This window comes from Oncorhynchus kisutch, linkage group LG5, assembly GCF_002021735.2.
Source record: "Oncorhynchus kisutch isolate 150728-3 linkage group LG5, Okis_V2, whole genome shotgun sequence".
Lineage (NCBI taxonomy): Eukaryota > Metazoa > Chordata > Actinopteri > Salmoniformes > Salmonidae > Oncorhynchus > Oncorhynchus kisutch.
In genome coordinates, this window is record NC_034178.2 from 16,049,572 (window position 1) to 16,121,660 (window position 72,089).

Sequence of the window (72,089 nt, forward strand, 5' to 3'; positions counted from 1 at the left end):
GGTGTGTGCCTTTCCAAATCATGTCCAATCAATTGAATTAACCACAGGTGGACCCCAATCAAGTTGTAGAAACAGCTTCAGGATGATCAATGGAAACAGGATGCAACTGAGCTCAATTTCGAGTCTCATAGCAAAGGGTCTGAATACTTATTTACATAAGTAATGTTTTTAATTTTGAATAAATTTGCAAACATTTCAAAAAAACTTTTTTCACTTTGTCATTATGGGGTATTTTGTGTAGATTGATGAGGATTTTTTTTATTTAATCCAATATATAACAGCTGTAATGTAACAAATGTGGAAAAAGGGATCTGAATACTTTCCGAATGCACTGTATTTAAGTTTCACTCAATTCATTTTACACCCCTCACTATTGTTATTGGTTACACTAATTCCACCGTTTGTCTTCATAACCTGGTTCAAGCATTCATGACATTACCCTGAAGAAGGCACAGTGATGCCGAAACTTTGGTGTTTTACCCAATAAATGACTGGGAGTTGTTATATATAGGTCTTGCGACTCTTTATGTATTTTGATAGCTTACAAATAAAAGGGAGTTAACAATGACAAACATCACAACCTGGAACGACAACAGATACATGTTGATTGATTTAAACATTGTTTCATATTTGGTTGGTTTCCTGGACACAGATCAAGCCTAGTCCTGGACTCAACTGCTACTGTTAATGGAGAATCTCCATTGAACATCATTCTTAGTCAAGGACCAGGCTTAATCTGTGTCTGGGAAACTGGCCAAATAAGTGGTAGCCAAAAATCTTGAGAACAGAAAACTGCAAATCATGAGCACTCACAATATACACCTAATCTGTATCTGTGTAGATGAGCACAGCATCACATTTACATCTCAGTGCCACAGATTTAGCTTATCTGGTATTGCACAGAGTGGCGCATTAGGGTTGATTGTCCTACTGCAGAAGACAGGGTTTCAAACTGTGCACCATTTCAATGTGCAGGGCACAGGAGGTTGGTGGCACCTTAATTGGGGAGGACGGGCTCTTGGTAATGGCTGGAGCGGAATTAGTGGAATGGTATCAAGTCCATCCAACACATGGTTTCTATGTGTTTGGTGCCATTCTATTTGCGCAGTTCTAGCCATTATTACGGGCCATTCTCCACTCAGCAGCCTCCACTGGTGCAGGGGCATACATCAAGTAGGCTATTCTTAACATCACACACATAAGATCAGGGTCGTATTCATTAGTGCATACTGTAGCAAAACGTTATGCAATGGAATAGGAAAATGAATGTTTGTTATTGGGTAAGTTTAGGGAGTCACTCCCTGTTTCGGTTCATTTTCTTCTGCTTGATGTCAGTGAATACAACCCAGAAAAGTGTTCAAACAAAGTATTACTGTCAGGGACGGATATCCTACTGTACAGCAGCAGGGCCTCGTTCAGGTCGGAGTAACGTTACTGAACGTTCAGATAAAAAATGTATTGTGTACAACATGACTGGCCAATATTATACAGTGGGGCAAAAAAGTATTTAGTATTTAGGCTGACTAAATACTTTTTTGCCCCACTGTAGATAGACATATCAGAATTATGAGTTTTGTCTGAATAGGAAATTGAGTCAGCTCTATCAATTCTATAGTTTTTGAGTGCTTCTTTTTTGTTTTTGAGTGCTTCAACTCACTGAATACACCTGGGGCACATTCAGCAGGGTGCAACGTTGTTGGATGTTCAGATAGAAATATAATATGTAGAACAGACAAGCCTCTCTTACCTGTAGAATAAGGAACCATGTTAGCTCTATTAATGACATTTCTATCACCAGTTTCTGAACATTTCCCCTCACCGAATACATGTAACAATAGCGGGAAGGTCAAAGATGCATTGTCCAATCAGAGCAAGATTTTTGGTAATGATGTGTCCACTGTCCAGCCATATCAAAGCAAAGGGAGTTCAGGGGTGTGGAGAAGCTCCTGTCCTTGGTCTGAGTCTCTGAGGGCGAAGACTGTCACACCTGAACTGTACGCTGCGGGGATCACGACATGGCTCATCCTAAACTGATCTTCATCATCATGGTCTTCCTCACGAATCATCTGCCTCAATTGACCTAAGGGAGTAAAGGACCACACGCACACAAACGCACAGGTGTGCACACACACACGCGTCATTGACATCCTGCTCTGGCAGAACTAAATTGTGTGTTATTCTGAGACAAAGAGAGAGAGAGAGAGAGACAGACATAGGGCGCCTTCCTGTGCCCAGGCGTTACTGACTCATGCCAGATCTTAAAGTGGCTGGATAGGTATTTTACATAACACAGTCGATGACATGGCACACAACCATTGGTTGATGCATGCAAGATCTGAGCAGGGGAACATGACCAGAGTAACAGAGAAATCTCTCTCTCACCCTCCACATCCAGGGCTTTCCAGCGTGGGTCAGACTGGTCGTCTGATAGGCTAGACAGAGGGGCGTCAGCTGTCAATCTCAGCAGCACATCCTCTCGACGTATCAGCAACACAGATTCACTGCAGAGTCGCTGATGCACCTCCCGCTCACTCACTGGGACATAGAATGCATGAAGTCACACACAGGCTATACTCTCTCACACACACACACACACACACACGACTTACCCACATCCAGGGGGTTGGTCATATAGACAGTGTCGGGTCCGACCCCAAAGATGAGTTGGTGGTGCCATGCGTCGGGAACCTCCTCTCCCTCTGGCACTGCCAGCTGCATGTTCATGGTGGCCACGGGCACTGCCCCTTTCTGGATCCACTGTGCCAGCCAGGGTACCAGCCTCACCCGCCGGCGAGGGTGGAGGGGGAAGTGGCGACCCAGCACGCGCCCACCACTGGCCTGCTCCGCCCCAGCTATCAGCTGTGCGTGTGTGGCGCCTGTGAGAGGGGAAGAGACAGAGGAGGGTGTATCACAGATATACAACAGTGGAAAATAAATACAGAAACACACAAACACGCAAGCACGCATGCACGCACACACACAAACACAGTTAACAGAGCATTTGGTGGTCATGGTTGAGGGCCTGTGGTCCAGTTAGAGAAATTGTGGTATAATGAGGAAGTTCTAAGGGTTGTGGTCAGAGTAGACTGCTGGATGAGTGTTGTGGTTGGCTGTTGTGTTAAGTCAAATCAGGGTTGGAGCCAAAGATTCTTGTCATAAATTGTGGTAATTAGGTTAGATTGCGGTCAGGTGATTATTGTGAAAACAGTGCACAGTTGTTAGCTAAAAAGATCAAGGAGAGTAAGCGGTCAATACCAGCCTCGCTCCGTGAGAACAGGTAATCGGGCAGCGGCGCCTCGTTCCTCCTCAGGCACGTCCGCACACACCGGTCAGCCGTCTCGGGTGCCACAATGATGCCGAGGGCCTGTAGGACGTCCACTACGGCCGTTGCCCCACAGGCGGACGCTCCTATCTGCATGGTCTGCCTCTCCACTGCCTCCTGGATGGACCATAACATAGCCCCTTGTCCCTGCCTTTCCTCTCCATCTTTGGGACATTGGGATGCACAGCAAGCAGTTTCAGTCTGCTTCTCCTCATGAGGATGCTCTCCCTCCATCTTCACAATCCACACCTGTTGAAAAACGACTTATATGATGATCATATTTATTTTTTAGACTGCATTGCATATTGATATGCTTGACCGATAGACTCTTATCAGAATCACTGTTATGAGTTGTATAGTTATGCTAGGTCGGTGAGAATCGCACACGGAGCCTTTTGATCTGAATCTACATTTGGGGAATACTGACAAGTAGCCCAATAATAGACTACCTTACAGTACATGTTCTATTTAAAAGGCTAATAGTCTCTGGCAGCCAAAACAGCCAAATACACCATCTAAACTTAAATAGATTCTCAAATGGCCTACGGTTTTAGAAAACATATCACATCAAAATAATTATGTCACAAATGCAAAATATGCACTTACTGTCCACTGTTTTACAGTTGCAGAAGACAGTATTTTTCAGTGACAACAAAAGGTGTAATCATTAGCCAAACAGTTGCAACTAAGACTAGAGTTTGTATTGGACAAATTCAGGTAGGTCCCTCCCCAATTCGTTCCGTTTGCTTCCGCTTAAGAAATGTTTTGCGTCCTTCTTCCGTTTACACCAAGGGTTGGATTCCAAATCATTTCCCAATTGTTTCATTTTGAACAGAACATATTTTTGGGTTCCGTTCCAGTACTGTTCCAACCAGCAAAATAAAGTTCTGAACCAGTTTGAACCAAAACAAGTAACGGCTTATATCGTTCCTTACTGTTACTTTTTAAACCTCCAAAATCGTTACATATATATATCTTTTTGTTCCCGAAAATACGATGATGTGGAAGGAACGTTCAATGTCTGAACTTCTGAAAGTTGGCTTAACATTGGACCAGAGCTACAAGCTTGTGTGTGCCAGTAGCGGTTAGGGTGACCACATGTCCCGGATTGTGCGGGACAGTCATGCATTTTGACCCTTTGTCCCGCAACAAAACAATCATGTCCGACATTTTATCAACAAATTCAAACAACACTAATTTAGAAAAAAGGTTAATTTGTCTCTTATTTTAGTCACACATTACAACTTGTCTCTTGCAGTCACAAAAAAATATATATATCATAAGGATGTGGTAGCCTAAGCCTACTGGTAATGTTAAACACTTCTCCAATCGTTGTTGAGATTTGATATTCTGCGCAAGATGAGAAGTAGGCCAATGTCACAGATAGGCCTATTGTCAACCAATCATATTTCTTAAATCCTTTCGGCTTAAATTCCAGCTAAACTTGAAGAGGACAGTAGGCCTAACTGCCAAATGTTTTTATTAATATAGGCTAAAATGTTCAGGGAATGTCCAGCAAAATCATCCGGTTGTCCTGCATTCTTTTAAATGATTCCACCCAAGTAGCGATGCGTGAGTAACATCACTGGGGAAGACAAGCCCCCCCCCCCAAAAGCCAAGCCCCCCCCCCCCCCCCCCCCCCCCCCACCCACACTATAACCTGTTAGTTCATACACGCATTGACACTGGGATATATAGGCCTAAGGCCAAGACAATAAGATGACAGTGGCAAAATAAATTCAACCACACACTTGTTTCATTACAAAACCAGAGAGCAACATCTGTCCGGTGAAGTCCACAAAACACATTGCATGTAACAAGCAGTTACATGACCTACAGCAAGGTCAAGCAAGGTAATGTTTCTGACATTTTCGGACTACGAAACAACTATAAATTTAGAACCACAGAGAGTTACCGCAAGTCATAAAGAAAACAGGGGTTGCCGCCACTCTTCCAGCACCATCTCAACATCATCTAAACACCTATGCTTAGTCTAATACAGTGACAACTAAAAGATACCAAAAACGATTAAGTCCAATCAACTTAAACTAAATATGGTGTGGCTGTCCATGGTTCTGATTTCTGTGTGTGTGAGTGTGTGTGTGCAAGTAGAAAAAACATGTTGACTCACCCTACTTGTAGAAATGCCAATGCCGTCCTTTTCTTTCATGTTGCCTAAACAGTCTATGACTCTCTCATACAGTACACAGTTTTAGTTTTTGTTGTCCTAGGCTACCTGGCTAAAATGCTTGCTCGCTAGCCTAACTTAACTTCAGGAGCAACAATGCGCCAGGCCAGCTAGTAAACATTAGCATACTACATCTAGCTATATGTTAAACTTACATCCTCTCAGGTCAGTGTATGGTCAGGGCACAATGTAGGAATGTATGGTTGGATCAGAATCCCATTAAAAAAAAGTCAAAATTCATATCTCCATGATGTTTGGTTTCTGATGTGATTGCTCTGAAGCCAAATCCAAACTGGCTTCCTTTGACACTTTTTTTTGGCACACTATGACCATTCACAGCTGAGATCACTCACTTTAGCTCAATGCTGGTTGGCTATTATTTAATAAAGGGAGGCCAAATGCTTGCAATAATGTAATACTCTATTTTGACCAGACAGCATCAAATAGATAACTGTTTTGTTCGCTCGGATGCTTTCTCCAGTGAGATGCATTCAACTTGTTGAATAACACTTATAAAACACAGAGAGACGAAAGATAAATGATTATTATTTAATTTTTTACAAATTATTTTTTATTGTAAATTCTTTGGGGAATCCTGGCTTCCCTTGGCATCCATGAAAACACGCCACTGGTGTGTGCACAGAGTACCACCAAAATGAAAACACTTCTTAGCTTTTTGTAGTTAATGAATCCAACGTAAAATGTGATAACTATAGTATCCTTAACTAGCATTGAAAAAGTTAATTATTATTCTCTAATTTAAAAAATCAGCGCAGATTCGAGTCCCTTGTGAGAATTAGTCTGCCAGTGGGTAACCTGCCATTCGTTCTATTGATCAACATGCAATCACTGGAGAATAAACTGGATGAGCTCCGTTCGAGACTCTCTTACCAACAGAATATCTTATGAACTGTAATATATTATGTTTTACCAAGTCGTGGATGAACGACGACACTGGGTTTTCCGTGCATCGGCAAGACAGAACAGCTACCTCTGGTAAGACAAGGGGTGGTGGTGTGTGTCTATTTGTCAATAACAGCTGGTGTGCAATGTCTAATATTAAGGAAGTCTCGAGATATTGCTTCCCTGAGGTACAGTACCTCATGATCAGGGGTGAAAAAAGTACCCAATTGTCATACTTGAGTAAAAGTAGAACTACGTGGGGCCTCCCGGGTGGCGCAGTGGTCTAGGGCACTGCATCGCATTGCTAGCTGTGCGAGCCCAGGTTCTGTCGCAGCCGGCCGCGACCGGGAGTTCCATGGGGCGACGCACAATTGGCCTAGCGTTGTCCCAGTTAGGGAGGGCTTGGCCGGTAAGGGATATCCTTGTCTCATCGCGCACTAGCGACTCCTGTGGCGGGCCGGGCGCAGTGCACACCAACCAGGTCGCCAGGTGCATGGTGTTTCCTCTGACACATTTGTGTGGCTGGCTTCCGGGTTGGATGCGCACTGTGTTAAGAAGCAGTGCGGCTTGGTTGGGTTGTGTTTCGGAGGACGCATGGCTTTCGACCTTCGTCTCTCCCGAGCCCGTACGGGAGTTGTAGAGATGAGACAAGATAGTAACTACTAACAATTGGATACCACGAAATTGGGGAGAAAAGGGGGTAACATTTTTTTTTTAAGTAGAACTACTTTAATAGTAAATGTACTTTAAATATACTTAAGTATCAAAAGTAAATGTCATTGCTAAAATGTTCTTAAGAATCAAAAGTATAAATTATTTCAAATTCCTTATATTAAGCAAACCAGACAGCATCATTTTATTTACGGATAGCCAGGGGCACACTCCAACACAGACATAATTTACAAATTACGCATGTGTTTAGTGAGTCGGCCAGATCAAAAGCAGTAGGGATGACCAGGGATGTTCTCTTGATAAGGTTGTGAATTAGACCATTTTCCTGTCCTGCTAAGCAGTCAAAATGTAGAGTACTTTTGTGAGCCAGGGAAAATGTATGGAGTAAAAAGTACATCATTTTCTTTAAGAATGTAGTGAACCACGGTGCCGGAGGAGATGGCCGCCGTTTTACGGTCTCCTAACCAATTGTGCAATTATGTGTTTTTTCCCTGCGATATTTGTAAATTATTTTGTACATAATGTGTCTGCAACCGTATCTTACGGAAGAAAAGAGCTTCTGGATATCAGGACAGCGATAACTCACCTCGGATTAGACAAAGATTTCTTCAACAACAACAAGCAGGACTCACACGATATTCTCCAAACACCCTACAGGGCAGACATCCCAATTTTTCGCAAAAGGAAGCGAGGCAGAGGACGAAGAGCCGGATGCCTCGTCCGGACCCGCAGTAGGCAGAACTAGGAAAGCTGCAGTTACCGTCAATATTACTCGCCAACGTGCAATCATTGGACAATAAACTGATATCCTACCAACGGGACATCAAAAATTGTAATATCCTATGCTTCACGGAATTGTGGCTGAATGACAACATGGATATTCAGGTAGCGGGAAACACGCTGCACCGGCAGGATAGAACAGCACACTCCGGTAAGACGAGGGGGGTGGGTCTGTGCATATTTGTAAACAACAGCTGGTGCACGAAATCTAAGAAAGTCTCTAGATTTTGCTCGCCTGAAGTAGAGTATATTGTGATAAACTGCAGGCCACACTACTTGCCTAGAGAGTTCTCAGCTATACTCTTCGTGGCTGTTTATTTACCACCACAGACAGATGCTGGCACTAAGACCGCACTCAGTCAGCTGTATAAGGAAATAAGCAAACAGGAAACCACTCACCCAGAGGCGGTGCTCCTAAAGGCCGGAGACTTTAATGCAGGGAAACTTAAATCAGTTCTACCAAATCTCTATCAACATGTTAAATGTGCAACCAGAGGGAAAAAAAAATTCTAGATCACCTGTACTCCACACAGAGATGCGTACAAAGCTCTCCCTCGCCCTCCATTTGGTAAATCCGACCACAACTCTATCCTCCTGACTCCTGCTTACAAGCAAAAATTAAAGCAGGAAGCACCAGTGACTCGGTCTATAAAAAAATTGTCAGATGAAGCAGATGCTAAACTACAGGACTGCTTTGCTATCACAGACTGGAACATGTTCCGGGATCCTTCCGATGACATTGAGGAACACACCACATCAGTCACTGGCTTTATCAATAAGTGCATTGAGGACGTCATCCCCACAGTGACTGTACGTACATACCCCAACCAGAAGCCATGGATTACAGGCAAGATTTGCACTGAGCTAAAGGGTAGAGCTGCCTCTTTCAAGGTGCAGGACTCTAACCCGGAAGCTTACAAGAAATCCCGCTATGCCCTGCGACGAACCATCAAACAGGCAAAGCGTCAATACAGGGCTAAGATTGATTCATACCACACCGGCTCCGACGCTCGTCGGATGTGGCAGGGCTCGCAAACTATTACAGACTACAAAGGGAAACACAGCCGCAAGCTGCCCAGTGACACGAGCCTATCAGACGAGCTAAATCACTTCTATGCTCGCTTTGAGGCAAGCAACACTGAGGCATACATGAGAGCATCAGCTGTTCAGGACGACTGTGAGATCACGCTCTCCGTAGCCGACGTGAGTAAGACCTTTAAACAGGTCAACATACACAAGGCTGCGGGGCCAGATGGATTACCAGGACGTGTGCTCCGGGCATGTGCTGACCAACTGGCAGGTGTCTTCACTGACATTTTCAACATGTTTCTGATTGAGTCTGTAATACCAACATGTTTCAAGCAGACCACCATAGTCCTTGTGCCCAAGAACACAAAGGCAACCTGCCTAAATGACTACAGACCCGTAGCACTCACATCTGTAGCCATGAAGTGCTTTGAAAGCCTGGTAATGGCTCACATCAACACTATTATCCCAGAAACCCTAGACCCACTCAATTTGCATACCGCCCAAACAGATCCACAGATGATGCACTCTCTATTGCACTCCACACTGCCCATTCCCACCTGGACAAAATTAACACCTATGTGAGAATGTTATTCATTGACTACAGCTCATGCGTACAACAAAGCTCATTAGGACCCTGGGACTAAACACCTCCCTCTGCAACTGGATCCTGGACTTCCTGACAGGCCGCCCCCAGGTGGTGAGGGTAGGTAGCAACACATCTGCCACGCTGATCATCAAAAGGAGGAATCTACTGAGATGAACTTGATTGAACCTTTCTCTCAATGCCCCACACTTGTCACTAATTATCAGGACTTCCCTGACAGGCTCATTCACACCTTTTTTTGTACTTAAATCCTGTCCAGTTTTTTTTTTTTTTACAGTTGTGTGTGTCCAAGTTAAGAGAACGTTTATTTCCTATTATCCATGTGTATTTCCTTATTTATTTTTGAAAGATTTTTTAAATTTTTTTAATTTTATTTTTTAAATATTTTATTTTTGCATTTTCCAATTAAGAACATTCAAAACAAAAGTGAAAAGATATTAGACAACGATAGGACAAAGTGACAGTAACAGATGAGCGTAACAAAAATAAATAATAATAATAATTATATAAACAAACATTGAGATATATTGGTTTAATAGTAATCCTTATCACCTTTACCTTTTATGTTATGCAACCTGCTTGGAATGCATCTTCTCTGTTGCAGAACCACACACAAATCCAACTTTACCATGTCCAACCACAAGTCCTCAATAAATATGTGAACTTTGGCACTGTCTCTGCCGTCAGCTTGCTCTCTGACCGGTGCAGAGAACCCCTGGTGACATCTATCCAAGCAGGTTACCCATCTTGGGTTTATTAGACTATTTTTCAGCAGCCATGTTGGAAATGACCGCCAGGGGGTAATGGACTAAATCTGCGATGGCACTTATAGCCAAAAATATATGTATTTCAACATGTCCAAGCTGTGTGGGAAATTTGCTGCTGGAATATGGTCAAAATGACCTCAATATGGCACATATTATGGTCTTACGAGTATCTTATGATCAGAATCGTTGTCTACCTGTGAGGGTTTATTTAATGGTAAATATCATTACAAAGTCATTTTCATTTTGTTTGAAATTATTTTAACCTATTTTCTAACAGGAAATCTGGATGGCTGGTTGACTGACCGGCTTCCCAGACTGGCTCCAATCATTAGCTAATGTCCATTAAGCTATCTGGTGTTAGTGTACCAAGTGTGAAACTTGTATCATAAAATGGAACAATTACGTCACCTATCCCTGGACTATACCGTAAAATAGGCGCTAAAGTTAGTTTGCGTCTATGAATGGGTTAACAGACACGTGACCGTGGTAGCTAGCTACTGTATAGCAAGCTAATCTTATCATCAATAAGTCCCAAAGAGAAGTCTTCACAAAACCGAATGTTTTTAAATGACACTAACCTTAACACGAACCTAGATTTGCTCTGCTTCCTGATGTCTGCACATTTACTATAATTGCAGAGTATGCAATGACAAGAAAAAGCAACTGTTCTACATGCTATATTTAACGTTGATTCCGGTTGGTTTGGTATATCCTCTGCCTGGATTGGACGAGAACATTTCCATGATGTATTACTATTGGTAGACAAATATGTCAATCACTCATGGCACGCAATGAATACATCTTGGAGAGTAGTTGTCTGTATCTACGGCAGCGAATGAGAGGGGTGAACACCATGACCACACGAGGGCAGTGATGTCCATTATTTTCCAGGTAAGACATTTCAAATCACAAATGACTGTCAACATAAAAGTTGAGGGATACTTTTAATACCTTCACTTTCATCCTCAGACTGACCGTTACAAGAACTGCATTTTGTTCGGGGGCAAAACACGTTAACAGGTATGTTTCTGCATTTATTTCTGTTTAATGTCATGTGGAGGTAAATTATTTATGAATGATTAAATCAAGAATAACAGCATTTATGAAGTCAATATTTAACAATTTCTTGATTCAATTAATGTTGTCATAGAAAGTTGCACCTCTACATTCGCAAATGTTTGTGTTTCATAAATGTGTTTATGTATGACATAGTGTTGTAAAACAGGTTCAATATAGCCAGTTAAAATTATACGGGCAGATTCCAGGCTAAAAGTACATTAACAATGTCATTATACAAAAACTTGTATGTATTATGTTTGTTTGAATTATTGTCTTCATTATCTCTATTTTGCTGTAGGTTTAACAAAAGCATGTGGACAGTAGTTGGCATCTGTGTGCCCCACTGGTAAGTCTGTTATATTCTGCCATACAGACATGTAAATAATTCAGAAAATAGGGATTGAAATGGATCATATTGTGAGAATTCCAGATATGTATTTTTCAACATAGCACCAGTACAATTGCAGGCTAAGCACCAAAACAGAACATGTTGCGCCTTGGTTTTCTATCTTTCTTTCAATAAACCCCAGAAGCCTTCCTAAATGTGGTCTCAAATTCAGAATATCATCATACTGTTGCGATCTTTGCTATATGGGCCACATTATAATTCCCAACAAGTGTTCGCGACCCGGGTTTGCTTCCCTTCCCCGTGCTCACTACATTGGTGTCAGAAGTAGGATGGCGGTTGTGAGGCTATCAGAACGCAAGGCCCAGACGTGTGAGGGGGCTGAGTAGTCGAATCATGGGTACGTGCCTTCCCATTCGGAGGGGCAGTGTAACGAGCCACGTTGCAATTCCCACAAAGTGAGTTAACCCTATTGGAAAGATGAGTTGGGTGTTTGCCTTTCATGCCAGTGACTCAGGTTTGTTTCCCTGTCCCACCATACCCTACTATACCATTGGTAATACAAAGTAGGCATACAGTCTATCAAACGTCGAAGGTTTGGCCTAGGTAGAATTTAATTAAACTAGACACAAATAGACTCTGGAAAAGAAGAAGGGACACCTGACACAGCCACAAGACCACAAATTCAATCCCAAATATGCCAGTAGTTAAACCACATATGTACCTAGTAAACATGTGGTTGCAGAAAGCACATTATATGTGGTGCCAAGATATGAAGATGTCTCCTTGAAATGTTATGTAAACACAGACACTAGCCACCATCTCCCAATGAGGTTTCGAGGCGGCACTTAAAAAGCTATAGTGTACCCCTACAGACGGGCAAAAAAGCCTTATCTGAGGAAGGGTAGGGGGAAATTGCGATACTATTGTTGCCGATTGTACCTGAACTAAAACTTATTCTTAAAATGGTGAGCGAATGTGTTTTCAGCACTTTTATCTCAAACTAATTTTCGAAAGGCTCTCTTGTCCATTTGCAGCAGAAATATAGTGATCAATATGTTTGGAACATCGAATCACAATATGTTTGGAACATCAAATTGCAATAAAATCACAGTATCGAATCCTAATACATATAGAATCGTGATACACTATGTATACAAAAGTATGTGGACACACCTTCAAAATAGTGGATTCAGCTATTTCAGCCAAACCTGTTGCTGACAGATGTATAAAATGCAATCTCCATAGACAAACATTGGCAGTAGAGTTGTCTTACTGAAGAACTCGGTGACATTCAATGTGGCACAGTCATAGGATGCCACCTTTCCAACAAGTCAGTTTGTCAAATTTCTGCCCTGCTAGAGCTGCCCCGGTCAACTGTAAGTGCTGTTATTGTAAAGTGAAAACGTCTAGGAGCAACAACAGCTCAGCCGTGAAGTGGTAGGTGACACTAGCTCACAGAACGGGACCGCCAAGTGCTGAAGCGTGTAAAAATCTTCTGTCCTCAGTTGCAACACTCATTACCGAGTTACAAACTGCCTCTGGAAGCAACTTCACCACAATAACTGTTTGTTGGTAGCTTCATGACGCCATTGGACTCTGGAACAGTGGAAACACGTTCTCTGGAGTGGTGAATCACGCTTCACCATATGGCAGGACAAATCTGGATTTGGCGGATGCCAGGAAAACGCTACCTGCCCGAATGCATAGTAACAACCTTAAAGTTTGGTGGAGGAGGAATAATAGTCTGGGGCTGTGTTTCATGGTTCAGGCTAGGCCCCTTAGTTCTACTGAAGGGAAATCTTAACGCTAGAGCATACAATGACATTCTAGACAATTCTGTGCTTACAGTTTGGAGAAGGCCCTTTCCTGTTTCAGTATGACAATGACCCTGTGCACAAAGCGAGGTCCATACAGAAATGGTTTGTCGAGATCGGTGTGGAAGAACTTGACTGGCCTGCACAGAGCCCTGACCTCAACACCATCGAACACCTTTGGGATGAATTAGAATGCCAACAGTGAGCCACGCCTAATCATCCAAAATCAGTGCCCGACCTCACTAATGCTTGTGGCTGAATGGAAGTAAATCCCTAAAGCAATGTTCCCAAATCTTATATAGCCCTTTTGCCAGAAGAGTGGAGGCTGTTATCGCATGGAGGACCAAATCCATTTTAATGCCCATGATTTTGGAATGAGATGTTCGACAAGCAGGTGTCCACATACTTTTGATAGAATCTTAATACATATGGTATTGACACCTCAGTATTGTGATAATATTGTATCATGAGGTTCCCGGCAATTGCCAGCCCTAATCTGAGGAGCTTGTGACGTAGCATTTCTCTTCTGTCTAAAACTGTCAAGGATATGAGACAGATGTTTTTTTCCAATTTATTTATTTATATATAGCTGATATATCAAAGTGCTGTACAGAAACCCAGCCTAAAACCCCAAACAGCAAGCAATGCATGTGTAGAAGCACGGTGGCTAGGAAAAACTCCCTAGAAAGGCCAAAACCGAGGAAGAAACCTAGAGCGGAACCAGGCTATGAGGGGTGGCCAGTCCTCTTCTGGCTGTGCCGGGTGGAGATTACAACAGAACATGGCCAAGATGTTCAAATGTTCATAAATGTCCAGCATGGTCAAGTAATAATAATGACAAGTAGTTGTCGAGGCTGCAACAAGTCAGCACCTCAGGAGTAAATGTCAGTTCGCTTTTCATATCTCTACCGCTCCTGCTGTCTCTAGAGAGTTGAAAACAGCAGGCCTGGGACAGGTAGCATGTCCGGTGAACAGGTCAGGGTTCCATAACCGCAGGCAGAAAGGTTGAAACTGGAGCAGCAGCACAGCCAGGTGGACTGGAGACAGCAAGGAGTCATCATGCCAGGTATTTCTGAGGCATGGTCCTAGGGCTCAGGTCCTCCGAGAGAGAGAAAAAAAAGAAAGAGAGAATTAGAGAGCATACTTAAATTCACACAGGACACCAGATAAGACAGGAGAAATACTCCAGATATAACAGACTGACCTTAGCCCCCAACACAAACTAATGCAGCATAAATACTGGAGGCTGAGACAGGAGGGGTCAGGAGACACTGTGGCCCCATCCGATGATACAGGGCCAAACAGGCAGGATATAACCCCACCCACTTTGCCAAAGCACAGCCCCCACACCACTAGAGGGATATCGTCAACCACCAACTTACTACCCTGAGACAAGGTCGAGTATAGCCTACAAAGATTTCCGCCACGGCACAACCCAAGGGGGGGGCGCCAACCCCAGACAGGAAGACCACGTCAGCGACTCAACCCACTCAAGTGACGCACCCCTCCTAGGGATGGCATGGAAAATTACCAGTAAGCCAGTGACTCAGCCCCTGTAATAGGGTTAGAGGCAGAGAATCCTAGTGGAGAGAGGGGAACGGCCAGGCAGAGACAGCAAGGGCGGTTCGTTGCTCCAGAGCCTTTCCATTCACCTTCACACTCCTGGGCCAGACTACACTCAATCATATGACCTACTGAAGATAAGACCATTCCATAAAAATGGAGCTCTATAGGAGAAAGTCCTGCCTCCAGCTGTTTGCTTTGAAATTCTAGGGACAATTAGGAGGCCTGCGTCTTGTGACCGTAGCGTACGTGTAGGTATGTACGGCAGGACCAAATCGGAAAGATAGGTAGGAGCAAGCCCATGAAATGCTTTGTTGGTTAGCAGTAAAACCTTGAAATTAGCCCTTGCCTTAACAGGAAGCCAGTGTAGGGAGGCTAGCACTGGAGTTATATGATACATTTCTTTGGTTCTAGTCAGGATTCTAGCAGCTGTATTTAGCACTAACTGAAGTTTATTTAGTGCTTTATCCGGGTAGCTGGGAAAGTAGAGCATTGCAGTAGTCTAACCTAGAAGGCCAGAACAAAAGCATGGATGAATTTTTCTGCATCATTTTTGGGCAGAAAGTTTCTGATTTTTGCAATGTTACGTAGATGGAAAAAAGCTGTCCTTGAAACAGTCTTAATATGTTTGTCAAAAGAGAGATCAGGGTCCAGAGTAACGCCGAGGTCCTTCACAGTTTTATTTGAGACGACTGTACAACCATCAAGATTAATTGTCAGATTCAACAGAAGATCTGTTTGTTTCTTGGGACCTAGAACATGCATCTCTGTTTTGTCTAAAAGTTTAAAAGTAGAAAGTTTGCACCCACTTCCACATCCACCTCCTTATGTTTGAAACACAGGCTTCTAGGGAGGGCAATTTTGGGGCTTCACCATGTTTCATTGAAATGTACAGCTGTGTGTCATTCGCATAGCAGTGAATGCTAACATTATGTTTTCGAATGACATCCAAGAGGTAAAATAGTGAAAACAATAGTGGTCCTAAAACGGAACCTTGAGGAACACCGAAATTTACAGTTGATTTGTCAGAGGACAAACCATTCACAGAGACAAATTTATATCTTTCCGACAGATAAGATCTAAACCAGGCCAGAACTTGTCCGTGTAGACCAATTTGGGTTTCCAATCTCTCCAAAAGAATGTGGTGAGCGATGGTATCAAAAGCAGCACTAAGGTCTAGGAGCACGAGGACAGATGCAGAGCCTCGGTCTGACACCATTAAAAGGTCATTTACCACCTTCACAAGTGCAGTCTCAGTGCTAAGATGGGGCCTAAAACCAGACTGAAGCATTTCATATACATTGTTTGTCTTCAGGAAGGCAGTGAGTTGCTGCGCAACAGATTTTTCAAAAGTTTGAGAGAGGAATGGAAGATTCGATATAGGCCGATATTTGTTTATAATTTTCTGGGTCAAGGTTTGGCTTTTTCAAGAGAGGCTTTATTACTGCCACTTTTAGTGAGTTTGGTATACATCCTGTGGATAGAGAGCCATTTATTATGTTCAACATAGGGGGGCCAAGCACAGGAAGCAGCTCTTTCAGTAGTTTAGTTGGAATAGGGGCCAGTATGCAGCTTGAAGGTTTAGAGGCCATGATTATTTTCATCATTGTGTCAAGAGATATAGTACGAAAACACTTGAGTGTCTCCCTTGATCCTAGGTCCTGGCAGAGTTGTGCAGACTCAACTCAGCTTTGGAGGAATACGCAGATTTAAAGAGGAGTCCGTAATTTGCTTTCCAACGATCATGATCTTTTCCTCAAAGAAGTTCATGAATTTATTACTGCTGAAGTGAAAGCCATCCTCTCTTGGGGAATGCTGCTTTTTCGTTAGCTTTGCGACAGTATCAAAAATACATTTCGGATTGTTCTTATTTTCCTCAATGAAGTTGGAAAAAAATAGGATGATCGAGCAGCAGTGAGGGCTCTTCGATACTGCAGTTCCAAACATAGAGGTTTGGAACTGCTCCCTGCTCATCGCCTCTGTCACAGACGAAGGAACTTACACACATTACTACAAGACTTCCACCACTCCACTCATATACGCTAATGTTATTCTTACCATCGCTGGTGAGTGATGCCGGTGCCGTTCCCTTCTGTCTGAGTAGTTTTCAATTGCTTCTTTAATGTCATACATGAGAGATTTTGGCTGAATAATAATGAGTAATATCTCTAGTTAAAATGAGATTCTGCTTCGTTTCATTTGTCGTTGTTCATTTGAATGTTCAATCATTCCCTCATCTCATCACTGCATGAAAAGAGGGATCTACAGTATGATTATGAAATTTGAGGAAATGTACCATATTTGCAGAGATTTTACTTGTGTCCACCAATCTACAACTCAAAACACAAGTGGTAAATGACCTGGAAACATCTCCCCCCAGGGAGGGGTATCCTGAAGGTACACCAGAGTCACCAGGACAACCAAAGGGGTCTCTACCATCTGAGCAGCACTCGCACCGAGAGCACAGTGGTGAAGTGTGTGGTAGAGTACCCGCGACTGCTAAACATCTCTGTTACCTGCCTGACAGGGAAGCCCAGTGTAAACATGACTGGTCACGTTCCAGGTCGTCTTTATTGCAGCCGCACTGCACAGATTAGGGTGAGGTAAAGAACCCCTGCTTCTCAACATTACTGTTCCAGGTTGTCTTTGTTACAGTCGGACTGCGTAGAATAAGTGATCTACAAATAACTACTCATTATGTGATTTAAGATGAGCAATTATACACCTTGCCTTGCTCAAATTGATCACCTCAAACACGTTGCATGACTGTGGTCACCTTCTAGGTTGTCTTTATTGCACTTGAGCTGCACAAATTGCAACATATGGAGCAGTGTTTAGCGTAAGGGGGAGAAGGGCCTTGGTCAGGGAGGTGACCAAGAACCCAATGGTCACTCTGAATGAGCTCCAGAGTTCCTCTGTGGAGAAGGGAGAACGTTCCAGAAGGACAACCATCTCTGCAGCACTCCACCAATCAGGCCTTTATTGTAGAGTGGCCAAACGGAAGCCACTCCTCAGTAAAAGGCACATGACAGCCCGCTTGGAGTTTGCCCAGACCATGAGAAACAAGATTCTCTGGTCTGATGAAACCAAGATTGAATGCCAAGTGTCACGTCTGGGGGAAACCTTGCACCATCTCTACGTGAAGCATTGTGGTGGCAGCAGTTTGCTGTGGGGATGTTTTTCAGCGGCAGGGACTGGGAGACTCTCCAGGATCGAGGGAAAGATGAACATAGCAAAGTACAGAGAGCTTCTTGATAAAAACCTGCTCCAGAGCTCTCAGGACCTCAGACTGGGTCAAAGGGTCACCTTCCAACATGACAAAGACCCTAAGCACACAGCCAAGACAGTGCAGGAGTGGCTTCGAGACAAGTCTCTGAATGTCCTTGAGTGGCCCATCCAGAACATCTCTGGAGAGGCCTGAAAATTGCTATGCAGTGAGACTGCCCATCCAAGCTGACAGAGCTTGAGAGGATCTGCAGAGAAGAATGGGAGAAACTCTTCAAATACAGGTGTGCGAAGCTTGTAGCGTCATACCCAAGAAGACTCAAGGCTGTTATCGCTGCCAAAGTACTGAGTAAAGGGTCTGAATACTTATGTAAATAAGGTATCTGTTTAGTTTTTTAAATAAATTAGCAAACCTTTTTTTTTTTACGGTTTGCTTTGTCATTATGGGGTATTGTGTGTAGATTGATGATAATCCATTTTAGAATAAGGCTGTAAGTAAAACAAATCAAGGAGTCTGAATACTTCCCAACTGCACAGTATATCCCTTCTGCTCAGAAGAGAAAATGCAGATTATCCATCCAGATGAGTGGCCACCATCTTCCCCGTTCTTGGCTGTAGTTGGAACAATGACAGTGTTAATAGGACTGACAACATTACTACTGATGGTCAAAAGGTGACAGCAATATCACAGCTCAAGTGTAAATACAACAATTCTCCATTCTCTCCTACTAAAATGAAATGGTGCAGTTATTGTTGTTTTATTAATACGAAGACATGTTTTTTTTTAAACTAACCACCTTAGAACCTCATTTGTCACATGATTCACCTACCAAAAGGTACATTTCAATAGGTGGTGCAGGTCTCCACATTACATTTTCAGAGTTGCTCCTCTGTCCTGACCAACTGTGTTTTTCTTTGTTGTCTTTATGCAGGGACCGGCGGCTGCTGATCCACAGAGGAATTACACAAGCCCCTCTAGGAACATGCTCGATTCACCTATCCTCTCCTTTCACCAGGATGCACGCACACAGACCCTTCTGTCCTCATCCATTTTGGATAGTGTGTCTGGGAGGTGCATAGGAGTGTCTGGGAGGTGCATAAGTGTGTCTGGGAGGTGCATAAGTGTGTCCGGGGGGTGCATAGGAGTGTCTGGGAGGTGCATAGGAGTGTCTGGGAGGTGCATAGGAGTGTTGTTGGCAACCTCATCGGACTACAGAAAATCACTCAAGCTTTGTCATTCAAGTTAAGTTTAGTGATAAAATTACTTTTGTGGTACTACAGTATTTGGGTAAACTGTCATTAGTATGAAGTTACATTGTTTTGGCTGTGATTCAACTCGCTCAGTATTCAAAACAGGTACTATAGGTTGTGTTTGGGACGGCTCTCTATTTTTCTCTGTATCTATAGGGCAGGAAATGTCTACTTTGCGAGGATTTCAAAGTCCTACTTGAGTTGTTAGTTAGTGCGTGCGTATTGTATGCAAACCTTTGGAGTATGTGCATAAATCCTAATGTGTGGCCGATCTGATAAGACTGGGTATATGTAACTGAGATTAGGTCATATCATAAAAAGGTGTGTTTTTGTCCAGCCAAATACAAATATGAGAAATATTTGGATGATGCATCTATTTCCACATCTATCTCAGTAGTTGCATTGCATATTGTCCAGAACAGTCATGATTGTAAAGAAGATGTGACAATAAAATGATGACAATTTAAAGGCCAGCTGGCTCTTGCCTCTTTGATCCTTATGCCACATGTAAGTAAAGTAAGCCTTGTCGGAGCCTGTTTCTATAGTGGGAGGCATCTTGGTCTACAAGTACATATACACACTATGGACGCAGGTTGACATTTGTCATGAGTCTTGCCCTGGAGGCAGAACTTATTGGTTTCTACTAGATGGGCCAGCTGCCAAGTAAAAATTGGCTATCTCATAAAAATCTATAAAAACTAAAATGGGCTTTTTTTATCTTAATTTAAGGTTAAGCATTAGGGTTAGCAGTGTGGGTGAGTTTGGGTTTAAAATCTGATTTTATGACTGTGGCTGTGCCAGCTAGTGACCAATAAATGCCAACCTGCCCATGGACAGGACACAGTGCTGAGTGCCAAGCAGAGAGGCATTTCATAACTTGACTGGGGATCAAAAACCTAATCTTCCAATCTTAGGGCAGATACTAACCACAAGGCCACTGAATTGGTTGATGAGTTGGTTGGTATGCCAGATATGCCAATCGTATTTTATGTACGAGTCCGATGATGGTTCTTGTTCCAACAAAAAGGTCCCACCCATCACAACTGATTGCTCAATAGTTCATAGCAATACTCTAATGCCTTACATAGTGATGATTGATGACTATTATTTGGGCAAAGCAACATACTTTTGTATATATAGTGTATGTGGATACCCCTTCAAATGAGTGGACTCGTCTATTTCGAGCATACAGCCATGCAATCTCCATAGACAAAAATTGGCAATAGAATGGCCTTACTGAAGATCTCAGTGACGTTCAAGATGCCACCTCTCCAACAAGTCAGTTTGTCAAATTTCTGCCCTGCTAGACCTGCCACGGGCAACTGTAAGTGCTGTTATTGTGAAGTGGAAACATCTAGGAGGAACAACGGCTCAGCCGTCAAGTGGTAGGCCACACAAGTTCACAGAACGGGACCGCCGAGTGCTGAAGCCCGTCGCGCGTAAAAATCGTCTGTCCTCAGGTTGCAACATGGCTGAGTTCCAAACTGCCTTTGGAAGCAATGTCAGCACAAGAACTGTTCATCAGGAGATTCATTAAATGGGTTTCCATGGCTGAGCAGCCGCACACAAGCCAAAGATTACTATGTGCAACGCCAAGCGTCGGCTGAAGTGGTGTAAAGCTCGCCACCATTGGACTCAAATGGAGTGACAAATCACACTTCACCATATGACAGTCCAACAGACGAATATGGGTTTGGCAGATGCCAGGATAACTACCTCCCCAAATGCATAGAGACAACTTTAAAGTTTGGTGGAGGAGGAACAATGGTCTGGGGCTGTTTTTCATGGTTTGGGCTAGGCCCCTTAGTTCCAGTGAAGGGAAACCTTAACGTTACAGCATACAATGACATTCTAGACGATTCTGTGCTTCCAACTTTGTGGCAACAGTTTGGGGAAGGCCCTTTCCTGTTTCAGCATGACAATGCCCCCGTGTACAAACTGAGGTCCATACTGAAATGGTTTGTCGAGATCAGTGTGGAAGAACTTGATTGGCCTGCACAGAGCCCTGACCTCAACCCCATCGAACACCTTTTGGATGAATTGGAACGTCGACTGTGAGCCACGCCTAACATCAGTGCCCGACCTCACTAATGCTCTTGTGGCTGAATGGAAGAAAGTCCTTAAAGCAAAGTTTCAAAATCTAGTGGAACCCCTTTTACCAAAAGAGTGGAGGCTGTTTTCGCAGGGGGGGACCAACTCCATATTAATGCCCACAATTGTGGCATGAAATGTTCGACGAGCAGGTGCATGCACAAGTTTCAATTGATAGATAAGCAGTCACAGTATGCACTTTTCTCTGTTGATGTGTTTGTTTGTCTTGGCAACCCCTTTGATCGATGCCTGACTTGGCATCTGGGCTCCACGGTGTCTGATGGTTTAAGTGATACTGGATCAAGATGACTCAAGCTCTGTCAAAGCATTTGCTCACAATAGCTGACCCCTACACAGATACTCTAACCATAACATGATGACCATGACTTGTGACAAACAGCCCATGACAACAAGCTATGTATTGGGATGCATCCATGTGCGATCAACAGAACATAAAATGCCTCGGCAATAGGTAATATCGTAGATTGTGCCAATTTCATGAAGCCTCTCAGAGTACGAGTGCTGATCTCGGATACATTTTTTCCTTTTAAATCATAATGAATAAGAGGGAAGACCTGATCCGAGATCAGCGCTCCTACTCTATGAATATGTGCCCTGGACACCAGGAAACGTTTTTGATTTTGTCCCGTATTCATAAAGTGGGAGTGCTGATCTAGGGTCAGTTTTGCCTTAATCGTAATGAATAAGAGGGAAAACCTAATCCTAGATCAGCACTCCTACTCTGAGATGCTTTGTGCAATGGTATTTTTACATATCTGTCCATCTTCTACACAGGAATAGAGATTGTTGTTCTTTATGATAAATATCCCCCAACGCCTCTAGGTGTCAGTCTTGCTTCACACACTCTTACTGCACACTATGAGTATCATTAAGGTACCATCAATAGGCATACTACAGTAGCTGCATTGTTGATGTTGATGCTTAGTGGAATTGCCATAGAGTCTATGTTAACTCCTTTTCTATGTTCTGGTTTCCACAAATCCCTTTGATGCATGGGGAAGCTCTGTCATGAGCCATGCTTACCTAGATCATAGCGTCATAGAGAATGTATGTCCTCCTTGAGTGCCATACCTGCTTTGTATGCAGTATCACCCTGTGTGTGCTGTGTCCTCATCACATTTATCTGGTTATATCCCTATCCTCTCTAAAGGGTATAAGGGGGTGTTTATCTACCAGGGTCTATGGCTCGTGAGTTGAAACAGATTTAGATTTAAAGCCAAAGTCATGTGATGTTTTGCCGTCATTTCAATTATATACCCCATTATTTTGAAACATATGACTCATGGATGGATTATACATTACATGGCCAAAAGTATGTAGACACACCTTCAAAATAGTGGATTCGGCTATTTCAGCCACACCCGTTGCTGATAGGTATATAAAATCGAGCGCACAGCAATGCAATCTCCATAGACAAACATTGTCAGTAGAATGGCCCGCACTGAAGAGCTCAGTGACTTTCAACGTGGCACTGTCATAGGATGCTACCTTTCCAACAAGTTTCTGCCCTGCGAGAGCTGCCACGGGTCAACTGTAAGTGCTGTTATTGTGAAGTGGAAACGTCAAGGAGCAACAGCGGCTCAGCCGCAAAGTGGTAGGCCACGAAAGCTCACAAAAACGGGACCGGCGAATGCTGAAGCGTGTGTAGCTTCAGCACGGTTGCAACACTCACTACCGAGTTCCAAACTGCCCCTGGAAGCAACATTTGCACAAGAACTGTTCGTGGGGAGCTTCATGAAATGGGTTTCCATGGCCGAGCAGCCGCACACAAGCCTAAGATCACCATGTACAATGCTAACCATTGGCTGGAGTGGTGTAAAGCTCGACGCCATTGGACTCTGGAGCAGTGGAAATGAGTTCTCTGGAGTGATGTCTCAGACTTCTGGCAATGTAGAAATGACATAAACATACTATGAAAGGTAGCGTCTTGCATTATTACTCAACTGACACCAAATAGAGAGAGAATGATAGTGGTTATGTCTTATATGGTTATTGTCATTGTGTTTTTTGACACTAACATATTTAAGATTAACTTTAACTAGTTGTCCCTAGTTTTCTGTCATACAACAATAATTTTATCTATTGACGGGTAGCATCTTGGGTTGTGACTGAACTGATATGACACCATAGGCATGTAATGACAGTGGATATGTTTGTGTCATATGTGGTTATTGTCATTGTATTTTATTTTATGACACTGACGGATTTGAGTTGAAGGTTAACTAGTTGTCCCAAGCTTTCTATCAACTACAGTCGTTCAGCTATATGACATCTCTTCACCACAGCCTTACTTTAGCTGCGGTGTCAAGATGGTGTAGACTAGACTACATGGCAATTCAAAACAATAACGTCAACCAGCGGAAATCACATGAGATGCCTTATAATTGTTTTGATTCAGTCTAAGCCATGTCGTCAGTATCTAGCTGGGGCTCATTGTCTTATTTCACGGAGCCATTCGGGGACCAATTGTCATAGTTGGTAGAGTGGTGACAACATGGTGTGTTATCTAGCTTGAAATAAACTGTCTGTGTGTGTATGTGTGTGTGTGCGTGTGTGCGCGTGTGTCTTTATGCTGCATTCAGTCTATATTCATTGCACAGCCAAATGGTAAAGTGAACTACCAACTGTGCTTTTTAAGGCCAAGCCATTTAACTTGTATGCAAAAGAGAATCTCCTGCTGAAAATAACACATTTCAATTCATTAGAAGACCTTGCCTCATCTGAAAAGGTAGCATAGTTCTACCATAAAAGGCCACATTATTCGTGTCAGTCTCCCTTGCTACACATGCTGCTAAAAAGGAATAAAAAAAATTATAAAACAGAATGGTACAATCCTACAGCCCCTGTGGACATTATTTTTAATAATGGTGCGAAGGCGAGTCTATTTAAACACTATCTCTGTGACCTCTCTCTGTGCCTCGACTCTATGGGGACCCAACGGATTAACCACTTGCTTCTGAGGTAAGCTGACTCATAATAAATGTAGCTCACGCTTTCAAATGCCCATAATGTGGCATTAGTATTGAAATGAGCTACACCTTTGTGTGCGAGGGTGGTTCCGGGTCTAGGTAGACACACATGGAATCGTGCCTGAGGGAGGTGGAACGCACAGAGGCTCCAATAGCTTGTCTACTGTATCTACAAAGTCAATATGGTTAACATCACTTACATGTAGAGAGAGAGGGGTGAGACGAGGAGGCAATTGGTTGAATGCTCATGTCTCCGCTTGCCACACACTAGTCACATACTTGCTAAAAACATACAAATGTGCATGATTATGTTCCAGATCAACGAGAAAAGCGGTAGGCATGTAATTTAGAAGGATGGACTGAACTAACGGTTTAAGCTAGCATGTATTCTGTTCAAATGTCTATCAACCCTAAAGCATATGCATTGCTCTTTCAAATGTCATTGCCTTATTCTCCCATCCATTCACATTTCTGAAGAGAGCAATTTATTTATTCAATATATTCAACCTTTATTTATCCAGATTAGTCATCAAGTAAGTAGCGCATGGGAAGCTAAATACCAAAGCAAGGTGATGCTATGATATCTAAGGAAACAGTCACAGAAAGCAACCATCTTTGACTCAACACCTGAACATTCTGTACTGTGCCTGGTTGTCAACATATATTTGATTACATGTAGACTCACAGTGAATGGGATCATCTATGGTTGTTGTGTCATATAAGGATTTATAGGTCCCTTACCTCTTAGTTTTGACCAGGAGACCTTGTCTGGTTCCCAGCCGGCGATATAGGTTCGGGTCCTGCTTTAGCGATCCTGGTCACGGCACCAAGAAATGTTGTGGAAAAAACACTCAGAAGGCAGTCCAATCTCAATATACAAAAGCTTCATTACGAGCATGCATTCAAGGGAAAACCAATTTGTCTCGCTCTTTGTTATTGTTATACAGACCGGGAATGGGTGGGGTGTTTCACATGCCCTTCGAATGAGTCCGGTATTTATGCCCATCACCACAGATAGTAGGCCTAGAGAAAGACTAATCATACCAAGGACATGTCCACTCCCCCACACATCCTGGGATAAGAGGGACAATGAAAGATTGCCACACAGAAAGCCAGAACAGGTCAGCTCAGAAACAGCTACAAAACAAAACTGGTCACACCACACATCAAGGAAAAGAGCAACCCCACAGACAAGACAAGGAACGGGATGACCCCCCCCCCAGTTCATACAAGACAAAAAAAATCATATTTCCTCCTCCATACACTCTCTTTCTGATGCCTGTAGCATAATCTCCCCAGCGACCTCTCCTCTCAGATAGAAAAACATACCAATCACAGGTGGCGCACATCATTTTAAAATGACCTTATGACAGTAATGGGGTAGCAAATGCAATTCTGCATAACCACAGCTCCTCTTGAAAACAAGACAAACACACTGTGATCCAGTTTACCTTACTAGTCCATGTTTGGAGATGTTTGGAGATGACATTTTTATGAATTACAGGATCTCTGTGATCGTCACCCTCTGCAATTCATTAACTATCATTTCACTGGTGGGTACTCATCTCGTGTAGCACACACCTAGACTCACAAAGTTAGATATCTTTGAGATTCTGACATGCTACTGGTCAAAGCCATGGCTAAATCATGCAATGGCTCATTTGCATTAAAAAAAAAGGTCAATCTTCAAGTGATTCACTTCCATAGAGATGGAAGAGAGAGAGAGTGCCTCCTAAGTGTGCCGCTATCCATCTCTATGTTCACTTCACACGTTCAAACCCTATAGCCACCCCTTATAATGAGTCTGTGATATCAGACAGTTTTATTAGCTCAAACACATTTAATCTGATGCCTTTTTATGTTTCAGATAAATACCCAAAGTTTACAGGATCATGAAGTGCTCGACGTCTGTTGTTAAGTTCCTATGCAACCATTGCAGAGATTTCAGGTGAGTTTACAGCATCGTGAATACCACAAGTGTGCCCTCAAGTTCTTAGGACCTTGAAGCACATATCTGATGGTGTGAAATAGGATAAGAAGAATGAGGAATAGCATAGGTGGATTTGCTTTCTTCCTAGTTGTTACAGTTTATGTATGTAAGCATACGCTTTACAGTTGGGATTATAGGGCCTACTTTCAGATCAAGTCGATATTGAAAGTATTACAAACAAAGACCGCGATTGATGATGCAGGGATGAGAGGGAAGAGATGAAATAAACTATGAAACAGTACAATTAGTCAACCCCCCTCCCCCCACACACACAGTAATACATCACCATGGTAATATGAAAATACTACTATTATTCTGACATTTCACATTCTTAAAATAAAGTGGGGACCCTAACCAACCTAAGACAGAGAATTTTTACAAGGATTAACTGTCAGGAATTGTGAAAAACTGAGTTTAAATGTATTTGGCTAAGGTGTATGTAAACGTCCGACATCAACTGTTTAAGTAGATGAAATGTGCATGAACAGCACTCATGTGACAAGCCGATCAAGGCCTATCACAGCCCTAAAGTTCCTGTTTAGTCATTATTGCACTTAGGGCTGGATTCAATCCGTAACGCCAAAGATCAGCGTTGAAATTTAAAAGTAATTTCCGATTGAGCCGACATATGCAGCATCTACTGCGAATGCAGTCTCCGCTAAAACATGGAAACATTGTCTTTAAATTTAAATCTGGCTATAACACTGATCTATTGCACCTCGAATTGAATCCAGCCCTGGGTAGTTCTGCAACCCATTCGAACCTGAATAGATAAGTGAAATAGTTAGAGAAAGTTCTATAGAATTGACTTGTTTGCTCCACCAGGCATTGAATGGATTCAATTTGGGAAGAGAAGCAAATTACACAACAGCATGTATCTTAGTGGCACAAATGCTAATTCAGTTTATCGCTGGTGTAACAAAAGATGTTGGCTGCTTTGCATCTTTAAAATGTCTGTTGTGTTCCCATTCCCCTCCTGTGTACGGGAAAGAGCAGTAGGACACTGATTAGAAGAAATCTTTTTGGTAAAGCTACAGAATAACCATTGAGGTCAGTGTTGCGTCCCAAATGGCACCCTATTCCCTATTTAGTGCACTACTTTTGACCAGGGCCCATAAGGAGTAGAGTGCAATTTGGGATGCATTCCAGGTCAAAGATCAAGTAGAGAAATTCAGTCGATCATTATAATCTATATGAGATTAACAAGAAGGGCACCAAAGGGTAAATCCCCCACTAAAAGAACAATTAAAATGTCTATTGAATGAATTCCAATGAGGTTATGATAACCTCAAAGAGGTGATATGGTTTTACTGTTGCATATATTTTTTTGAGCAGACCTGGGCTTCAACTACTTCAAAGATCGATTGCCTGTTTGAGTTTGCATGGTTCAATCCAAAAAATAGAAAAGTCCCACAATTGCAAACCAGCCCAACTGGCCCTCCAGGCTAACTCAAGCAAACGCTGAAAGTATTTGAAAATGTTTGTAATATTTGTAAGTATTCAAACCCAGGTCTGTTTCTGATTCATTTACTCCATCCAATGTTGAACAAATACGTTCTTCGTAAAGTTAGTCATAAATCCCACAGTGCTCAAATTGAGGTTAAACACTCCAAAATGTTTAAAAAGTTATCTTCACCGTGCTAACGTTTCTTTCTAGGTACTGTTTGTGTGTAGCACCTCACTTTATTAAATCCCACCTGACAATACATTAGTCTCCGGCTCAAACGTGAGCTAAGTAGGTCCTCCTCCGCTGTGGGTAAGAGGTGCACTGTGGATATTGGGTTAGACAGCGTCCGTCTCCAACACCTGCATCAGACAGGCGGGCATTAGCTCACAATGCCCGCTGCGCTGCCTGTCCGCACAGATGAGTACCTCGTGGTTCCGACACCAAATGCCATTTTCTTCGCTACATTTCCAGAGCCCCTGCCGTTCCTGCATGCCGGCGTGCCAATTAAGTCGTCAACCTGTGACATTTAGAAGATTTTCCAGCAACCTGGCTTGCCCTCCCACCTTTAACCACACGAGCGAAAGGGACGGGAGGGAGGCGGGGATCGATCCTGGTCTTATAAAAAAAAATGTACTCCCTGGAAATGAATGGTGACACAGAAGAGGCTCCTATTTGTTCCTAATGGCCGCTGTGGATTGTTAGTGTGAGCCAGGCCGCTAGGGAGAAGATTAGGGCATCCCGGAGACCGAGATGTGGAAAGGTTGGGTCATGGCCCCAATGAGCAGCGTGTTTGATTGCTGTTATACCCCTGAAAGTGGGGTGGGGGATATGAGAAACGATTCACACTGACACGTAGCATCAGTGACTCTTCAGTCAGTTGTCATTAAGAATTGCATAAAAGCCTCATTCACATGTGTATTCCTACACATTACTAATCAAGCTCCGTACAAACATCAATGTTGCATCATATTATCACATTCACATGAAGTATTAGAATATTATTTACGATTCTGTATTAATATCAGTGATGTAGTGGTAAAAAAAATGTGGGTAATGGGTCAACCTTAAACTTCAGTGGTCGATTGGAATAAGATGAACTACCGCCGATAAATGAAAACGTATTATGTAGAACTGTTTTGTTTGCATTTTGATAGCATTTTAACGTAGGCCTATAGGGAAGATAGGCGATGGGGAGATGTTGATATTGAAACACGTCTTCTTTTTAAGTTCCTAACTTGTTTGAGAAGATTAGTACAGATTTTCTCAGGGGACCCCGACCTCAGGTTTGGGAACCACTGTACTAAACTCTCTTTCGGCTCCTCTTCCTCCTGCATGAATTGAAGACTGCCTCAGCCTCACCAATGAGTGCTACATCACGGTCTGTCACAGTAGCCCACTCGCTGTAAAGAAAAGTTATTATTATTATTATTTAAATTAGAGCAAATTACAGGAGGTCCAGACCTTGGTGTCCTCATATGTAAAAAATAATAATATGATTGTCACACCAGATAGGTATAGTGAAATACAGTATGTTGTTTAACAATAGTAGTATGGCACCCCTAGAGCAAATTAGAGTTAAGGGCCTAGCTCAAGGGCACATCGACAGATTTGTCCACCTTGGGAATTTGAACCAGCAACTTTTCAGTTACTGGCCTAACACTTTAAACGCTATGCTACTTGCCGTCTAAATGTAGTTACAGCCCTGACAGGGTCTGCACCAAAGACTCCTAAAGCGCAATCTTTAAACACACTGACCATTTACAAACACATATTATTCTCCAAAATCACAACATGCCTGTTATGTCCGTATATGCCTCCTTGATATATACAGTAGGGACTTTGAAAGAGATTCAGAGAGACCTCTTGCTGTGTTCGACTTCCTCTCTCATTCCCTCGCTCTCATTTTCTCTCTCTTCCCTCTCGCTCTGGTTTGTGCTCTTTGGTAAACATGAAGTGAAGCCTCAGATCCATTCCTCATCACGTCTTCCCTCTGACTTCCTTGTTGAGTGTTTATTGTTTCTGAGTGATTGTGCCTGGACGAGTGGGGGTGGATGAGTTTGCTGTGTGTGCGTGCGTGCGTATTTGTGCGTCCGTCTCTAGATCTAAAACTCATTTCTATGGAAATGATCCAAACTGCTTAAGAGAGACAAAAAGTCGGAATTGTCTGCCATTAGGCAGGGATGGTAGCTTAAGTTGGTGTAGTGTTCAGCATCAGTCAGTCCCTGTGTTGAGCATACGTACACACACACACACACACACACACACACACACACACACACACACACCCTCTCAGGAAGATTTCAAGAGCTTACCACATGCATGCAGTGTGCTCCCATCTGAGACCCCTGTGTACGGTATTTTTTTTTGCCATGATGCATTTGGCCATAGGACAGTGGGGGAAACACAAGACCAGAGTGAAGGGCGATGCTTCTCGATGACCCAGGTATGACAAACGGCTTTGGGGAAGAGGTGCCGCTCACGGGGGAATTAGGTGCCAAATTAATTGAGGGGACTGAAATAAATTTTCCTCTTGGCTAATGGGGCGAAAAGCCCCTCGTCCATTTTTCTCGGTCATATATCGAAACCAAATACTATGGTGTCTGTTCCTAGCAATGATTCAAACCAGCCGCGACTCTAGTGCATCATCTTTCCCCAACTCCACTACTAGAGCCATTTCAGAAAAGACTCATGTGTACTATTTGTGTTGATGACTTGGCAATGAAGCCTAGCAATTTGCAGTGTTCCTCTGTGCTAATTTGTCATTGGAGAGGCAACAAAATAGAAACTCTAAATTCTCCGTTGTAGCCTGTGTGGAGGCTGGTGTAAACAAACACAAAATCAACTTCCCATTTTCAGAGAAGAAATGCATCCAAATATTTACAGAAATAAGATGTAAAGTAAAGCTGTTGTATAACTTCAGTTTCTTAAGAAGCGTAGGCTTCTTATACATCTGATATTTGCTTTCCTCTTTAGCACTTACCTGCATTCAACATGAACATACAAAACGCACACGCGCGCACAAAAGAACGGGTTGTCTTTGTGAGTGCTACCCTCATTTCACATCGTCTGTGTCTGTGACTGACTTCACACAAACAGGGGAAAGTGCAATCTCGCCTCCAGTGGCATTCATACACACTCCTGCATTCAGGCCGTTTGATCTCCAGGTTTAAGCGGAATAAACGACCCGACAACCACTGAAGTCAAACCTCACACATTCAATATGAAATACTCCTTATCAGTCATCCGATATTACAATCCAAGACAACTCCATTGTCCCTTGTGTGCCGGCCCAACCCCCGACATCACTTTTAAACAACACTATGCAAAAGGTCTTACTGTCAATTACAATGTTATTTGTCACATGCACCGAATACAACAGGTGTCGACCTTAACGTGAAATGCTTACTTCACAAGCAGAGTGCGAAAATGAAATGCTTACGAACAGTGCAGAGTGAGAAAATATTTTCGAAATAAACTAAAGTAAAAAAGAAAGAAAGTAAGAATAAAATAACCATAACGAGGCTGTGTACAGGGGGTACCGGTACCGAGTCAATGTGCGGGGGTACGCGCCAGTGGAGGTCATACGTACATGTAGGTAGGGGTAAAGTGACTATGCATTGACAATAAACAGTGAGTAGCAGCAGAGTAAAAGAAAAGGGGGTCAATGCAAATAGTCCGGGTAGCCATTTGATTAACTGTTCAGCAGTCTTCTTATGGCTTAGGGGGTAGAAGCTGTTAAGGAGCCTTCTTTGACCTAGAATTCAGCCTCTCCACATCGCCCATTCTGTCACACCTCTGTGAAGCAGTAGGTGATGTTGTGATGATATTCAAGACAGAGCTATGCATGCAAAGATTGACAGATATTTAGATTGTTATTTTAAATACTCAAATGACAATACATTTATACACAATTGAATAAAATGTAATTCATTCTTGCATCATTGCCAGCAGCATACCACCCTGCATACCACTGCTGGCTTGCTTCTGAAGCTAAGCAGGGTTGGTCCTGGTCAGTTCCTGGATGGGAGACCAGATGCTGCTGGAAGTGGTGTTGGAGGGCCAGTAGGAGGCACTCTTTCCTCTGGTCTAAAGAAAATGTCCCAATGCCCCATGGCAGTGATTGGGGACACTGCCCTGTGTAGGGTGCTGTCTCTCAGGTGTCCTGACTCTGAGGTCATTAAAGAGCCCATGGCACTTATTGCGAGAGTAGGGGTGTTAACCCTGGTGTCCTGGCTAAAATTCCCAATCTGGACCTCAAACCATCAGTCACCTAATAATCCCCAGTTTACAATTGGCTCATTCATCCCCCATCTCTCCCCTGTAACTATTCCCCAGGTTGTTGCTGCAAATGAGAATGTGTTCTCAGTCAACTTACCTGGTAAAATAACAGATAAATAAAATAAAGACATTATGATACTACATACCAGTGTGGCAGTTGTACGTAAAGGATCTTAAAACCTCTAAAGGAATCAACCCTTTCTTGCAATTTTGGCCTGAAATGACATACCCGAAGCAAGGATACACATATTCTTGGTACCATTTTTTTTTTTTTTACCTTTATTTAACTAGGCAAGTAAGTTAAGAACAAATTCTTATTTTCAATGACAGTGGGTTAACTGCCTGTTCAGGGGTAGAATGACAGATATGTACCTTGTCAGCTTGGAGGTAACCTTCCGGTTACTAGTCCAACGCTCTAACCACTAGGCTACCCTGACGCCCCAATTTGAAGAAAGAAAAACATTTGAAAGGAATCTCTTTGAAGTTTGTGGAAATGTGAAAGGAATTTAGGCTAACACAATAGATCTGGTAAAAGATCATTCCATTATTTTTTTATTTTTTTTGTACCATCATCTTTGAAATGGAAGAGAAAGGCCACTAGATGGCAGCAGTGTATGTGCAAAGTTTTAGATTGACCCAATGAACCATTGCATTTCTGTCAAAAATGTTGTATCAAGACTGCCCCAATGTGCCTAATTTGTTTATTAATGTTTCATGTTCAAAATTGTGCACCCTCAAACAATAGCATGGTATTCTTTCACTGTAATAGCTACTGTAAATTGGACAGTGCAGTTAAGATTAACAAGAATTTAAGCTTTCTGCCAATATCAGATGTCTATATCCTGGGAAATGTTCTTGTGCTCATGCTAATCGCATTAGCCTACGTTAGCTCAACCGTCCCGTGGTAGGGACACCGATCCCGAAGAAGTTCAATGTGCATCATTAATTAAGGTAGAGACATCGCATCCGCCTACGTTGCGCTTCCGCATCTGCGGTGAAAGGTGGCAGAGCTAGAGCGGTGTTTGTCAGACCATGAGACATCCCAAAAATCAGTCTTCTCACTAAAACCTCTGTAGCGTCCTAAAAACTATGGAAAGAGGAAACTCTCACGAGCATGGTGATGTTCTCCATTTTGCTCTACGACTCCCACAAATGTCACGGGACTGGTCTGAGGATAACCGGTAAAACAATATGTGTAAAAAAAATATATATATATATATATATTTCCTGAGCTTTCTTATATCTCCTAGACATAGAACAGACACTTCAAAACCTTGTTTCTTATGTGTTATTCAATGCGTTTCTCTAGGCTATTAGTAGATAATATTTGGTTTAATTATTTGTTTTATATATTTTTTGATACCTAAAGTGGTCCTAAAATTCTAAATCTAATAACTAAATGAGCCATAGTATGACCATCTTAAAACAAAATACCCCACCCACTTAGGTTGCCTTGTTAAAACCTGTTCATTCTCTTAAATGAAATACCATGACGGTTTTCTCATTTGCTGGGAATCTTGTTTGACATTTCTGATACAACATACTTTGGTTATATCTTTATCAACCTACTACATACCCCTTAAAAAATATATATATATATTTCTTATGTGCATGGTGTGCTATTAGCATGCTAACACTCATTAAGACAGATGGGTAGAATAGCAAGAATAGCTAGCCATCGCTAGCATTCACTGGTTGAAGTAGCTTCTGGTTGTAATGGAGTGGTCTGGTAACTATGGCATGAATATTTACAGTATATACAGTGCATTTGGAAAGTATTCAGAACCCTTCACTCTTTCCACATTTTGCTACATTACAGCCTTAGTCTAAAATCAATTAAAATAGTTTTTCCCTTCAATCTACACACAATATCCCATAATGACAAAGAAAAAACAGTTTAGACATTTTTGCTAATGTATTAAAAATAAAAAAACAAATAACTTATTTACATAAGTATTCAGACCCTTTGGTATGAGACTCGAAATTGAGCTCAGCTGCAACCTGTTTTCGTCGATCGTCCTTGAGATGTTTCTCCAACTTGATCGGAGTCCACCTGTAGTAAATTAAATTGATTGGACATGATTTGGAAAGGCACACACCTGTATATATAAGGTCCCACTGAAGATACTGAGTGGCATATTAAGTGTTCCTCTACCTGGGTTTTCCCTTATCTTCTTACAAGTCTGAGTTTTAAGACATTTACATTTGGAAAAGACGGGAGACTAATTAATAATAGAGATTTGGGTGAGGGGTGGGAGGGAGAAATGTGGACATGAATAATAATGAAAGTTCATGCCCTGGACCTGGCATGGCTAAGCAGCTAATTATGCTACTTCACCTAGAAGTTATCCATCTTGGCTCTTGCCGACAGAGACACACCATGAATAACCATGTCGAATCACTACTAAAACACAGGTACTGCTGAGACTGAGGCTGTCCTAATATGGACACCATACAAACGTACAAATTAGGTAGACTCGCTCCAAGATGGTGAATGCGATGCCTCAGGCCTCAACACTATCTGGATGGAGAGCTAGCTGAGAAGGACTTTGAATTATTGACATTTGTCTTTCACATCCGCTCAGTGAATGAGAACTTAAATAGTACAACTAGCTCTGTTCTCTATATTCTCTGCGGAACAAGAGGCTATTGAATTTGTGAGAATACTGTCGAAATTGGATCTTTTTCTACTCTAACTTTTCCCATGTATTTTTTGTTTTGATTCTCAAAGTCACAAGAACACGATGGATTGAGATTGGGTAACATTGTGGACTCTTTGAGTAGGGATGAGGCTGGGGTTAGTTTTAGATACTTTATTTGAAAGAGCTTTCAGACAGTACGTCTTTGAAAATGCTAATAAGGGTATAGCAGAACCATTATATGCGCGCAGCTCACTGAGACTAAGGTATTATAAATACAACATATTGTAATACTCTGTATTTACACAGCTCAGAGGACAGTAAACAACCTGTTTACAGCAACAAACCAACATACATTTACAGCCACAGTTAAACACACTGGGCAAAAAAGGATATGCTCAAAACCAACAGCAGCCTTTTCATTTGATAGAAACCTGGATTTCTCCTTTAGACAAGTTAAAAGCAGAAGTAATCATGAATAATACATTTAACAATCTACCAATTGAAGGCTGTATTCCAAACCAAACTCTTTGTGGTGAGATGTCAAGAGAGGTCAAACTGTATCACTATGGATGCTTACTACCTAATGCAAAGCTCACTTTCTTTACTACCCAATGCAAAGCTCACTTTTCGTTCCAACCGAACTGTTTGCCTTAAAAACTGAGGGCTTAACAGATGCTGTGCCTCCTCGACTGGCAGCTACTTGGCATACAGCGTGCCAGGAAACCCAGCAGATCTCCTATGGTTCGCTGGGGCCTGTATGAGCTCGGTGCACAGCAGGTAATTGAAGGCGCAGCTGGAGAGCGCTAGTCATTCGCCCTCGCCCCGTGCATGGAGAGGTTGTCGACACCTCGGATCTCCAACAAGGGACGAAAGCAGTTGGGGTCTCGGGAGTGCCGGCAATAGGGGGAGAGAGAAAATTAAAGAGAGGAAAGAGGAGCTCTCAGCAGATCCGGTGACCCATGACACCAGCTTCTTCAACCATTGGGGACGGCATGAAAAACATGCGCCTAAAGAGATTGGAGAGAGAGAGACTGAATCTGCCAATTGGGAGAGAGAGAGGTGAAGGGAGGTAAAGCAAACTATATTACACTGAGAACAGATTGAAATGGAAAGCAGAGCACAGAGGTGGTGCTTCTGAATGAGGGATAAGGGGCTTATGTGATACAACTCCTCATGATAGAGATACTCTCCACGGACACAGGAGAAGATAAGTTAGGTGACGGGAGGAGCATGACCCATTCTCACCCCCACTTCACTTGTACTTCTCTGTAGAGATGGCTTGAGGCCTCTGACTGGTCTCTGCATAAAATGCATACAACCCTTCTGCATTTTATGATGATTTTGTGACGTTTATTGTTGGAAAACGTTGAAAAACGTGTTGACATTGTGCCAGTGCTTAGCTAGCTAGCTACATTACTGAATGAGAGGGAGATGCTAGTTCGCTTCCTAGCTTTACCACCCGCCTGTGCTAGTACGTTTAACTAAATAACATAGTAATTGCTTGGAGTCTGAAATGAGCAATTGAATTTGAATGGTTTGAGTATGAATATTTGTCAAATCCATTACAGAAAAGTCAAACTGAAAATGTATCTCCGGTCTCTTTATTTCTCCTGGTTAGACTATGTACTGTAAAGGTTACATTGTAACTACAAAGTAATTCAAATGTTACTTCACGTTACAATAAGTGTCTTGCTCATGGGTAAGTACATTATAATTACAGAGTTGGTTGTGAAATACTTTTTTACATTGTGAGTACAATTTAACTTAACTTTATGTCTAATGCTCTCCTGTCTCCTAATTTCTCCTAGTTAGCCTATTCTCTGCAAAGGTCGGGACATTGAAAAAGGCTCAAGTGTACCATTTGTTCCGCCTGAGCGAGTCTGACCACAATTCAGAGATCACTATGAGGACACACAAATGTGTTTAATGGATCGCGGGAAAAGAGCAGGAATAGGCTTTTAGGCTACAGTCCAAGCTATGTCTTCCAATGGTGCTACTGCTGACGGAATCCAAAGATTTTCCAACGAATAAATGCTACATAGCGCAATGATGTGAATCACACTGCTACTATTTAGAAATTTGCGCCTCACAGATTGTGGTTGTTGTGGATGGCTGTTCACAAATGTATATGTACTTTAATCCCAAAAATTTGAATTGAAATAGTTGAACCTCTACAAGATCGGTGTCTCCCCCCCCCCCCCCCCCGGGACGGTTGAGCTAACGTGCGCTAATGTGATTAGCATGAGGTTGTAAGTAACAAGAACATTCTTTGTGTTATCTTTTATCAGATGGAATGTATTTTATTCTCCTACATTAATTTCACATTTCCACAAACTTCAAAAGTGTTTCCTTTCAATTGGTATCAATATAATGCATATCCTTGCTTCAGGTCCGTAGCTACAGGCAGATAGATGTCATATTTTTTTTTGTTGCTACTTATCAATCATTGTTTTTGTGACCAGTGGACAGCCAGTGAAAAATGAGCTCTTGCAACAGCTGCCTAATGTGGATCCCAGCCCAAGGAGTGAAAGTTTGAGGGAGTTCCTCCATAGTATTGTGCTCCATACTGTCAAAAACTTGATTCATTTAAGACACGAGTGGAGCTTTTATTGCTCAATTGAATTCATGCTGATTTAAATAATAATAATAATAATTGGCCTAATGAACTAATGGACCAACACTCAAACTCACACTTTTGATAGATTTAAAACAGATGCAAATTATTGTGATATCAAAGTGTCATCAACAAAAATGTAAATAATAGGCCTATAGCAAATCCAGCATATAGCATATATTTTTCACATTCAAATTTCACTTTTTGGTAGTGCTCAAAGCATGTCATTCCATGAGAGCAGTACCTCCTTTTTCAACTCGAAGCAATGAGCCCAAAATTATAAACAGAGTAGGCTAATTAATCCTTCGTTTTTGGGTTATGCTCAGGTTAAACAATTTGTCCCTAATCTATATTTCCAGATATCCATGTCCTATTCTTGAAGATCAAGGGGTATTACATTAATTGGAATGACTGGAAATGTGACAGAGTTTGGTTTATAATGTAAAGATATAGCCTAATCGTATTATTAGCTGTATTAAAGTAGAAAGCAACGGGATAGAAGAAGCCTACATAACCAACCTATAAAGTAAAATGGCGGCAGGCAGCCTAGCAGTTAAGAGCATTGGGCCAATAAACAAAAGCTCACTGGTTTGAATCCCGAGTTAACTAGGTAAAACATCTGTCAATATTCCATTGAGCGAGGCACTTAACCCTAATTGTGCCTGTAAATTGCTCAGGATATGAGCATCTGCTAAATGACGTAAATGTCAAATGCAAGATCCAGCTATGTAAACTCTAATATTGATTCATCCTGCAATAGATGTCATTAAATTGGTAATAATCCATTTTGTCTTTCTCTAATGTAAATCAGATTACGTTACTGAGTTTTTGGTAATTCCAAAATTAAGTTACTGATTACAATTTTAGACCGTTAACTAGTAACTGTAATGGATTACATTTAGAAACTAACCAACCCTGAATGGGTGGGGAGAGCTCCCATTTCACTCCCAATATTCCATAAATGAGACATTGTAAAAGAAAGTGTTTAATAGTGTCGGCATAATCACTTTGCAGTAGCTTTTCCCCCTTGTCCTTTTCATTTCCTTCTCTTTTACCGTGTGGATTTTTAACACATTACACATGCAGAGTAAATTACCTTTCAGAAAAGCTTTTTGGGGCAGAAGTTTGAAATTGAAATAAAACCTGGGCCGTCTCGATGGGAAATGCATTTAGTCTTTAATCATACACTCATCTGATAAAGATTGCAGGGAATAATGAATAATCTGACGGTCTGGGTTAGGCAGATGAAGACCATTGGTGATGACGAGCAGGTGAATGGAATAGTGAAGCTGTAGCACAGACTTAAAGAGAACATATTCTCTCTCTATGTGCTGCACTTTGAATATATTGGAGAGTAATGTTGGGTTACACTTCCTTTGAAGGTTATTATTTATCTGAAAGTTAGAAGACTGGTGAGGATACTGAGAAGGTGAATGGTATCCCAGTGCACAGGTGTAAAGATGACATATTGGCTGTGTCCCAATCCAAAGACAATTGCCTGCTGCCCACCAGCCTCCAAAGACAACTACATTAGTAGGTAGCACTTTCCAGTAGGTAACTGCCATTTAAGACGGGATTCAAAGGTAGTTTCACGTGACAACATGTTCGTGAACCGAACGTGAACAACTAGTGCTAGCAATTTCGTTTACAACTACCACAAAAAGGAAATATCAGACACAAATAAAAAAGTAACAGAATCGATCTCCTCAGTACCTGCTCATGAATTAAGTTGGCACCGACCAGAATTATTATCCGACAGTATAGGGTCCTCCTCTCTTATAATGTTTGGTCTGCAGCGCCATCTTTGTGGATATGACAGGTAAGCTTGCATGCATCTCTTTGAGATAGCTTATTTAGCTATTTTAATGACGGTTTAAGAATGATTAATAGCCAGAATAGTGGTGTTTCACTGGGAAGCTAATATGGCATTAGAAATGCTAATGTTTGTATGAGTAGGCTTAGATTGTGATTAATTTACACAACTACCACACCTGTGCATAATATTAAATGACAATGATGTTCAGGATAACAAGGTTTTACATTTGTTGATAACGAATACTGAAAGATGATATGATGCAAACTAACAACATAAGAAGGCCCAGGCTAATTCAAATGTTATTTGTCACATGCACCGAATACAACAGGTATGTAGACCAAACCGTGAAATGCTAACTCACAAGACCTTAACCAACAATGCAGTTAAGAAAAAATAAAAGTTTAGTTCATTTAGAAAATATATTTAAAAAAAGCAACAATAAAATAACAATTAAAAAGTCCATATATATGGGGTACTAGTACCGAGTCAATATGCAGGGGTACAGGTTAGTCAAGGTAATATGTACAGTTGAAGTCGGTAGTTTACATCCACCTTAGCCAAATACATTTAAACTCAGTTTTTCACAATTCCTGACATTTAATCCTAGTAAAAATTCCCTGTCTTAGGTCAGTTAGGATCACCACTTTATTTTAAGAAAGTGAAATGTCAGAATAATAGTAGAATGATTTATTTCAGCTTTTATTACTTTCGTCACATTACCAGTGGATCAGAAGTTTACGTACACTCAATTAGTATTTGGTAGCATTGCCTTAAATTGGGTCTTGGGCCTTCCACAAGCTTCCCACAATAAGTTGGGTGAATTTTGGCCCATTCCTCCTGACAGAGCTGGTGTAACTGAGTCAGGTTTGTCGGCCTCCTTGCTCGCACACGCTTTTTCAGTTCTGATCACAATTTTTCTATAGGATTGAGGTCAGGGCTTTGTGATGGCCAATCCAATACCTTTATTTTGTTGTCCTTAAGCCATTTTGCCAAAACTTTGGAAGTATACTTGGGGTCATTGTCCATTTGGAAGACACATTTGTGACCAAGCTTTAACTTCCTGACTGATGTCTTGAGATGTTGCTTCAATATAGCCACATACCTTTCCGTCCTCACGATGCCATCTATTTTGTGAAGTGCACCAGTCCCTCCTGCAGCAAAGCACCCCCACAACATGATGTTGCCACTCCCATGCTTCACAGTTGGGTGGTGACCTTCAACTTGCAAGCCTCCCCTTTTTCCTCTAAACATAACGATGGTCATTTTGGCCAAACAGTTCTATTTTTGTTTCATCAGACCAGAGGACATTTCCCCAAAAAGTACGATATTTGTCCCCATGTGCAGTTGCAAACCATAGTCTGTCTTTTTTATTGCGGTTTTGGAACAGTGGCTTCTTCCTTGCTGAGCGGCCTTCCAGGGTATATCAATATAGGACTCGTTTCACTGTGGATATAGATAACTGTTGTAACTGTTTCCTCCAGCATCTTCACAATGTCCTTTGCTGTTTTCCTGGGATAAATTTGCACTTTTCGCACCAAAGTACGTTCATCTCTAGGAGACAGAACGCGTCTCCTTCCTGAGCGGTATGACGGCTGCATGGTCCCATGGTGTTTATACTTGCGTAATATTGTTTGTACAGATGAACTTGGTACCTTCAGGCGTTTGTAAATTGCTCCCAAGGAAGGTCCAGACTTGTGGAGGTCTACAATTTTCTTTCTGATTTCTTTTGATTTTCCCCATGATGTTAAGCATGGTGTTTATACTTGCGTACTATTGTTTGTACAGATGAACATGGTACCTTCAGGAATTTGGAAATTGCTCCCAAGGATGATCCAGACTTGTGGGGGTCTACAACTGTTTTTCTGAGGTCTTGGCTGATTTCTTTTGATTTTCCCATGATGCCAAGCAAAGAGGCACTGAGTTTGAAGGTAGGCCTTGAAATACATCCACAGGTACACCTCCAATTGACTCAAAATATGTCAATTAGCCTATCAGAAGCTTCTTAAGCCATGACATTGTTTTCTGGAATTTTACAAGCTGTTGAAAGGCACAGCCAACTTAGTGTAAACTTTAACCCCACTGGAATTGTGATCCAATGAATTATAAGTGAAATAATCTGTCTGAAAACAATTGTTGGAAAAATTATTTGTGTCATGCACAAAGTAGTCCTAACCGCCTTGCCAAAAAGATAGTTTGTTGACAATACATTTGTGGAGTGGTTGAAAAACAAGTTTTAAAGACTCCAACCTATGTGCATGTAAACTTCTGACTTCAACTGTACATGTAGGTAGGGGTAAAGTGACTACGCAAAGATAATAAACAGCGAGTATCAGCAGCTTTAAAAACAATGGGTTAATCAATGGCTTGGAGGTAGAGAGCCTTTTGTACCTAGACTTGATGCTCCGGTACTGCTTGCCGTGCAGTAGCAGAGAGAACAATCTATGACCTGGGTGGCTGGAGTCTGACAATTTTTAGGGTCTTCCTCTGACACCGCCTGGTATAGAGGTCTGGACGGCAGGAAGCTTGTCCCCAGTGTAGTACTGGGCTGTAGGCACTACCTTCTTTAGCACCTTGCAGTCGGATGCCGAGCTGTTGCCATACCAGGCAGTGATGTAACCAGTCAGGATCCTCTCGATGGTGCAGGTGTAGAACTCTGAGGATCTGAGGACCCATGCCAAATCTTTTCAGTCTCATGAGGGGAAATAGGCGTTGTCGTGTCCTCTTCACAACTGTCTTGGTGTGTTTGGACTATGATAATTTGTTGGTGATGTGGACACCAAGGAACTTGAAGCTCTTGACCTGCTCCACTACAGTCCCGTCAGTGTGAATGGGGGCGTGCTCGGCCTTGTAGTCCAAGATCAGGTCCTTTGCCTTGATCACATTGAGGGAGAGGTTGTTGTCCTGGCACTACACTGCCAGGTCTCTGACCTCCTCCGTATAGACCGTCTCATCATTAAAGGTGATCAGGCGTACCACCGTTGTGTTGTCGGCAAACTTAATGATGGTGTTGAAGTCGTGCTTGGCCACGTAGTTGTGTGTGAACAGGGAGTATAGGAGGGGACTAAGCACGCACCCCTGAGGTTCCCCGGGTTGAGGATCAGCATGGCAGATGTGTTGTTGCCTATCCTTACAACCTGGGGGTGGCCCTTCAGGAATTTCAGGATACAGTTTCAGATGGGAGGTGTTTAGTCCTAGGGTCCTTAGCTTAGTGATGAGCTTTGAGGGCACTATGGTGTTGAATGCTGAGCTGTAGTCAATGAACAGCATTCTCACATAGGTTTTCATTTTGTGCAAGTGGGAAAGGGCAGTATGGAGTGCAATAGAGATTGTGTCATCTGTGGATCTGTTGAGGCGGAATGCGAATCGGAGTTAGTCTAGGGTTTCTGGGATGATGGTGTTGAGGTGAGCCATGACCAGCCTTTCAAAGCACTTCATGGCTACAGACGTGAGTGCTACAGGTCGGTAGTCAGTTAGGCAGGTTACCTTGGAGTTGTTGGGCACATGGACTATGGTGGGCTACTTGAAGCATGTAGGTATTCCAGACTTGGTCAGGAACACCTGCCAGTTGGTCAACGCATACTCTGAGTACACATTCTGGTAATCTGTCTGTCCATGCGGCTTTGTGAATTTTGACCTGTTTAAAGGTCTTACTCACAATGGCTATGGGGAGTGTGATCAACAGTCGTCCGGAACAGCTGGTGCTGTAATGCATGCTTCAATGTTGCTTGCCTGGTCTGGTAGGCTCGTGTCACTAGGCAGCTCGCGATTGGGCTTCCCTTTGTAGTCCGTAAGTTTGCAAGCCCTACCACATCCGACGAGCGTTAGAGCCGGTGTAGTAGGATTCAATCTTAGTCCTGTATTGATGCTTTGCCTGTTTGATGGTTTGTCTGAGGGCATAGAGGGATTTCTTGTAAGCGTTTGGGTTAGTCAAAGCCTTGAAAGCGGCAGCTCTACTCTTTAGCTCAGTGCAGATGTTGCCTGTAATCCATGGCTTCTGGTTGGGATACGTACGTAGGTCACTGTGGGGACGACGTCATTGATGCACTTATGTATGAAGCAGGTGACTGATGTGGTATACTCCTCAATGCCATCGGATGAATCCCGGAACATATTCCAGTCTGTGCTAGCAAAACAGTCCTTTACCTTAGTATCTGCGTCACCTGTCCACTTCCGTAGTGAGCGAGTCACTGGTACTTCCTGCTTTGGTTTTTGCTTGTATGAAGGAATCAGGAGGATAGAATTATGGTCTGATCTTTCAAATGAAGGGCGAGGATAGCTTTGTATGCATCTCTTTGTGTTGAGTAAAGGTGGTCTAGAGTTTTTTTTCTCTGTTTGCACATGAGACTTGCTGGTAGTAATGAGGTAAAAACAGAGTTAAGTTTTCCTGCATTAGAGTCCCCGGCCACTAGGAGCATGCCTCTGGATGAGCATTTTCATGTTTGCTTATGGCCTTATACAGCTCGTTGAGTGCGGTCTTAGTGCCAGCATAGATTTGTGGTGGTAAATAGGCAGCTAAGAAAAATATAGATAAACTCTCTCGGTAAGGAGTGTGGTCTACAGCTTATCATGAGGTACTCTACCTCAGGCAAGCAAAACCTTGAGATTTCTTTTATATTACATTTTGCATACCAGTTGTTATTTACAAATAGACACAGACCATCAGCTCTCGTCTTACCGATGCATGGAAAACCCAGCCAATTATATATTTTCCATATCGTCGTTCAGCCTTACTCTGTGAAACATAAGTCTCGAACTGAGATCATCCAGTTTATTCTCCAATGATTGAACGTTGGCCAATAGGACGGATGGTAGAGGTGGGTTACACACTCGCTGACTAATTCTCACATGGCACCCGGATCTGCGTCCCCTGTATCAGCCTCTCCACTTCATGCGAATGACAGGGATTTGGGCTTGGTCCGGGAGCAGCATTTAATCCTTCGCTTCCGACCGTTAAAGAAAACAGGTACGTCCAGTTTCAGGTGAGTAATTGTTGTTCTGATATCCAGAAGCTATTTTCGATCATAAGTGACGGTGGCAGAAACATTATGTACAAAATAAGTTACAAACAATGCGAAAAGACACACAAAATAGCACAATTGGTTAGAAGCCAATAAACTCTCATTTTAAGCTAAATGCATTGGTAACAAATACTGGCATGTGATAAAGGATAACATGTCCAATATAATTATATAAATGCATATCAAACAGGAATTCATATTCAATTAAATGAATAGAGCATTGTAATATTGATGACTTTCTCTCTCCTTGCAGGCGATTAGACAGATTAACAACAGGCACCAGATGCCCAAGCCTCAAAACCAAAAACATGTGGAGACACCAACACTTGCCATTTTGAATAAATATTAACATTTGTGTTGGTTTTCCTGTATCTGTGCATGAGTCCTTAAAACACAGTCCATTGTACAAAATAAGTAAGCGAGGGACATCTCCAGGAGATTAACTGCACATTTAGAAACTAGAGGCACATGAGGGCAAATTTAGTCATGACCGCCACAGGTTCACTTATACACAGGACAGGAGTTTACATGTTTTTGTTCCAGCCCTTTATTAACACCTAATTTCAACTAATTGTGGTCTAAATTGAAGACTTGTCCACAGTGCAATGCCCTGGGACAGAAAATCAGTTCTGTATTTTAGAATGAGCTCCATAAGTTACAATGTCCTGACAAATCTGCATGATTAACAACTACATGGGTGAATCTAATATTATCGTTCTTTACATCTATCTGCAGGCTGTCAGAGTGATATGTCCTTCAACTTTGAACAAGCAGAGACAAGGGGGGAAAAATTAACCTTAGTCCTGGTTAAAGTCGTTGAAGCCACAACTACCTTTATTAATGTGCAATCGTTTTTTGTTAACAATTTTGCATATTTTAGGCTTGTTCAGTTGTTTACAGTAAGAGTAGAGTCTCTAATTTCAACTAGTAACACCAAACCCAACAGAAAGTTGGCTAATGTTAACGTTAGGTAAACAGACAATGCTATAGCTAGCAAGCAAGCAAGCTTGCTGAAACAGAGCCATCTACAGAATGTACAAATAACTTGGCTGGCTAGCCTGTCCCTGAAAACAAATGTGAACAAACGATTTGCTCCATGTCCTTACTGGCTAGCAAGTTCACCAATTCATGATTCACACATTGCCGAATCTACGACTGGGCCTAGTTAGTTTAGTTGTTCATCTCTAAACAGCCGATAAGCATGACGAGATTGCCTACTAACGTTAGCTAGCTATTGCGACCCATGTGCTAGCAAACTTGGCAACGGGCTTGGTAAACAACGGTTACTCAACGTTTGAATTGAAAATTCATAAGAAAGTAATTTGTTGAACATTTGTAACGTCATTTGGTGAATAAATAATATTATACTTACATTTCGAAGTTATTCATTATTCTTCTGGAAAATGTTCTCTCAAGTGGGGACTTGTGTCTGCCATTAATTCAGACTTTTTTCAGAATTTTCCGTGCGCCACAAGGTGTTATGTGATAGCCTCCCCGGAGAAGGATACATAGGATGCTGCTTTCAAAATACACCATAATGAAGGCAGCATTTGAAGGTACCTTGGGATTGGGACACAGACATTGTGTCTATATGAGCTGTACTTAAAATATTGGAGAGTAATGTACATTGTTATTTCTCTGAAAGTAAGAAGACCAATGGTGATGCTGTGCAGGTGAATGGTAGCACTGCTGTACCAACTAATGAAACATAACATTATGAATCTCTATGTGCTGTACTTTAACTATTGGAGAGTACTGTACATTGACATTTATCTGAATGTCAGAAGACCAATGCTACGCAGGTGAATGGTAGTGCTGCTCTATCACATAATTAATTATTTGTTGTATGTAACAGAGTTGGATTGCTAATCCCCCCCCCCCCACACACTATTGAACTGGTAGCTTTTCGGGGCATTAGCTGGCTAAAATGTTATTATGAGGGGTTGTCACTTGTGTTTGCAATACAGAGGACCGAGATCGCTCCCAGTAAAGGATGTGTTGATGCTCTTTAATTATTTGTTAATTTTCTATTTTATTTTTTATTTCTTTATTTGTACTTTTTTTTTACTTCAGTTCATTTTAGTAAATACTTTCTAACACTTATTTTTCTTAAAAATGAATTGTTGGCTTGTAAGTAAGCATTTTACTGTAAGGTCTTCAGCTGTTGTATTCGCGCATGTGACAAATACAATTTGATTTGACACACACAAACAGCAGGGTTGGGTTCAATTCGAATTGAAGGCAGTGATTTCAGGAAGTAAAATAAAAATAGAATTTAATAATTGAAAACATTTAAATTATTTTCAAAAATTTAAGTAAATCACTTCCTGAATTGACTGCCTTCAATTCGAATTGAACCCAACCCTGCTGTTTGTGTTTGTGTGTGAGGGTGCGCGCGCGCGTACATTCCTGCATGCATGTAACCCCCCAAAGGTAACAGGCGGTGAGCGAATATAGTTTGACAAAGAAATTTTTTTCTTCTAGCCACGTCTGTCTTTTTGATGGCCCTTACATGAATGGCAGGCGAGGGAAAAGACAACAAACTAGTCTCCCGGAGAAGAGATGAAAATATTGTGTTTACCGCTCTCATGATATGATTATCAGTGTAATCTTTCTTTACAAAACTATTTGTTAATCTTTCAGTGGGTAGATCACGTTTGCTGTGTCGCTGATGGACGTGACGGAGGTAGATCCATCTATCATTGCAGACAGCCCATCTTGTTTGGAAATGAAACGGTATATTATTGATTTTGGTACAGACTATGATCAATCTCCAATTCCATTTTTTTTCTTACATCACATAAGCCATCCATCTATATTTCTCCATAGAGCTATCGTCCCCCCTCCCTGGCTAGAACAGCTTTGCTGTGTTACTGTTAGTTGAGTATAATAGGAAGTGTGTGTGTGTTTGTATGCTGATGTGTGTGTAGACGTTTGTGCATGTGTGTACATTTGTGAGTTCCCAGCTTGTCAAACTAGCCTGATAACATAACACGCAGCAGTAATATTAGTCTTTCAAGGATGACCGACGATGTCCGTAACACTTTGGTCATTATGGTCTTTGTTGTTTAATCATGTTTTTTTTCCCCTCACTCTTTTCCTCAAAGCTTTCAATAATTACTTCCCTTGTGATCGCGCTGTTTAAAGTTCACCCCCATGTGACAAAGCGCCTTCCAAATACCAAGGGAATACAAACACAGAAAGAGAGCGAAAGAGAGGCACAAAGATCTGCGCGGCACTTCGTAGAGGTTAAAATCCAACACACACAGATCCCTATCACCTGTTCATACTCTTTTATAGCACCAACCCTTTCAAAACAAATGGGTTTGAGTGATTAACCTTGTCCAACGTTTCGTCCAATGCCTTTTGAATGCCATTATCTCCCTCCTCGTTCTTTTTTTGGAACGCTGTGGGAATTAATGGAATTGTTGTGATGATGATGTATGGAGGATTCTGGGATAGGACAGATGGGAATGTAATTACGAATGTTACAGGGGCACTGGAAATACTCGCCATAAAAAAGGGTTCAAGAAAGCACGACAACACCATCCATCATGCCAGACAACAGTCAGTAAAAATGGAATCAAGGGAATGTGTATTCTTCGCTACATGTTAATTAACTTGAAATTATTTTTGGGGTTGGCTTTTGACGTCACAGGTTCTACACTTGAACAATATATATATATTTTTTTCTTTGATACCTTTGTGCAACAATGCGTTCTGTCTGTTACGTGATGCCACCAAGCCATTAGATGGCGCTGCTGTTATGTATATCTGTGTGATACTATATAGTTCTAGTGAGACAAGTTAGGCATGACTTACTATGCATTGAATGGAGCTGTATGCATGCTACAGAGTGATGCTGATGTACATACATTCTAATCAACATTCCCTTGCTTGTATAGAATAAACACCATACAAAACTATTTCAACAACTGTCTCATACCATACTGTGATATGTATTGTGTTGAGGTAGACTTAGGCTATATAAATGTAAGTGCTCTATTTGTTAATTTAAATGAAAACCTTTCACTTGGTAATAAGTTTAATCCCACATTTGTTCACTTCATAGGGAGATAATGTATGGAAAATCAAGCTTTAAGGTTGAAATAGGGATATTGGAAACTGCCTCCAAAGTTTGACTGTGATGCTTTGAATATCCTCTAAGCTGGTTTATGGCAGCAAGACAGGAGGGTTATAGGAGATGGGAGATCTGGGCTGTGAGCCAGAGATGGACAGAGGAGGGAGGGAGAGATGGAGGGAGCAGTGGCCCTGAGGCATAACAGGATCATGGGAAGGTGGGTTCATTCCAGATCACAGTCGCGAGGTGCTTCCCAAATGGCAATATGTTTCTTACATAGTGCACTACTTTTGACCAGAGCCCAATGGGCCCTGGTCAAAAGTAGTGCACTACATAGGGAATAGGGTGTAGTTTGGGACGAAGTCACGGTGTGCTAAACTGAAGGGACGAGTCAGGGATGAAGAAGACAAGAGCATTTTATCCCTCACCCATCTCTTTACCTTCCTTTTTGCCCTTTTCTCTTCTCGCTGCCTGCCCTCACCTACTCTTCCTACAAGACTATTTGTCTGAGAGGGTGGAAGGAGAGAGACACGGGTCACTGAGAGTTCAAGGGGGGTTCTATTCGGGACACGAGAAGACAGTTTTGACACATCAGTTCAATAGATAGCCACAAGGGGGTGCGTGTACCGTTAGTCTACAAATTAGCATCTTTGACAACTTAATCCCAATCTTAACTATGTGTTTAAAATGCAAAACTGACCCGAGATCAACATCTAGGAACAACTTCACCCTCCTTTTTTGCTCTTTGGATCAGCACAAAGCATGAGTTATAGGGAATCGATAAGGTTCGGTATCTAAGGGTAATTGCTCATGTAGAGTAATGGAGCATAGATACAGAACAGTTCTCTGTGTGTTTCCATCAATTCGCAGGATGACGAATGAAACACAGAGTAAGTCACGTTTAATTTCTCATGTCCTTTTATCTTCATGATACTCTGCACTCTAGCACTCTGGAAGGAAGACTAGTAGAATGTACCTATCCCTCTTAGTAATCTTATAACCAAAGCCTTTTAGTCCTGGAATTCTAATGGAAGGAATGCCAGGAAAAACTAAAGGCCAAGTGGGTAGAAGACCAGGAAAATAATTCCAAGCCCATCCAGAAGATGAATGGACAACGTGATGCACATAAATATATATATATACAAACACCCCACTACAACATTCCCGTGTTCTTCCTATCTTGTCTCCGGGAGCTCTCTTCACTCCTGTGGAGAAACCGATAGAAGAACTAGTGATTTGTGTGTCTCACCTCGGGATGTAGAGAGAGAGAGAGATTACATTTGACCCCGAGGGACGTGAGTTGAGGACGTGAGAGCATTCTCATTGACATTCATACGCCATTAGCTGAGACACCAGCATCGGTTCCCTAGCTGTGTAATATTATCTTTAAAAAAATAGTGCATATCGTTATGAATGGCAGTTTCACGGTGTGGTCAGGGAAATAGGTAATTGATTAGAACAGGGAACAATTTGCCGTGTGGACGAGCCCACCTGTCTTTCTCTCCTGCAGACCCGCTGCCTTGGGTAGAAGCCCTAAATTAATGAGCTTGCTCCATACTATATGAAGGCAACATAAGGCAACAGCGGAAATCAGCGCTGCCTCATTTAATCTATGCTAGCTAAAGCAGCCTTCTGTACACTTCAGTACAAATGCAAATGCCTTGTAATTGGTCATGCTAACTAAGGGTCCGACAAGTAACGTAAATAGCACCTCCATTAACATTCTTAAAGAAGACCGCGATCAACACAAGACGAATGTTCCAATGGGCCTGTTCATGTGTATAGGGGCGCGTGTGTGAGCATCCATTTGCAAATGTGTTTGTGTGTGTGCACGCGCATCCGTGCATGCGAGCGTGCATTTGGGTTTCCAGGGCTCATGCAGGCATCCATCTCTGTCTCTTCCTCTCCGTCTCATCTGAAAGGTCAGTCAGCTGTCAGCAAATAAATTCAATAGCACAACCTTTCCCGACGTCTTTCTCTATCCCCGTGTCTCCCTTCAGGGCTACACAATACCTCTCCAACACAGCTCCGCCGAGCAAGTCACTTGGCCATTGATGTGACCATTACACCTGCTGCCAACAAAAACCTATAAACTCCACTGACATTGACCACCGACAACTTCAATCATCTTATGGTATCTACTTTGCTCTACTGTGAAATGACGATTTCATTAATTGAAAGCAGAATGGGGGAATGTTATCAAGCCCAAAATGCTCAAATGAAACTCAGGCAACCTGACAGGATTGATATGTTTGACTTCAGTGTCAATAACCTCCCATGGGTAGGCTATATTTGAATCAGACAGAAGCCTTGATATGATATTTATACTTTAAAGGACAGGGAGGCACCAACAGTGAAAACAGACTGAAACAGGGAGAGACTACATGAACTTGTCCAATAAGAAATGCTTGTTTAAGTTTTCCTTTGTAAAACATTTTGCTACAATGTGCACTAATGAATATTACCCCAGGCTTAGATTTCAGCACCATGGACAGCGATGCTCAGCTACTGTACTACTACTACACTGTGACGTGGGGACACTGGGCCATGTCCAAGCATTTTCAAAGAGGAAGACCAAATGAGACGTCAGTTAAGAGCATCCACTTTGACGTATTCAATTATGTGTTCTAGACTCCTATTATATTCTACACAACAAGAATGAGGCAGCCTACTAAGCATGGATGCGGGGCGTCAATTTAGGGTCAATATGTTGTAAATGAATGAACAATAATCCAATATTAGTATTGTTTATTAAAATGAGTAGTCAGTTGTGCTGTGGCTGATGGCTATTTACCTAATTATATTGTTCACAGATCATGAGGACACTGGAGTTGTGAAGGTTATTGTTTGTCTAAAGTCGAGGAAGTGACACGAGTGCAAAATGGAACCCGTACCCGGTTTGCACTACTTTGATCTATGCGTGAGACAGAGGCCTTTCATTCACTTTGAAGAGAAGGTCAGGAGAAAGAAACACAGAGAGATAAGGGCCACACTGCAAACACATCCACAACAGCACCACCAATATTTGCTATGGCACCCTATCCCCTGTGTGGTGCACTATGGGCCCTGGTCAAAAGCAATGCACTACATAGGGAGTAACGTGCCATTTGGGATGCACCCATAGACCTTCAGCCATGAAAGTAAATGTCACTGCTCAGAAATAGTTTGAAATCAACTTCCAGTAAAAAGCATCAACTGAGAGATAGAACAGCGACAGCAACAGTTGAGAGAAGCATGGACGACAGAGTATTATTACCGTTATGATGGATTAAAACACGGTTAAAACGTTACAGGTGCCATGAAAATTAGGACTATGGCTGTCTCGGTGATGTCACCTCAGGGAGTATATGCAAAGTTCACACTTAAGTTGTTATTCCAGCTATGATTGGACGATGTCCCACCAGAGAAAGCTAGGTGGAAATGAGATCCTCCAATCACGTTCCACATCACTTAACTCCCCTCTTTACACAAACAAGCTCCATCAAATTCCCTCTCACATCGCCCGTTCTATTTGTTCCCTGATTTTACAGCAAACTGGCAAGAACCATCCCCCTCATCTTCATTGCAGTGGGAAACGACATTACCAGGCCACCCTCACTGAGCATCTCATCAAGCAGCCCAGCATCTCATTGACATGGCAGTGGGTGGACTGGTGGGCTAGGGAGAAGCCTATTGGAAGTGAAGTCAATTCCCATAGCCACTGGGCGTCAGAGGGGGAGAGAGAGAGAGAGACCCCCGAGGGGAGATCTAATAAAGAAGCACTCAGCCTCCTGAATGTGTTTACATCAATATCCACCTCCACAATGGAAGGGAGGAGGAGGAGAAAGAGAGAAAGAGAGAATATGTGGGAGAGACGAAGAAAGACAGGGCGGAGATTTGATAAAGAGGGGGAGGACATGGGGAGTCTGCGATAAACAGAGGGTGAAGAGGAGAGAAAGAGAGAGGGAGTGGAAAATGTGAGATTAAAATAAATGAAACTTTTGAGAGGGAGGTAGTGGGAGGAGAGAGAAATAAAGAGAGATGGGGGGAAAAATAGAGAGAGAGTGATCCTTTGGGAAGTGGACCAGTTTATACAGTCGTAACAAAGGGAGTGTATTGCAAGAATGATTAGTATGGCAGAGCGTGGGGGGGGATGACAATATGCTTTCTGCCTCTTCCATAATGTGCTGAGCCATAGCCGGCAGCAGAGTCAATACTCCTCACTCTGCGGGACTTCTCTTTTCCGTTCTCTTCTCAATCCATCCCTCCTGCCAATTAACTCAACCACCTGCTGCATGCACACCGGCTAATTGACTGCTACCCTTGTCAACACAGCCACGCGGAATGTCAATCTAGTCCATAGGAGACAGGCTTGTTGGTACTTGCTGACTACATTATAGTTTAAATTGAAGGGGTAAAAGCATGTGATTATAGGACACAAGTATTCTCTATTAGGCAATTTGATTGAATGAGTGGGAATCTATATCTGGTATGGTGTATACTCTCAATTCAAAGGGTTGTGAGGCTAATGAGTGAAGGTTTGGAGGTGTGTGTGTTTGCATGTGTGCAAAAATGTCTGTGTGTCTTTGTGTGTGCCTTTGTGTGTGTGTGTGTGTGTATATATATATATATATATATATATACATATATATATATATGTATATGTGTGTGTGTGTGTGTGTGTGTGTGTGTGTGTGTGTGTGTGTGTGTGTGTGTGTGTGTGTGTGTGTGTGTGTGGGTGGGTGGGTGGGTGTGTGTGTATGTGTTTATGGGTGTGTGTGTCCATGCTTGCTCATGTGTGCCTCATCCATCGAGAGATTACAGTTGGCCTGGACTGTTCCATGCTCTCTACTCTGTGGACTCATCCATCTTTGTGACCAGGACCTGGATCAAAGAGAGCACATTGATGGATGAGAGAAACTACGCTGCTATGAGGATCAAAGTGAGAGAAAAAAATTGTTGGCCAGAGCAGTTCCACAGACTACTATGTGTTATAATTACAAGAGTGTAAGTCCATTATCACCCTGTTGTACCATTAAAAAGTTAATTGTTCCACAATGTTCCATTATACTGTAACTATACTGTAACATCCATAGAGAAACACCCAATCCCTTGCACATACAGCCACAAATTAAAATATAGCTGCAAGCAACGATGTTGGTGTTCAAGCGTTTGGCCCCACAGCACCACTTTTAGGACAAATTGGACAAATCACCCTTGGATGAGCTACATCTGTACTTCTTACCATATTTACCAAATAACATGGCAGTTATAAGCCAATGAGCTTGCTTGAATGTTTTTTCCTGTCCAACAGTGCCACCATGAGGCCACCAACAGAACTGAACTCTACAGATCTGAGCGATGTGTACCTGTTATAGCGCCACCGTTTTGTGGATCTGATTGTTCTTGCAGATGCTAAGTCTTGACAGTGTTTGGAACATGTGTATCAAGATTTGTTGCAATACGATTAGCCATGTCTGATTTATATGTATGTGCCAGACCATGCCCAGGTGAATGTTTATTGGTCAGTAGCAGCCAAGTTGTTTGAGATGCTAGCTGGAAAACTTCATTTGTGAGAGCTTGGTCCATAAACTTCAAAACCACTCATGAACATTTTCTACAGAGAGTATTTCTCAGCGCCATTATTGTACGGTTTGCAAATGGCAGCTCTTAAAGGCATTTTAACACCCTTGAGGGCGTCTATTTTTGTGTCCAATTTGAGCCACACAGGCCAGTTAAGTAGTTTTAACAGGCACTTTCTACCTCTCAAGATTACCAGTCATCATGGGGAAATTTGACAGGTACATTTCTTAGCTCTCGCTTCTGTATGCTCAAGCAAATATTTTAGAGACGTTTAGCGACATTTTGTTGGTCTGCAGTCCCCATTAACACAGTCACGTGCTCCCCTAAGGGAAGTTAACAAATGGTGTTAGGAAAAAACTTGGAGAATGGTAGAAACGGTGATGTGTGTTTTAATTCGTTATTTTCGTATTTTTTTGAGGGTGACCAATATGATAATTACAGATGTAGGATCTTAATTCGTTCACTTTTGTTGCTGAGAATGTTCCTGCACAGCAGGAAAATGAAACTTGTAGTGTATTCAAGTTTTAAAAAGGATTCTAAAGTTGGTAATTTCCACTTAAAAAATGTCAAGAAGATTTGCAACAGTCTTTTTAATCAATCCCTTCAAAAAAAGGAATTCATTATAATTCACATAATAATTAAAATTTCCTGTTGCTGCAGGATTATTTTCCTGCTGTAGCTAAGTGGCTCAAAATAAGGTCCTATGTCTGATTAAAGCTGATCATCCTCCAAAAAACTAAACAAAAATCCTACATCAGTATAGGTCTTCAAAGAATTGGAGACTAGAGAATTCCCTAAGTAGTCATGTAGAATTAATTTGAACGTTGACAACATGTGAACATACACACACAGAGACAAATGCACAAACACACACATGCAAACTCCAAACATACACTGAGCATACAAAACAAGTTGGCTGGATGTTCTTTGGGTGGTGGACCATTGTTGATACACCCGTTGTGCGTGAAAAACCCAGCAGCTTTACAGTTCTTGACACACTCAAACCGGTACGCTCAAAGGTGTTCAAAGGCGCTTAAATATTTTATCTTGCCCGTTCACCCTCTGAATGGCACATATACACAATCCATATCTCAATTGTCTCAAGGCTTACATTCGGTTCTATAACCTGTCACCTCCCCTTCATCTACACTGATTGAAGCGGATTTAACCCGTGACATCAATAAGGGATCATAGCTTTCACCTAGATTCACCCGGTCAGTCTATGTCATAGAAAGAGCAGGTGTTGCTAATATTTTATACACTCAGTGTTCATACACATGCAAAAGCATGCACACAAAAACAGACACACACACACAATCAACCCACACACACACGCACGCACACCTAAACACACACACAGAGATACACTTCTATACTATTTATGATATGTACTGGTGGATTCTCCTTCAGCCTTAGTGGGTCTCATCTTGACAGGAGAGAAGAGATGAATTTGTTTGTTTGACAGGCCCTGGCCAAAAATCTTGCAAGTAGCCTACACAGATCACAGATCAACACAGCTTTATGACCTCCAAGCAAACATGTAGACAGCCTCGAGTAAGCTGAGGAGATCCTCAATCCTCATCTCTGCACCAACAACCTTCCACTGCTGCTGCTGAAAAATGACCTGCCCCATTTCTTTTTCCACCCCTCCCTCTCTTTTATATTTCACTTTCTCTCTTTCTGCCTCTTCCTTCCAATCTCACTCTCGTTCTGTCTTTCTCTCCCTATGTTGTCTTCCCCTTTCATCTTATCTTTCTCTCTCCCACCCCCATAGAGGGAGAGTGAGGGATGCCAACACCCAACCTGCACCACAAGACTATTAGAATCCGATGGGAAAATGTTGTTCAATCAACAAAAAAACAAAAAAATGGACAGCTTGATCATGCTGCATAATCAGTAAAAGGAGAGTCACATTCAGACAGGGTGTCATAGCCGAGTGTAGTCTTAAAATATGTTGTGCTTGTTTTAAAAATAATTAGGGCCACTTTAAAATAATACAATTGCATACACTTTTTGCATTGCTTTTTCTTTGAAAGCAAACACAACATATTTTCAGACTTCACTCAGCTACGACTCCCTGTCTGAACGTGAGTCTCCTTTCGTTGATTATGCAGCATGATCAAGCTGAGCTGTATATTAAATGAAACTGAAGCACATTTGTTGGAAATTGTGGAAATTACAAGACCAACACAGTTTCTTTTTTGTTCCTTAGCAACCGTATAGCAAATGATATTGAAAGTAGTATTGACTAAATATGTGTATTATTGCCATTGCATAACACAGTCCGAAAGCCATGCAGCTCATTAGTTTTTCCTCTGGAGCATGTATTTACCTGCACCAGCTAGTAGGCTACTAAGCTAAGAGCTAAAAGAGCTATAGGGGCTGCATGGTGGCAGTGACTGAGTCAGTCCAGAAACATGGACAGCTCCTGACTCAAGGACAACTCTGTGATGAGATGTACTCAATATGTTACCTGTTTTGTTTTTTCCATTTGTGTTTTGAGGTTGGACTTTTGCACTTATAGCTGGTTAGCACGTAGGGCGCGCCGATTGGTGTCACCTCATTAGTCAGTATGTGTTACACCTGTGCTGGTTGCCATCTTGTGGGAAGGTGATTCACCTGTGCTGGCCTGGGTGCTATTGAAGAGTGGCTGGCCCAGTGCACCAGTTGTCTTGAAAGATGTGGAGGGTCAACAACTTTAGCTGGCTCTCACCATATTTGGTTTCTGGAAGAAAAAAAGCATTCCTTTGTCTGATTTTGTTTTGCTTCCTGTCTTTAATTTTGATGTGGGTTTTTCTTTTATTTTCCTCTTCTTGGGCAAATTTAGTGGGTGCTTATGGTGGGTGTCTTTTAGGTTCCAGTTGTTGTTGCTAGTCAACTTTCAGTGGACAGCCCCATGAGTGTCTTTCAGAACCGCACCTGTTTCGTTTTGGTTGTTGGTCAGTGACTCTTTGTTAGTTCCTCCTGCTGTTCGAGTGACGTTTTTGGTGTATCTTGCTGGGGAACATAACAAATAAGAGGCTGACCATGGGTAGAACCTCAGGGATGAAAGTCTGTTTACGCTGGAACCTTGTGATGACGCAGCTACGGCATTCAGGTGTCCCACACGCTCGCGCACACACACATCCCACTCTTATCCACAACACTGACCTTTTCCATTACTCACAGTTAGTTTGTCACAGAGCTTATTTAACTCATGACAGGCAGCTGTGTGTGCTTGTGTATGTACGCATCCCAAATGGCACCCTATTCTCGATGTACCCAGCAAGCAATAATGAGTCATTAGGACGACATATTCTAAAGTCATCGGAACATTGTGTCATGGTCCCCTGGAGGTTTTGTGTAGTTCCCGGTTTGTCCCGGTGCCGTTTTTAAAACTTTTTTGGGATTGTTGTGTCATAGTCCCCTGAATGTTCTTGGGATGTTGTGTCATGTTTTCCTGGAGTTTATTTTCTAGTTCTCGTTTTGACCCAGGGACGTCACCTGATGGTCGCAAAGAATGTGTTTTACGCAGGGCACGTGCACCCTAGTGTCATTAGGCATCACCGCTTGTTACTGTTGCCAAGCCCATCAAGGGCCTGATTGGTGAACCACTGATCCAGTCACAGCTCCTTGTCTTTTGGCAATGCTAGGGACACCCACACACAAACAGTACTTTTAACATCATTTGACATGATTGCACTGTGTATGTTTAATCATATAGTGATTATTATTTAACTTGTCCTTACCTGGGATTTGCAAACACAATCTCGTGGTTCACGGCATTCTGTTCTTCCTGCTACGCCACAATGTCTGTATCAATTACAGATTTCACCTTTAGGCCTATTCCAACACCTCACACTTCAAAGAAGGAAAAACGATTATATTTATCGTAGTGATTCAGGAGTAACATTAAAACAGAATAATATGCCCCACCAACATACAACTATACTGAAAACCCCAACTCAAATCGCCAAAATAAGTAATTGAAATCAATGAGAGAATAGTCAGATCAAATGATAACTTAAAATAGCAGTGCAGATGGCATTATTTTGCTTAGTGCAGATATGCATTATATGTAATGAAAGTGTAGGGGACTTCAGGAAATTCTGCAGACTTTGTGGCACAGCAGAAAGATAAGCGCACCACAAAACCAGAGATTGTGAATTAAAATCCCAGGTCATATTGAAAAACCAGTACTAAGTGTTCATGTCAAATATAATCAATGTCATTGATTAAAGATTTGTACACTATTTTAGCTGAGCAGCGTACCACTTACCTTAAATCCCCAATACCATTTAATTACTTTACTTATAATGGTTTGGGACACCTGGGACCATCATGTCACAAAAACCTCCAGGGGACCATGACACAGCGTCCCAAGAATTTCCTAAAAATGTCCCCAGGACAAACCAGGAACTATAAAACAGTCCCCTAGAGAACATCCCCCTAGGACCATCAGTCCTGAGAACATCCTAAAAAGGCCCCGACATGGGAATGTACAGGGAACTAAACAAAGGTCCCACAGACAACATTAATCTGAAGGCGAAAGAAACGCAACCCTGTTCAGGCGAGGTGCTGGCTAGCGGAGTAGAACACTTGAAAAAGAAAAGGAGAGCCGCACCCTTTAGGAGCTCAGGTGCAATAATTTAATAACCGATTAACAAACGTTTCGACAGACAAGCTGTCTTCAACATTCCCTTGGGGCCATCACACAACATCCTTAGAACGTTCTCAAAACGTCAGTGGTATAACGTCTTGCCGAAACCCTTAAGGGACCTAATGGGAACATCACTGAATGTCCTCAGGACGTCCCCTGTTTGCTGGGTAGTGCACTACTTTTGCACGCAGACATATTCTCGTGGGCAGAGAAACATTTATATACTAGACCCGCATAATATACCGTGTAATCAACATGTCACGCAATGCAAAGCATTGGGGCGGTGTGGGTGTGCTAGGGTCAATTATTATTATACGCTATGCCAGATTAAAATCTTGGCAGTGTTCTATACTTAACTTTACTGCACAGTCGCCAATCAAGTGAGTTCAATGTAGTCACATTACTGTATTTTATTTTCAACCCCCTTAAAGTGTTGCTATGGTTTCTGGTCCCTGTGGTTTCTGGGCAGAGGTGTCTGTTCTAGTAGAGATGTGCGGGGATCAGACACAAATACCCTTGACAGACAGGCCATTTTAATAGCCCAGACACCAGGAGTGAGTGTCTCCAAGGGAGCTCTCCTGAAAGTGTGTGTGTCGGGGAGAGAGAGTGTATTCTTGTGTGTGTGCCTGAGGGAAACTGGATGTGTGTGCGCGTATATGTGTGTGTGTGTGTGTGTCTTTGAAGGAGACAGAGCAATAAAGACTTGAACCCTGACAAGATGGGGGATACAGAGGCTCTTGTAACCTTCACTTTGGCTGCACACACGTGTGATCACTATGGGACTGGGCATAACAGCAGTAACACTATCCACTATACAGCATTTGACATTGAAGTCACTGGCTTTTTTCCAACTAACTTGAATACCCCTTATCCTTATATGTAAACACAAATATATTACACAATGTATTCCATTATGTTTGATCATTCTGTACACTACCGTAGCAAGTTACAGACCTGGATAGTGTGTGTGTGTGTGTGTGTGTGTGTGTGTGTGTGTGTGTGTGTGTGTGTGTGTGGACGCCAGTCTCACACACTATCCACAAGAATGGCTTCAAGAGCTAATCTTGTCCGAGCCAGAACAGACCAGAGATGACTATGGTACCAGTTTATTCATGATGATATACTGTATCGGTACCATGACTATGGCTATGACAGTCATGGAATTTTGGATGATGGTTATTGGTCAGCCAAATGACCACAGTCACCGTTATAACTGTTCGAATAGCATTTTATATATATATATATATATATATATATATATATATATATATATATATATATATATATATTGCTTTTGCATTTTATCCTCTCCTCTGCTCCTGACTGCATGTGCTGCTGCTGCAGAGGGGGGAGTTGCCTAGGCAACCAAAGACTTGTTTGTTACAACACCTTGCTTGTGTCAGAAAGGAGCAACAAAGTTTCGTCACGGTTTAGAGTCCATGTTACAGCAAAAACAGATTCTCTCTCTCTCTCCTTCTCTTTCTCTCTCCCTCTCGTTATAGTCAGTACCGGGATGAGGTTACTCCAACGAGCCGTGCGCGTTGACGGGCCATACAAGAGCGGACAGGATGGATTAAGAAGGAAGATCAGATATTTCCACTCCAATATGACTACGATGGTGGCGAAGCAGTGGAAAATTCCGGAATTCTCATGAGCGAAATCAAAGTGGAGGGCCTCCTATTACGCCTTTGGTGTCTGGGATTAAAGTTCTCTCTCTCTCGCTGGAACATCGAGCTCAACCAACAACATCAAAGAACCACCCGTCCAGGCTTCTGATTCATCAGAGAACACATTCGTCAAAAGCATAAATAAACATTTATTAAAGCATGCTTGTGGAAGCTTCGGATTTGATCCAAAGGCTCCTGCTGTGGTTTAGGGATGGATCCAGTTGGCAGGGAGATCGTCCCCGAAGACCACAGAAGGATTAGGCCTGGTGTGTCCAGGCCACGCTAGTGGACGTCAGGGTGACAGATGCATCGCTGAGAACCAACACATGCTTTATGGGAGTGGTGGATTAGTTATGCCTTTTGTGTGTGTGTGTCAACACTTCCCATTGTGAACAGACGTCAGTTCAACATCTATTTCTGATTTATGTTTGGTTGAGTTGTCAACTAACATGAAGACAACAGGAAATCAACAAAACATTTCACCATGACATTGAATTTAGGTTAAAAGGTGGGCGAAAAGAAATTTGCGCGCTAACCAGGTCGCCAGGTGTTTCCTCCGACACATTGGTGCGACTGGCTTCCGGGTTGGATGCGCGCTGTGTTAAGAAGCAGTGCGGCTTGGTTGGGTTGTGTTTCGGAGGACACATGGCTTTCGACCTTCGTCTCTCCTGAGCCCGTACGGGAGTTGTAGCGATGAGACAAGATAGTAGCTACTAACAATTGGATACCACGAAAAGGGGGTAAAATTGAAAATAAAATAAAATAAAAAATCATTCATTAATCCACAATAGAATGTTCCCAGCCCACTGGGAGGTCTTGGCTGATTTCTTTTGATTTGGCCATGATGTCAATTAAAGAGGCACTGAGTTTGAAGGTAGGCCTTGAAATACATCCACAGGTACACCTCCAATTGACTCAAATATATATATATATTTTTACCTTTATTTTACTAGGCAAGTCAGTTAAGAACAAATTCTTATTTTCAATGACGGCCTAGGAACAGTGGGTTAACTGCCTGTTCAGGGGCAGAACGACAGATTTGTACCTTGTCAGCTCGGGGATTCGAACTTGCAACCTTTCGGTTACTAGTCCAACGCTCTAACCACTGCTAACCAATGCTACCCTGCCGCTACCTAGTGGTAGCAGGGTAGCCATGATAAGTAAATAAGTAAAGTAATTAAAGCTTCAAAAGCCATGACATCATTTACTGGAATTTTACAACATTCAGTTAGGCAGCCGACAAACCCTGAAAGACTTTTAAATTTTTTTACATTTGAAGTCGGACGTTTACATACACCTTTAAACACATTTAAACAATTCATGACATTTAATCCTAGTAAACATTCCCGGTCAGTTAGGATCACCACTTTATTTAAAGAATGTGAAATGTCAGAATAAAAGAAGAGAATGATTTATTTCAGCTTTTATTTCTTTCATCACATTCCCAGTGGGTCAGATGTTTACATACACTCAATTTGTATTTGGTAGCATTGCCTTAAATTATTGAAAATGGGTCAAACATTTCGGGTAGCCTTCCACAGGCTTCCCACAATAAGTTGGGTGAATTTTGGCCCATTCCTCTTGACAGAGCTGGTGTAACTGAGTCAGGTTTGTAGGCCTCCTTGCAGATGCTTTTTCAGTTCTGCCCAAAAATGTTCTATGGGATTGAGGTCAGGGCTTTGTGATGGCCACTCCAACACTTTGACTTCGTTGTCCTTAAGCCATTTTGGCACAACTTTGGAAGTATGCTTGGGGCCATTGTCCATTTGGAAGACCCATTTGCGACCAAGCTTTAACTTTAACTGATGTCTTGAGATTTTGCTTCAATATATCCAAACAATTTCCCTTCCTCATGAAGCCATCTACTTTGTGAAGTGCACCAGTCCCTCCTGCAGCAAGGCACCACCACAACATGATGCTGCCACCCCCTGTGCTTCACAGTTGGGATGGTGTTCTTCGGCTTGCAAGCATCCCCAATTTCATCCAAACATAATGATGGTCATTATGGCCAAACAGTTCGATTTTTGTTTCATTAGACTAGAGGACAATTCTCCAAAAAGTCCAATCTTTGTCCCCGTGCGCAGCTGCAAACTGTATTCTGGCTTTTTTATGGTGGTTTTGGAGCAGTGGCTTCTTCCTTGCTGAGCGGCCTTTCAGGTTATGTCGATATAGGACCAGTTTTACTGTGGATACAGATACTTTGTACCTGTTTCCTCCAGCATCTTCACAAGGTCCTTTGCTGTTGTTATGGGATTGATTTGCACTTTTCGCACCAAAGTACGTTCATTTCTAGGAGACAGAACGAGTCTCCTTCCTGAGCTGTATGACAGATTTGTGGTCCCATGGTGTTTAGACTTGCGTACTATTGTTTGTACAGATGAACGTGGTAACTTCAGGTGTTTGGAAATTGCTCCCAAGGATGAACCAGACATGTGGAGGTCAACATTTTTTCCCAGAGGTCTTGGCTGATTTCTTTTGATTTTCCCATGATGTCAAGTAAAGAGGCACTGAGTTTGAAGGTAGGTCTTGAAATACATCCACAGGTACACCTCCAATTGACTCAAATTATGTCAATTAGCCTATCAGAAGCTTCTAAAGCCATGACATAATTTACTGGAATTCTTCAAGCTGTTTAAAGGCACAGTCAACTTAGTTTATGTCAACTTCTGACACACTGGAATTGTGATACAGTGAAATAATCTGTCAGTAAACAATTGTTGGAATAATGACTTGTGTTATGCACAAAGTAGATGTCCTAACTGACCTGCCAGAACTATAGTTGGTTAACAAGAAATTTGTGGAGTGGTTGAAAAACATGTTTTAATGACTCCAACCTAACTGTATGTAAACTTCCGACTTCAAATGTATGTATACAACACTATGTGGTTTGAGTTATATTAAATTAGTTTTATGAGTTATGCTGACCAGTGTTTGGCGTGGGAGGGAAGTATAGATGACCAGTTAGGCTAGTCTTAGCCTGCAACTCAATTGTGCCAGGAAAATCGTCAAACAAAACTACAATTCAGGTAGGTAGAATATGCTGTAAATCTGTTTTTTTTCTCCATTTGGCACCAAACGGAATGGAAACTGACAAACAAGGAGGCACTACCTAAACTTGTTCAATGAGTAATGCTTGTTTTTGTTTTCTATTGCAAAGAGTTTGGCGACAGTGTAAACTAATGAATTCCACCCTGTTGTATGTTGCACCGTAGCATACACAAGTTATTGCTAACCGTCCATTACGGACAATCATGAATCATTGTAAAAATACAATAACTAGTGAGTCAGCTAGGTTCCCTAGTGTTACTGTGATCATGCACACACACACACACACACACACACACACACACACACACACACACGTAAAGTCATAGCCCCTGGAAACTCCCCCATTTATACCCCCATTTCTCACTACACAACGAGCTTCACAGGGCCCCGTTGTGTGTCGGCCATCTTTCAGGAATCGGGGCATACCTAAAGACTTCTGTGGTGTACAACACATCTTTCAGCGGGCGGTATGAGTTTACACAGGGAGCTCCTGTTGTTTCATGCCTCTCACCAAAACACACACGCGAAATACACACACACATGGAGCTTCTAAGATGTACACACACAGGGTGCTCCTGTTGTTTCCCGGCCCATCTCTCACCCAAACAACCCAGATGCCTGTCGGTGCGTGATACTCATATCTCGCTGAGATAGTCCTGTTGTGTGATAGTCATCTTTCTTTCTTTTCTCCTACCTATCTGTTTCCATTTGCTCTCTCTCCCCTTCGACGTTCAGTCATTCTGACCGATGTGTCAGTCAAATGGGCTTATAAATTATCTTAATTTTACATTGTGTGGAATAGCTGTAGGAGAGTGCTGCTCGAAAGGCGGCTGTCAGGCCAAACCGTAACTAAATTCCCTCTAAACCCCAATAACAGCAACTACATATACTGTACAGTAGATAAATGGTATATGTGCTTGGAGTACCATCTCAAACACACACTGTATACAGTACAGCAGTGTATCCAAAATAAAACAAGATCTGCGTCCCAAATGGCACCTTATTCCCTTTACAGAGACATATGAGCCCCAGTCAAAAGTAATGAACTATATTGGAAAAAGGGTACCATTGGGGACACATCCATGGCAGTGTGAATGAGGAAGGGAGAAAGGGAGTTAATGGAGTCTTTTTGTATTTGTGAGTAGCATTACAGTTTTTTCCAACTGCTTACACACAAAATCTTTTCATGTCACACGTTTTTTGAAACCTCTCACTCAAAGTGCAAAACTACACACCAAATATCCAAAACCATAAGCTATTTCTCAGCCTTTGACTCAGTTGTCAATTGCATGAAACACTTTTTTTCAGAACACTACACACAATTCTCTACCTAAAACACAAAAAATCTAACAGGAAGTGACTTGCTTTCCTTTTCCAAACACAACCAATCAAAATGCTACACTTACTCACCAGGTCACACACACACTCCTCACCTGTGCAAACACTAATAGCTGTAGTATAGGCCTATAAATAGGTCAAAGGTCAGATTACCTGTTTTGAACAATGGATGCCAACAATGGACAGAGAGCAAGAGGAGTAGGAGGGAGAGGAAGAGGAAGAAGAGGTCGAGGGCAAAGAAGAGAAGGAAGGAGAGCCATCTCTGATGAGATTAGGGCAACACTCGTTGATCATATGATCAACCACGGTTTGACCATGAGAGACGCTGGACTGAGAGTCCAGCCCAACTTGAGTCGATTTACAGTGGCGTCCATAATTTGAACCTTCAGAAATGAGAACTGGTATGCAACTATCTAATGTCTATTTTAGCATTACAGTAATGTACTGTAAAATACGTATGATTGCATAAACATTTGTAACTCTAAGCCATCCATTTACTGCACTGCATTGAATTAATGAGGTTGGTTATCATGCTGTACTACATTCTTTTGTACATTGTTTACAGTTCCTATGCTGAACACATACTGTGTTTGAATTCTGTACAGAGTGGAAAGGCAAAGACATCATGGAGGACGAGGACTCTTGTTTACAGATGTACAAGAGACTGCAATCATAAATATGGTTTAGGCCAACAATGCAATTAGGATTCGAGAGATAAGAGAGCATATCTTAAATAATGACACCATATTTAACAACATCAATGCTGTAAGCCTGTCGACCACACAACACATCCTCCAACGGCACCGAGTGACGATGAAACAACTTTACAAGGTGCCATTTGAGAGCAACTCTGACAGAGTCAAGAATATGCGACTTTGTAGAGGTATGTATGCAACACTACTTCCAGTACTTCAGACACACCATATTTACTCATCTGTATATCCCTTTGTCTGTAACAGAGAGTATTGGAGCTGGATGCCCATGTAATTCGCAATTAATTTATATATGTGGATGAGGTTGGCTTCAACCTCACCAAAACCAGGTGCCACGGAAGAAATGTAATAGGACAGAGGGCAATTACCAATGTCCCTGGACAGCGTGGGGGTAATATAACTATGTGTGCTGCCATCACTCAAAATGGGGTCCTCCATCACAATGCCACACTGGGTCCGTACAACACCGGCCATATGATCACTTTTCTGGATGCAATTTACACAATGCTTGTCCCTGATCCAGATCAGGAGCCTGCTAGATTTGTGGTTTTATGGGACAATGTTAGTTTTCACCGGGCTGTTCTGGTCCAAAACTGATTTGCCACCCATCCACAATTTGTAGTTTTGTACCTACCCCCATATTCAACTTTTCTAAATCCCATAGAGGAATTCTTCTCAGCCTGGCGCTGGAAAGTGTATGATCGCCAACCCTATGCCCGCATGCCGCTTCTCCAGGCAATGGAGGACGCATGTGGGGACATAGAGGTTGCCACTGTCCAAGGTTGGATACACCATGCTAGGAGATACGTTTTCTCTTGCCAAACATCGAGGGAAGTATCTTGTGATGTGGACGAAGTATTGCGGCCAGACCCAGGCCGAAGAAGAGATGAAGCGTAGCTTAGCACTGGTGACTCCCCCCCTACCAATTCCTGGACTGCCCCCCCCCCCCCCCCCCCCCGGACCCCACACACAAAGTTGTGTTCTTTACTGTATTCTAAAGAATATACTTTTGGCTTACATATGTTTATGGTTTTGTTATATGCTACTGTATACAACAGTAATGTTTGGCCTAATAAATATTTTCTGTTTCTACATTGCATTGGTGTTTACAGTGTACTTGTTACCCCTCTCAGCAGATTACTTTCACTGTAGAACATTGTATTGAAATGTAGATTAAAGCCTATGACAGACCAAAGAGCTTTAGATTTAGAGCAGTGTATACATGGTATATCCAAAAATGTACTATTATGAAAGCAGTGTTTGCCATTTGATGCAACTGCTTCATTCTGACATGTGTTTATGGCATTTTGAATGCAGTTTTACATTTTGAAGGAGATGTGAGAGATTTAGCATTTTGTGTGTGCAGTTGTGGGAATTGTATGTAGAGTTTTGAAAAAAGGAGACGGTTTTGAAAACGTGTGTAAGCAGTTGGAAAAAACTGTAATCCTGGATAAATTGACTCGTTGGCTAATTTCACGAAACATAATGTTGCTGTGACAAAAGCATTACAGTGCATTACTTTCTATGACAAGGGTCCCTGAATAGGTGACAGCTTAGAGTGGGTTGGTGACCCCAACGCTGTCTCTGATCATATTGCAACCCACAATAAGACCACCGTACTGCAAAGGATTAGCCTTCGCATGCCCCCATCAAATGACTATCCAGATTTCTCACCCCGGCTTTGATACAAGCACTATGGTGGTTTAGGGTATGTGGTCAATATGCTACTTTTTTCAATGAAGGCAGTATTTACATTAGAACAACTACGACTGTGTCTTATGCACCATTGTTTCCACTTACTCACCAAAAAAAAGCCAACACAAAGTTTCAAATAATTCCTAAATCCCTAAGTCTACATTAGACTATCACACCTATTACTCCCCCCAGGAAAAGGGGGGTGACTATTACACGTGGGGAGATTCCAGGCATCAGTCCTCCGAGAGCAACTTCTTCCAACCATCCAGGAACAGTTTGGTGACAAACAATGCCTTTTCCAGTATGATGGAGCACCTTGCCATAAGGAAAAAGTGATAGCTAGGTGGCTCGGGGAACAAAACATCGATATTCTGGGTCCATGGCCAGGAAACTCTCCAGACCTTAATCACATTGAGAACTTGTGGTCAATCCTCAAGAGGCGGGTGGACAAACAAAAACCCACAAATTCTGACAAATTCCAAGCATTGATTATGCAAGAATATGCCATCAGTCAGGATGGGGCCCAGAAGTTAATAGACAGCATGCCAGGGCGGATTGCAGAGGTCTTGAAAAAGAAGGGTGAACACTGCAAAATATTGAGTCTTTGCATCAACTTCATGTAATTGTCAATAAATGCCTTTAACACGTATGAAATGGTTGTAATTATACTTCAGTATTCCATAGTAACATCTGACAAAAATATCTAAAGACACTGAGGCAGCAGACTGTGAAAATTAATATTTGTGTCATTCTCAAAACCTTTGGCCACGACTGTAGGGATACTGGAGTGGTAGAGGTAGATATGTATGGGGTAAGGTGACTAGGGATCAGGATATCTGACGAACAGAGTAGCAGCAGCGTATATGATGATTGCATGTGATGATCTTATGTGATGATGTGATGTATGTGATGATGATGAGTGTGTGTAAATGTAGAGTCAGTATGAATGTGTGTGCACGTTGTGTGTGTGTGTGTGTGTGTGTGTTTGTTGGCGTATGAGTGAGTGTGTAGAGTCCTAGGATTGTGCATAGTCAGTGCAAAAAGAAAAAATTAAGTAGAAGTCAATAGTGGTATTCCATTCTAGTCAGCTACACTACAATTCCATAGTTTGGGGTCACTTAGAAATGTCCTAGTTTTTGAAAGAAAAGCACATTTTTTGTCCATTAAAATAACATCAAATTGATCAGAAATACAAGTCCTCAACAGGCAGCTTCATTAAATAGTACCTGCAAAACACCAGTCTCAACATCAACAGTGAAGAGGCGACTCTGGGATGCTGTCCTTCTAGGCAGAGTTGCAAAGAAAAAGCCATATCTCAGACTGGTCAATAAAAAGAAAAGATTAAGAAGGGCAAAATAACAGACACTGGACAGGGGAACTCTGCCTAGAAGGACAGCATCCCGGAGTCACCTCTTCGCTATTGACATTGAGACTGGTGTTTTGCAGGTACTATTTAATAAAGCTGCCAGTTGAGGATTTGTGAGGTGTCTGTTTCTCAAACTAGACACTCTAATGTCCTTGTCCCTCTGCGCAGGTGTGCACCAGTGCCTCCCACTCCTCTTTCTATTCTGGTTAGAGTCAGTTTGCGCTGTTCTGTTAAGGGAGTAGTACACAGCATTGTACCAGAAGTTCATTTTCTTGGCAATTTCTTGCATGGAATAGCCTTCTTTTCTCACAACGAGAATAGACATGAGTTTCAGAAGAAAGTGATTTGTTTTCTAATGATCAATTCGCCTATTAAATGATAAACTTGGATTAGCTAATACAACGTGCCATTGGAACACAGGAGTGATGGTTGCTGATAAGGGGCTTCTGTACGGATATGTAGATATTCCATAAAACATCTGCCGTTTACAACATTACAATGTCTACACTGTATGTCTGATAAATTTTAGGTTATTTTAATGGACAAAAAAACATAGTTTTTTCTTTCAAAAACAAGGACATTTCTTCGTGACCCCAAACTTTTGCATGGCAGTGTTCAGTGCCTTGCAAAAGTATTCACCCCCCTTGGCATTTTCCTATTTTGTTGAATAACAACCTATAATTTTAATACATTTTTATTTGGATTTCATGTAATGGACATACACAAAATGTGTAATGAAAAGTGTAATGAAATAAATGAAGAAAGAAAAATGGAAAAGGGGTGTGTTCACCCCCTTTGCCATGAAGCCCCTAAATACGATTTGGTGCAACTAATTACCTTCAAAAGCCACATAATTAGTAAGCTTGCACACATGTGGACTTTATTTAAGTGTCACATGATCTGTCACATGATCTCAGTATATATACACACCTGTTCTGAATGGCCCAAGAGTCTGCAACACCACTAAGCAAAGGGTACCACCACGCAAGCTGTCACGCCCTGACCATAGAGAGGCTTTGTTTCTCTATGGTATAGTTGGTCAGGGCATGACTGGGGGGTATTCTAGTTTATATTTCTATGTGGGGTTCTAGTTTAGTATTTCTATATTGGTGATTTGTATGATTCCCAATTAGAGGCAGCTGGTAATCGTTGTCTCTAATTGGGGATCATATTTAAGTAGCATATTTCCCACCTGTGTTTGTGGGATATTGTTTATGTGTAGATGTGTGTTTAGCACTCCATTGTCGTCACGTTTAGTTTATTCTTTATTGTTTTGTTGTGTGGTTCACTTACTTTAAATAAAAAAAGATGTGGGACCCAGATCAAGCTGCACGTTGGTCCCATAATTCTTATGACGAACATGACACAAGCGGCACTATGAAGACCAAGGAGCTCTTCAAACAGGTCAGGGACAAAGCTGTGGAGAAGTACAGATTGGGGTTGGGTTATAAAAAAAATACCAGAAACTTTGAACATCCCACAGAGCACCATTAAATCCATTATTAAGAAATGTAAAGAATATGGCACCACAACAAACCTGCCAAGAGAGGGCCACCGAACAGTACTCAAAGACCAGGCAAAGAGGGAATTAATCAGAGAGGTAACAAAGAGACCAAAGATAACCCTGAATGGGGCTGCAAAGCTCCACAGCGGAGATTGGAGTATCTGTCCATAGGAACACTTTAAGCCACACACTCCACAGAGCTGGGCTTTACGGAAGAGTGTCCAGAAAAAATAAACAAACATGTTTGGTGTTTGCCAAAAGGCATGTGGGAGACTCCCCAAACATATTGAAGAAGGTACTCTGGTCAGATTTGACTAAAATGTAGCTATTTGGCCATCAAGGGAAACGCTATGTCTGGTGCAAACCCAACACCTCTCATTACCTTGAGAACACCACAGTGAAGCATGGTGGTGGCAGCATCATGCTGTGGGGATGTTATTCATTGGCAGGGACTGGGAAACTGGTCAGAATTGAAGGAATGATGCCGCTAAATACATGGAAATTATTGAGGGAAACCTGTTTCAGTCTTCCAGAGATTTGAGACTGGGACAGAGGTTCACCTTCCAGCAGGACAATGACCCTAAGCATACTGCTAAATCAACACTTGAGTGCTTTAAAGAGAAACATGTAAATGTCTTGGAATGGCCTAGTCAAAGCCCAGACCTCAATCCAATTGAGAATCTGCGGTATGACTTAAAGATTGCCGTACACCAGCAGAACCCATCCAACTTGAAGGAGCTGTAGCGGTTTTGCCTTGAAGAATGGGCAAAAATCCCAGTGGCTAGATATGCCAAGCTTATAGAGACATTATGCACGCTCAAGTTTCTGTTTTTTTGTCTTATTTCCTGTTTTGTTTCACCCAAAAATATATTTTGCATCTTCAAAGTGGTAGGCATGTTGTATAAATCAAATTATACTAACCCCCCCAGAAATCTATTTTAATTCCAGGTCGTAAGGCAACAAAATAGGAAACATGCCTAGGGGGTGAATACTTTCGCAAGCAACTGTAAGTGTCTTGCTCATCACTGTACAGTATATCAGATCTGACGATGATGAGACTGATCTGTCGAGGCAGCCATATCAGATCTCATTTGCATTTACATTCCCTGTTTCTCTTTCATGTGTCATTTGGGTTCCATCTGTCAAGATAATTGATTATGAGTACGGTGTCCATTTTAGGACAGTCACACATCGAGGAAAGGATTCACTTCTTCCAGTTGATTACAGTGCATTCAGAAAGTATTCAAACCCATTTACTTTTCCCACATTGTGTTGTGTTACAGCCTGAATTTAAAATGGCTTGAATTGAGATGTTGTGTCGCTGGCCTACACACTATACACCATCATATCAAAGTGTAATTATATTAATAGAAATAAAAAAAATCGCCTGAGTGAGTTTTTGAGACTTAGTGTTTTCCCAGTGTCACTGTGATCCTGCCGTTTCTCAGTAAAGTTTTATGTTTATACTAAACCACTGATTCCTCGTCTGGTCTCTTCTCTGCACCTGGCTCCAACCTCACCATGTCACAAAATGACAGAGTGGAAAGGACACCTGTACAGAATAAAAACATTAAAAACATACATTCTGTTTGCAATAAGGCACTAAAGTAAAACTGCAAATTATGTTGCAACGAAATTAACTTTGTTGTGAATACAAAGTGTTATGTTTTGGGCAAACACAACACATCACGGAGTACAATTCTAAATATTTTTAAGCATAGTTCTGGCTGCATCATGTTATGGGTATGCTTGTCATTGGGAAGGACCTCAGAGTTTTTTTTTTCGGCTAAAAATAAATGGAATAGATCTAATCACAGGCAAAATCCTACATGAAAACCTTGTTGTTTGCTTTCCAACAGACACTGGCAGACAAATTCACCTTTCAGCAGGACAACAACCTAAAACACAAGGCCAAATATACAATGGAGTTTGCTTACCAAGACAACACTGAATGTTATCGAGTGGCCTAGTTACAGTTTTTAACTATATCGTCTTGAAAATGGCTGTCTAGCAATGATCAATGACAAACTTGACAAAGCTTGATTTTTTTTTTAAAGAATAATG

The 72,089-nt window shown here is 42.0% G+C and overlaps 1 protein-coding gene across 4 annotated transcripts; it reads right to left on the minus strand.

Moving 5' to 3' along the window:
• Positions 1-1,614: 1,614 nt before the first annotated feature.
• LOC109890718 (uncharacterized) lies at positions 1,615-28,618 on the minus strand. 4 transcript variants are annotated; one of them, XM_031824600.1, is made up of 5 exons: positions 28,295-28,618; positions 3,256-3,571; positions 2,610-2,876; positions 2,383-2,535; positions 1,615-2,080 (listed from the first exon to the last, which is right to left on the minus strand). In XM_031824600.1, the coding sequence occupies exons 1-5, from the start codon at positions 28,304-28,306 to the stop codon at positions 1,911-1,913; spliced, it is 918 nt and encodes a 305-aa protein (XP_031680460.1). In that variant the 5' UTR covers positions 28,307-28,618; the 3' UTR covers positions 1,615-1,910. The 4 variants fall into 4 exon arrangements, with proteins under 4 accessions (XP_031680460.1, XP_020338306.1, XP_020338307.1 ...); XM_020482717.2 differs by lacking the exon at positions 28,295-28,618 and adding an exon at positions 10,844-10,967; XM_020482718.2 differs by lacking the exon at positions 28,295-28,618 and adding an exon at positions 10,856-10,965.
• Positions 28,619-72,089: the final 43,471 nt, after the last annotated feature.

Bases quoted from the DNA above. Each gene is read 5' to 3' on its own strand.
- LOC109890718 (XM_031824600.1), bottom strand. The intron at 2,877-3,255 runs GTATTGACCGCT...CCCCTCTCACAG, and splicing joins GTTCTCACGGAGCGAGGCTG to GCGCCACACACGCACAGCTG. The intron at 2,536-2,609 runs GTAAGTCGTGTG...TCTATGTCCCAG, and splicing joins GACCAACCCCCTGGATGTGG to TGAGTGAGCGGGAGGTGCAT.